Genomic DNA, 72,089 nt, shown 5'->3' on the forward strand with positions numbered 1-72,089 from the left:
CTTTTTTAGAAGCTGAAATTTGTAACTATGATATTTTTTTCAGTTGTGTTCTTTGTAAAGTTCAGAAACTCTCCAAATGTTCTCAACCTTGACGACATCTCGCCAAATCTCGGACTTGAACCAAATCTCCCCAAGCTTGGCAACATTTGGTAAATTCTCGCAAAATTTGGCTCGAAAAATAGTCGCCAAAAATTATGCCAATTTGGCGTATTCAATTTATTTCTCGCCAATGTTGTAGACTCTCATGTTAAACTGATGGCAAAGCAGTGTAAACTGAAGCAAGTTTAGTTTAGAATGAGAATTAACCGAATAAACTATCAAATTCATCAAGATAGTAAATTAAGCACATATAGGCTTAAAAATAGCCTCAATTTACGAAATTTGTTACATTATCATACAACACTTAAGCTTAGCCATAACCTCAAATTATCTCATCTCAGAAAACACCTAATAATAAATAGGATTATAAACTTTGTTTTTATGTAGATGTAATTCTTAGATGTTCTACTAAAAATCTATACCGGCGTCGTACCTAGCATGGGTGACATCTGGGTCGATAATTACTGTTGTCAACCCCCCACCCCCTGAAAGAACTCAGCAGTTCCAATTTTGGAGGTTTTAAATATTGTTCGTAAATTTGTTCATTTGGTCAAAATGTTACACAAGTAACCACATTACAATCATCAACTAAAACAAAACTAACTTTTATTAACATAAACAAAATAAAATTAACCATAGGAATGGTTCATGCTGGTATTTCAAGGGCCAGCGGCTCCCTTCAAAATCCACATCAATCGAAATCCACAAAACCTAAAGCAATCTTTCAATTTAAACTTAAACTTAGGTTTGCTGTAAAAACGGCGAGATATTTTCCCGCCAAAAGAAACTAAAAGGGAGATTCAACACACTCACCCAGGATGAACAATTGAAATGTTCAGCAAAATTCAAATATTTAACTTTTTTTTTTTAAACATAATAACAATCAAACAAATTAACATACTTACAAACTTGGTGTAAACTTCAAATTAATAACAGCTAACTAAAATATATAACAGTCTGAATTAGACATGAAATAACATAAAGTTCAATTTAAAAGTAAACAGAAATGACATTTTTATGCGGAAGATTTTTTTTACTGAGTCACTGACTCAATGTCAAGTTCTAAATTATATAGTAATTGTATAGGTCTCCTCACAACACCTGAAGGCGTTCGAACAGCACAAGATCTAACTTTTGAGTCTCTGCCGAAAAAAAGGTCTTTAACAACTCCTATTTTCCACATGTGTTTTGGAACCTTGTCTTCATGAACTATAACCACGTCTCCAATTTTGAATTTTGTAGGAGTATCTATTGGAACGATGCGATTTGCAGATCGAAGTTCCAGTAAGTACTCCGTTCTCCAACGCTTCCAGAAATGGTTTAAAATTTGATCTCTGTATCTCAATAATTTCGTGAGGGTCTTTTTGTTGGATTTTGGTTCTGCCACAGAAGGAATATCAGGAAAGAAATTTGGGCGCTTGCCTATCAGAAAATGAGGAGGAGTTAGGGGAAATGGCTCGTTAATTTCATCATACACGTAAGTTAAAGGTCTTCCATTTATAACAGCTTCGATCTCAGTGAGAGTGGTTTGAATCTCTTCATAGCTCAAGCAAGATCGTCCTAAAACTTTCTTCAAGGGCGTTTTGACAGAACGCACCATGCGCTCCCAAAACCCACCCCACCAGCTGGCTCTAGGTACAATAAATTTCCACACAATTCGGTTTTTAGTAAAATACTGTTGAACCTCAGCTTGGGAAATCTTACTCCAAATCTCCTTCAGTAAATTATCAGTTTTGATAACGGTCTTGGCATTATCACTGTATACAATTTTACAGAGTCCTCTACGTGAAACAAATCTTTTGAAAGTTAAGATGAAGGTTTCAGTGCTGAGGTCAGATGCTACTTCCAGATGAACAGCTCTAGTAACTCCACAGGTGAAGAGCACAATGTAAGCTTTTTCCGGGCCCGATTTAGTTTTGATAAAAATAGGGCCGGCGAAATCAACAGCACAGGTCTCAAATGGGGGTGATTCAATTATCCTATCCTTCGGTAAAGGAGCAATTTCTTCTTTGCCAGGTCTAACTTTAAATCTTTTGCAAATAATGCAAGATTTCAGCACAGATTTAACATATTTCCTTCCTTTGATGATGTAATATGTTTCTCGAAGATGCGCCAAGGTTGTGGCTACTCCATAATGATAAACTTTTTCATAGGCCTGAAGAATTAGCAGTTTGGTGAATTGTTCCCCGCCCGGGAGTATCCAAGGATTTTTTTCCCTTAGAGGCAGATCAGATAAGCGAAGTCTTCCCGATAAATATAATAAACCATCTTCATCCAATTTAGGGTTTAAATTGTATAAAGGAGAATTTTTATTGATAGGTTCTTTCCGTTTCAGGTCTTCAATCTCAAGAGTGAACACAGTTTGTTGAGTTAACTTTAACCAATATTTTCCGATTTTGTAATTTCTGCAGTAGTAAGCTCACCTGACAGCTTAGTCTTTTTCTTATTAATGTTATTAAGGAATCTGAAAATCCAAGCGGTGATGTTGTATACACGATTAAGTTTACTAAATTTTCCTAAATCCAGCAATGGTTCTGTAAGTAATTTAACATTGCAGGAAAGCTGAATAGAATTTAATTTGAACCTCTTTTCAATCAAATAATCATTATTGCTGGGAAGAATGTCATGCTTCGGCCACCTTTCTTTAGGCATTGATAACCAATCTGGACCTTCAAACCATAATGTATTTTCTACAAGACTAGTTAAACTTTCCCCTCTGGTCAACAAATCTCCAGGATTGGCTTTCCCTGGAGTAAAATTCCAAATTCTGGGGTTAGTCAAAGACTGTATTTCTTCTACCCTATTTGCCACAAATGGCTTCCAGTTTATCGGTGAACCCTTTATCCAATGTAGCGCGACAATGGAATCTGACCAAATATGGATATCTAAAACATGAGAACTAAAAACAGTTTTCAAATATTTGCACATCCTAGCAGCTATTATCGCACCCATAAGTTCGAGGCGAGGGATTGTCAAACGTTTTATAGGGGAAACCCTACATTTTGCCCAAACAAGGCTGGTCCGAAATTCATTATCAATTTTGGCACATCGAAAATATGCAACAGCACCATAAGCCTTAGGACTTGCATCAGAAAAAATGTGAAGTTCTATGGTATCAAAATTTTCTAACCCCCCCCCCCCGGAAAATATTTACGAGGTATCTCAAACTTGGGTAAATGATCAATTTCTGAACACCAACTTTCCCACTCGTATATACCTCGCTGCCAAGTTTCTTGCAACAAACTTTTCATCCTAACAGTAAATGGTAAAAGAATTCCAAGAGGATCAAATATCTTTAGAACAGTTTTCAAAACAACGCGTTTTGAAGGATTGATTTTACAATCCTCGCGAAAGTCTGGAACGTCAAAATGCAAGCTATCAGAATCGGTATTCCATAGTAAACCCAAGATCTTTAAGGTATCATTACGAAGTTCAGCTGTTTCACACATTCCCTTTTCTTCCCACATTTTTCGAAGTTTTACGGAATTAGTATTAAATTTCCGCAAATTCATTCCAGCTTCTTTAAAAATATCTGAAGCTGTCGATGATATGTAATACACTTCTTTATCAGATTTCGCACCAGATATCAAATCATCTACATAAATGGATGAATCCAAAATATTAACTACTTGGGGATGATTTTCATATTTTTTAATATGATGCTTGATCGTAGAAGCCAAAATAAAGGGGGAACAGCTTACCCCAAAAGCCGCCCTCGAAAATCTCATAAATTTTAATTCACCCCTTTCGTTACTAAACCATATAAATTTCAGGTAATTCCTGTCCTCTTCCGCAATTCCAATTTGCAAAAAAGCTTTTTCTAAATCGGCGCAAAATGCAACATTATGTTTCCTAAAACTAAGTATTATATCAAGAACGTTTGGATTAAGATTAGGTCCGGGGAATAAACAATCATTCAAAGAATTTAAATGTTTCTCCTTTGAAGAAGCATCAAACACCATTCTAACTTTAGAGGTTACCTTATCCTCTCTTACTACTGGTCTATGAGGCATGAAATAACTATTTTCGATTTTTGAATCAGAACATGGTTCTATAACCCCATTACGTTCCTGTTCCAAAACAATAGCTTTATAACTTTCAAATAAATTAATGTCCTTTTCAAGTTTTCTACTTAAATCGTCAAAGCGATTTCTTGCAATTCTGAAATTATTCGCAACTTTAGACTTATCTTCCTTCCATAATAAAGAAGTTTCGTATCTGTTATTTACAAACTTTAAGTTAGATTCAAATTTATCAATTATTTCCTTTTCTACTTCTGAAACGTTTTCCCTAGATTGCATAATCCCTAGTGATTCCAATTCCCACAAAAATCTTAAGCTTTCGATCTCAGGGCTTAGCTTGCTACTTACGACTGAGAAACTACAAACAGATTTTCTTTCCCCTTTCATTGACCCATCCTCTACAAAACCGCAAAGTGAGTACCCCAACAAACTATCACACAGAAAGAGTGATTTTGTTAACTTTTCAACCGGTCCATAACAGATTTGGTAAAAATAATCCGCACCAATTAATAACTCGATTTGAGAACCACCTACGTTATCACAACTCGAAAACTTGTATGACACTAGTTTAGTCATAACTTCTTTGCTAATTGGTGGGGAGTGAATACTAACACTCGAAATCACATCTGTTACTAACGCTTCAATATGAATACAACGCGATTTATCATCTACATGAGATAACTTCAACTCAACGACATCAAAATTTTTAATTTGCAGTTTAAAAGCTCCAAATGAAAATATCTGAAGTCTTTCTTGCCTTAAAACTGGAGGGTTTAATTCTGAAATTAAATTTTCTGTGACATAAATTTTTTGACTTCCCGTGTCATAAAGAATTAAAGACAATTTAGAATTCGAATCAGATTCCATCTTCACGCATGAAGTTTGCAAAATTACTTCTTTAGTATTTACATTAGTAATATTTTTCCGACAATGAGAAACTGAAGCAATAATTGATTCTCCCCCAGTATCTCTGTTTACATTTGCGGGTTTGAAAGTTTTATTGGTACAAATTGATGTGTGATGAAAGTTACCATTGCATATTTTGCAGCTCTCAGTTTTAAATTTGCAATTTGAGGATAGGTGATATTTACGAAAACAAACATAACATCGCCCAGTCTTCCGCAATTTTTCACGTTTGTCAGAAATAGGCTTCGACTTGCATGATTTCGAATCATGTTCTGTTGAATCACAAAATATACAAACACTTTTTGAATTTGTAGTTAATGTAGAAGTCGTGGGAATATCCCATTTGTAATTACTAATCTGCTGTTTATTTTTTTCCTTTTTACTACTTGAAGAATATTTTTCAGAATTCTGCAGATGAATTGTTGCTTCACGAGATTGAACTTCATTTTTTATAAATGTTAGAAGTTCATCGATGTCCATATCTGCCATACTTGACCGTTTACGATTGAAATCCGGGGCCATTTCAGTTGGAATTAATTTCAATAAAATAGGTGCAAGCAAGTGTCCGTAACTACCGGCTGTAACACCGAGGGAGTTTAAATTCCGAATTTGAACTTCAACATTATCATAAAGTTCCCTTAAGTCCCTTATGTGATAGGAATTTTTCACTGGTTTTAAATTTAACAGCTTACTCATATGCGCATTAATGACTAAATCATTTCTACCATATCTGTTTTTCAACAAATCTACAGCTGATTTGTAATTTTCTGCCGTAAGTGAAAATCCTGCAACAACATTATAAGCGCTGCCACCAAGTAGAGATTTCAAATATGAAAATTTGTCGATAGGAGATAAACTTTTGTTTTTATCAATGGCATTAGAAAATTGTCCCCAAAATTCCAACCAGCAACTGCTGTCCCCATAAAACTTAAGTATGGTAAGTTTAGGAAGTTTCATACAACGCTCAATTTTGAAGGATTGAGAATTACTTTCATCTTTCAAGATTGATGACTCAAACAATTCCTTTTGACTTTCAGCAGCACGTTCATTTAAAAACTTAGTAATCTTGTACCGAAATTCTATTATTCTTTCGCTATAATGTTCAGAAGTTTCTATTTCATTTTCAAATTCTGACTCGGCAGTCAGATCTTGGATATCCGAATTTAATTTTTTCAAGCAGTCGTACTTTTCATTTAATTGGTCTTTATAAATACTTAAAAGATCAATTTTCTGCTCTGCTGCGATTTCCTCACTTTCTAGTGTTGTATCTATTTTGTTATACAGATTTGAAGTCTGTGTTCTTAAACCTCCGCGTTTCTTCTTTAGGATTTCTAATGTACTTGTCATTTTCATTCAATGTAATATTTACAACAGGTATAATAATAAACTGAGCTTACCTGTGTAAATTTCAAGACTTTTCAGATTCAGCTGATCACAATATCATATCCTGTCGCGGACGCCAGATGAAAGAACTCAGCAGTTCCAATTTTGGAGGTTTTAAATATTGTTCGTAAATTTGTTCATTTGGTCAAAATGTTACACAAGTAACCACATTACAACCATCAACTAAAACAAAACTAACTTTTATTAACATAAACAAAATAAAATTAACCATAGGAATGGTTCATGCTGGTATTTCAAGGGCCAGCGGCTCCCTTCAAAATCCACATCAATCGAAATCCACAAAACCTAAAGCAATCTTTCAATTTAAACTTAAACTTAGGTTTGCTGTAAAAACGGCGAGATATTTTCCCGCCAAAAGAAACTAAAAGGGAGATTCAACACCCCCTACAAACGCAAAAACAGGGTGGCGACAGATCAGGGAACTTTATTAATCAGGGAAATATCAGGGAATTTTGAAAAAATAACAAAAAATCAGGGAAAATTGATTTTATGAAAATATATATATATATATATATATATATATATATATATATATATATATATATATATATATATTTTGCTTTACAAAATTAAAATTCCCTACGCATTTTCCGCCAATTATCTGTTCAAAAAAAAAAATAAATAAATAAAATTAATGAGGTGCGATTATACACTGCCGCATATTTGTGCATCTTTTTTCCTCAATATCAAAGTATTGAATCTTACTTATTAACCACAGGATGAACTTCCTATGATTGCTTCTGTGTCTGTTAAGTTATTTATTTTACCTAGCTTGAAATTTCCTTTTACGCTTTCAATGCTACGTAAAAAAACAACCATACAGGCAAAGAGGAAGCCTTCATTAATGCCTTAGCTCCTTTGCCTTTACTCTATTGTCTCGAAGTAATTAGCGAACTGTAATCACGATTTCAAGAAGAAATCTTTGGTGTTTGAATCAATACTATAAAAGCTTAAAAGTTATTATTTCTTCTCTTTTTTAAATAAATTGCTAAAATTGAACTTTCAATAAAAAAACTTTGTTTTTTGCCGTTTTACTATTTGTTGTCACCGCAGATTATAAAGGTTTTCTTTTCTTCAGACTTAAGTGATTCTTTAATTTTATAACCAAGTTGTATTCTTCTTTTATGTATTTTAAAATTAACTAATAGTTTTTTTTCTTTTTTTTTCTTGCATTTCAAAGTTGTTTCTTACAAAAAGCAATCTAAGATTTTTTTTCGTTACATACTGAAATCATTTGAAGTAGAGTTAACTTGTGTACTTAAGTAAATATCTTTATTTTTTTTATTGTTAAATTAAAATACTGTATTCATTAGGGTGCGTTTTATTTTTGAAGATGTTATTTTTTCATGAGGCACCCTCTCATTTTGTTCCTTTGGATGAAAAAAAATGTATATATCATAAAAATAAAAATTGAATAAAATTTAGAGGTTGCTACCATTGTTGCAAAATTTGAAATCTATTTTCTTTTTGCATCTTTTATTATAATATTTATTTGTTATCTTTCTGTCATTAATTTTAATTAGTAATAAATTAGATTGTTACTGACTTTGAAATTATTTCATATTTTATTAAATCATGTTAATTAACTGTAGCTGCAATCAACTCTCAACCTCTTTACTAACTGTTCGTTAGCATCTCAAAAAAAACACAAGTTTTCAGTTAGGAATGAAAAAAGAAAATTAAAAGAGTTCTATTTCAATAATCAAAAACAACATTATTGGAATCCATCATTAGATTATTTGCTTGACCTTGCTCTTGCTGACGATACTTTACGCAAGATTTCGTTTCCAGGCTAGAAATTACTTCTAACTGAAAGAAAACTAGGAGGACAAGGCGAAATTAGTAACAAATTAATGTCTTTTAAAATAGCAACAGAACTTGCGTGAAAAGAAGAAATTTTGAAAGAAAGAAAATCATGAAGAATCTGAATCAACTGTAGTGAAAGTATTATTATTATTATTTTGCCTCTATTGTAACTGAATGTACTTTGACTGATTCTGAAGAACAAGAATATGCAATAAAGTTTATCTAGATTTGATCTTTTGTTGTTGAAAAGCATTTTCACTTACAAGAAAGAAACTTGCTTCAAAAAATTTTATTTGACATCTACGTGTCATTTCTGAAGAGACAAACTCCAAATTGGTCTCTTTCTTAAAGAGACTTAAAAGAACAACTCCTCCAATGAAACGCTGAACATCAGATGTTGTAAAACTAAAACCAAAGGAAAAAAAAATAGAGGATTTCATTACTAACATTCAGATTTTTCACCATTAAGGTCTTTTCATCAAGTTTTTTTGAAGAGATATTATCAAATAGTTTGGATGATGAGTAGCAATCAGAAAAAGGCTTGTATATTTCACATTACTAGAAACAAAGGGGAAAAAATTACAATATTGGTGAATGTAAAAGAGTGAAATTGTAAACCAATGATATAAATGGCGTAGTGGAACTTTTGCATGATTTTTGTTTGACATTGTTACACAGCATAGCAACCATGAAGTGCTTATTATTTTTTTGTATGCATAGGAAATAAGTATTTGGGTTATGTTTCTACCTTAACCAACCCAAATTCATGTTGATGTCAAATATTGCAATAGAAAATTGGGAATATTCTTTTACTCTATTTTTTCACAATGAATGTAATTTTAATCGCTGGTAGCAACCCCTAAATTTTGTTCAAATTCTATGAAACTTTTAAGTGAGTGTTTTTTCATCAAAAGGAAGCAATTAAAGGGATGCCCCGTAAGAAATTCAAAATTTTTTCAAAAAGTGCATTATAAGACGCACCTTAGTATTCATTCATTAAAACCTATGTTCTTGATTAGAGAAAAGCTCCCTATGAATAAATGTCAAATGGTTTCATCTGTTTTGCATAAATATTGTCAATTAGTTATATAAAAATAACTACATTACTTCGATTCTTTCACTATTACTTGTTATTCTTGCAACAATTATTATACTGTTTGAAAACTTAGTTCAAAATAATTTCAATTACTTTTTAGTTCTATCATAAATACACATATGTTTTTAAGAGTAATTTTAATAGTTTCTTAAAAATCTTGTGCTAAGTGGTTTCTTGAAGTAAAGTATTTTTTTTTTTAATTTTCTGTAATCTTTCCATGTAGAAAAATTGAATATACTGTTTTGTAGGTTTTTTTCCCCAAAAATATTGACTTGATATATTTTTTTTAACTAGTTTATTAAAAAAGTAGCATCTTTTTAAAATATGTCTTTAGTTCAACAGCTTTACACAGCTTAAAACGTTTAAAATACTGCTTTTTATACAAACATACAATGAATTTCAAGTTGAGCAAAGAAAGAAAACCATTATCATTGGTAACGTAAATCAGGGAAATTTGATGAACTAAATCAGGGAAAAGTCAGGGAACTTTTTTTCACAGTTCCTGTCGCCACCCTGAAAAAAAAAAAAAAAAAAAAAAAAAAAAAAAAAAACATCTAAACCTGAATGTTATACAATTTTCAGAAACAATGATAATTCTTGCGCTAGATGCATGTGTGCAGGCCGCCATGAGGTCAAAAGAGGGTTAAGGAAACTGATGATCCCTTAATTATTTCAAACATATCTCAAGAACAGGGAAAGATAATGTTTTTTTTTTTTTTTTTGGTTTAAGAGGAAGTCAGTACTAGGTCTAAGTGTTGACTATATATGAACCTAATCCTGAGTATAGTATTCACTTCATGATATGGAGTAGAAAAGGGGGGGGGGGAGCAGGGGTTTCACTCATGGGAAAATTTTTGAATTTGTAGTCTTAAAAGGTAAGTGAAGTTTTGGAAAATGTGAAGCTAAAAGCTTCATATTTTCCAAAACTTGCAACTCCACTTTGGGTATCACCCCCCGAACGGTTGACACCCGGGGCAGACCGCCTCCCTTGGCCCCCCTAGTGACGCCACTGCCTATACTAAAACTTAAAGCTTTCATCAATGAATATTGATTTTAAAGGAAAGTTCATCAGCAGCTTACTTTTACATACCGCATGCAATGAGCATAAATAAACAGTTTGTAAACGTTTAACTTGCATGCAGTTTTCGAAAACTAAAATAAAAATATTTGCTATAATCTCAGTGTATGTCTAAAAAATCAACTAACAAAATATCTTAATTAGGAAAGAGAAAATTAAGTGATTTTCAATTTCAAAATAGACTTTCTTTACTCCATGACCCCCAATTTCCCTCCACCTGACACAAGTTCCTTAAGGGAATCGGGACGTTCTCGGCAACGAAAAGAGTCAAATTTTTAGTTGCAAATCACAGGGTGTTTATTCGTTTTAAAATCAAGTGTGACTTAAAAACTATTTTCTATAGAAAGAATGTAATCTTCTCATCATAAACCAGTAAAAATATCTTTTTTTCCTTAAAGAAAATATTTTTGAATTGTAAATAGAAAATATATAGTTGCACGATAATTTGAAAATTTATGACTGCAAATAGGTACGCTTAGCAAATACAATTCTGAATTAAATCACTCTAAACTTCAATACTATACAGGCAAAAGGTCACAAATTACAGTGAGCCTATTAGTTTTCAGTTACCTTCAAATTAAAAAACAACAAAAAATGTTAAAATATAGTATTTTTTAAAATCCCGAAAAAGTACTATATTTTTCGCTAAAATTAGCCTCTTAAAAGTACAATAGTACCTAAACAAAAGTAAAAATATGTTTAACACGTGCAAAATGCTTGTATATAATACTAAGTTTCATAATCATACATTGATATGAATTTTATGTAAGCGTACCTAAAGTTAAAAAAAATGTGTTTTCTGAAAAAAGGGAAAACGTGTTGACCTTGACAATGCTGGTAAGCATGCGATACACTTCCCAAACTGCTTGCGCCGAGGCATTTTCTAAGTTCACGTTATGATAATAGAAAAAAAAGAGTAAAAGTAACTGGATCATGAAATATTTGATGAAAGAAAACATTAGTTTGTGTCAACATTCAATTCAGATACCATCCCTTAAAAAGGGGCGTGGCTTTTTTGTTTTCATTTGAAATAGTAAATTAATTAGCTTTCGGAATTTGATACCCACACAGTACATACATTTTTGGAATTGGGGAAGTGTGCCGTATTTTATGCAACTAAAATTGAAAAATCAATTTTTTGAACGTATAAAACGTCCCGGTTCCCTTAACTGAAAAGAGCAACCTGGAATAAATTGTTTAGGGTCCCTTTGAACGGTGTTGTTTTTTCATTACACTAAAGGAATCTTTTTATTTTCATTATTACTTTATTTTCCCGTTCTTCAGTTCCATTTTGTCTTGAATTTTTTTGTGACATCAGAATTCAATGTTTTTATAGTAAATGGCCTGACATCAGGGCCGGATTAACCCTGATTTATGCCCCAGGCCAAACTTGGAAGTGACGCCCCACCCCACATAATTGATCTCTGTCGAAATTGGATTCCCCCCCCCCACAAACCATTCCCAGAGGCAGAGTGGCGTCCAGTAACAAGTGAAGATTCCGCGCTCTCCTCTGGTTGACAAAATGAGAAACGGGTTTCTTTCTTTTCCTTCGATGACGTTCAAAAAAGGGGACTTCGGGGGTGCTCCCCCGGGAATTTTTTGTAACTGAAACGTTAGAAATGTAATTTTAAGCCATCTAATGCGATTTAACGGCAAGTAATGGCATTCGGATTTCGCCCTGGAAAGTTTTCGAAACTGAAGTCCTACATACCTAATTGTATGTTTTCTTTGATGATGATAGAAAGGGATGTGTTCAGGGACGCTCAATCCCCTCCCCCCCCCCTCGTCAAAATTAAAAACGAAATTTTCGACGATCTTTACCAATGATGCTGAGTAACTGTGGGAGTCGGAACAACTCTCCTAGATTTTTTGGAAATTGAGGCTCGAAAGCGCAATTTTTAACGATCTTTTTTTCCTTTTTTGATGTGGGGGTGATTAGTGACTCTAGCGAGGAAAATTTTCGAAATTGAAGACCAAAAAATTGTGGTACATCTTTTATGACTGCCGGGAAAAGGAAGGGGTTTAGCCGTTCTTTCCCAGAACAATTTTGATATTGAAGACTTCAATACGCAATTGAAAACCATCTTGATTACATTACGAGAAGGAATAGGGTTTGGTAACTCTCTTCAGTAGGTGTTTTAAAATTGAAGTTTTACCAAAAAACATTTTGAAGGATTTCAATAATGTTGAAGAAGAGCTGAAATCGGGGGAGCTCTCGGGAAAACTTTTTAAAGTTAAGGACCTAAGATTGAAATCTTAGACAATTTTCAATGAGTAGGAATGAAATCAGGGTCACTCCCTAGGAAAATGTTCGAACTTAAGGCCCTAAAAACGATATTCTAGACGAGCTGTTATAATGTGAAAGTGAGGCGTTAGAGGTCTTTCCCCTGAAAAGAATTTGAAATGAAAACTCTAAATATGCATTTGTAGGAATTCTCCTCCGGAATTTTTTTGAAATTTTTGACCGTCTTCAAAATGTTGGAAAGGGGGGGGGGATGCTCCTGCACAAATGTTTAGAAGTTGAAGTTCTATAAACGAAATTGTTTGCCAGCTCCCATGATGTTAGGGAGAGAAATAGTGTTTGGGACTCTCCTCAGAAATTTTTCGACATTTAAGTCCTAAATGCGCAATTGAATCATTGTGAGAAGGAACTTGGTCCATTGAGTTTCACTCCGAAAATTTTTGAAATTGACATTTTATTTAATTTGTTAGGCTACCTTTTGTAACATAAAAAGATGGGGTTAGGCTCAGAAAATGCCTCCCTCCTCCTATTTTGCTTTGTCCGTAATATATATATATATTTTTTTTAAATATAAATAAAGTGAAATTAGGTATCCTTATTTTTTATACATATAAGGATATCTAATTTCACTTTTCGTTAGATGTTGGTACATGATGTGTATGCTCGTATTTTGTCATTCGGTAAGATTTGATTTTTATTTGATAAATTGACTATTTCCCCCTCCTTCAAAAAAAATTTAACTTAGGGCACCCCTGAGGATTTTCAGTAAATATATATTAATTAATAAATTATTAATTGCAAAACCCATACTTACTGACGTAATTTAAAGAATCAAGAAAAAAAGTTTCAGTTACAAGTTTTATAACTCAACATTTTCTGAATCATGATGTTTTTTACGAATTTTCCTGTGCGTGACTTGCCTCTAATAATTTTTTTCATTTTGGCCAAAGCCAGGGTTGAACTAGCCTCCTGTCAGCCTGCGACCCATTGCGCCCTTGAACCTGAGCGTCTTCGTTTTTTTTGAAGCCCTCGAACCTGTGTGACTCCGGTGTCCCCCCCCCCCTTTTCTTTTGGCGCCATCAAACCTATGCGACTTTTTTTTTCGCCCCCTCGAGTCAGTGCAACTTCATGGGATTTTTTTTCTTTTTTGTTTTGCCCTAGAACGCCTACGATTTCGTGTGTTTTTTCGCACCCTCGAACCTGTGCAACTATTTTTTTCTTTTTCTTTGCACCCTCGAACTTGTGAGCTCTTTGCAAGGACCCAGTCTACCCTTGGGCAAAGCTATATTTTGATGAAATTATTGTTCAAATCAAAAATATTGAAAATTATCTGCTTTGACCGGAAAAGTACCTCAACTTAAGCATTACACCCCCTCCCCTCTCTTCCAATCGCTTTTTTTTTCTTCCTAAAGGGCTGGTTGCAATCTATTCTAGTTGAACTTTGCTTCTCCATAATAGCAGGCCACATTTTTGTTTTTAGCAAGCTGTTTGATTATTTTTTTTCCCGCCACGTGCGCCCCTAGGCTAGGGCCTAGAATGGCCTATTGGATAATCCGGGCCTGCCTGACATATTTTTCACAAAAATTTCATAGATTTCACTGGATGATATTTTTTTCATAAGAAATAGTTCAATTCTTCACTCACACAAAAAAGGACCCCCCCCCCCTCGCAAAAAAAGTTAAGCAAACAGTTGATACGTTTACTTTGTTAAAAAATTTTTAAAATTTTTACAGCACCTCATCAAATGAAATACTATAATATTTAAGATGTGTGGTTTAAGATTTTGTTAAAATTTTTCCAAATGATTTAAGTATTCATCCGTAATAGTCAAGCTATGTATTGACTCAGGTCTCTCTTGCTTTTAGGTTCAGCACGTCCATTTGGAACCACCACATGTTGTTCGCAAAAGAAGCATCTCCCAGCCGCTAAGGATCAAAGTTTTTTATGATAAGAGCGTCCACAGGTATGTTTACAACTCTTCATATGGGAAACTTGTATGGTTACAAGACAAGAAAAAGATGAGTTACTTTTGCTCATTTTATTGTTTTCTGAAATAAAGCTGAGGGAAAGAGCTAAAAATGGGAGGGGGGGGGGAATCTGAAAATGTACATAACATTTTCATCATAGTTGAATGCCATGTATACTTGCGTACCTATAATCCCCCCTTCATCGGGATCAAATGGAAGACCTACTCGATAGTTTAACCTCCTATTTTCAATGGGGGAAAAATTTAGGATGAAGGTTTTGCCGCGCTTTGTGAAAGCAAACGTTAAAAAAAAAAAAAAAAAGAAATGAAATGTAACAAATGCGTTTACAGCCAAAAATCTGCAATTTTCACTCTGTCATGAAATGTTTTATTTTTGCGACCTTAATTTTTTTTTTTTTTTTGTAAAGGGTTCGTTTTTGCGATTTCGATTTTGTTAGTTGATGCAATTGTTCTGATCTAATATCAATGAAATTTGACATTTCAGTTCTTGGTAGTCTAATTATATTCATTTTTTTAAAAAAATGAACTGTGATTTCCACTTGATCAACTATCTTTTACTCTAATTAAGTAGTCTTTGGTTATTGGTCAGATAATAACAAATAATTCTAGAATGTTACAGTAATATTTAACGTATGTACTTTTCTCTACCTCTCCCACCCTTTAATGTAATGCCTTAGGCTGTACCATACAAAGTCGATATTGCTATAAGTGGAAACCCCTTAGAGAATACTGGGAAAAAAAATTCGAAAATTTGCGTTTAAGTCGAGCCTCTGTTGTCAGGAAAAAAAAAACTCTTTAACATTTTACCACCGGTTTTGAATTTAAACGTTTTAAAACGAAGGAAAATAAAATATAATGAAAATTCTTGCTATCAAAAATGAGCGATTTTTGTAGTTTTTTACAAATAGGTTTTATTTCTGCGATCGTGATTTTTGGAAAGGGTTTGTTTTTATTATTACGAGTTTTGTTAAATGTTGCTTTTATTTTGTATTATTAACAATAAAATATTGCATTGTAGCCATATTGCATTCCCAGGACCATACCTGAGTTTGAAAGTGCAATTTTCAAGGTTCTGTAGAAATTTTAGAGGAAAAAAATCACCTTATTGCCTTCTTCCCCAAAAGTAGGAGGAAATTGTGCCGTTTTCACGGCAAATAAAATGTTAAGTGCTGTTGATTTTGTGTAAAAATGAAATATCTTTCTTTTATTTAACCTATGGTTAAAATGACTTTGATGAGCTTATCACAAAACTTTGATTAGGTTTTAAGAGATCAACTGCAGTTTGATGTTCTATTTTAGGAATACTTGATCTTTTGATGAATCACTTTCCTGTTTAAAATAACTTAAAGTTTTTTTAAATAATCTCTTCATTTTGCTTACTGTTTTCCTTCATTTTTGTGTGTATATAAATTGTTATTCAAATTTAGTATCCTTTTTACTTCCTTTTACAAAATAGAAAGTATTGTATTCGCGAAAAAATTTTCACTCAAAAATCGGCCTTAATTTCCATTTTGTTCACCCCCGAATGAATGTTGAGTTTATTTTTCAACCCGACCACACATGGATTTATGCCTAGCAACGTACAGAAACCCAAAATATTCATTTTGACGATCCTCGAGTTAATTACAATGAGTTTTCTCGTGACGTCTGTATGTGCGTATGTGTGTCGCATAACTCAAGAAAGGAATGTCCTAGAAAGTTGAAATTTGGTACTTAGGCTCCTAGTAAGGTCTAGTTGTGCACCTCCCTTTTTGGTTGCATTCAGATGCTCCAAAGGGGGTCTTTTGCCCTTTGTGGGGGGGGGGGAATCATTGTTAATTTCGATGTAAGTTCAAGTGGTGTTATAATTTGGCGGACGCTAGGCGATATATCGTCAGTCTTTTGGTCGCCAACTTGGCTACAAATTTGGCGATTTTTTTTTTTTTTTTTAAATCTGGTTTCAATTTAGCTACTGTTGGGGATATTTAGAGAGTAAACTATTGAATCTCATTAAAACTGCCAATAATGAGAAAATGACATTAAACTGGAGTAAGAGGAAGTCATGTGATGCACACATCAGCTTGTTTTAAATAATCTCTTTTGCCATTGGTGTACAACTGATTTTTTCTTTTCCTTCAAAATCATATTTGCTTCTTTGAACGTCATATTTATTAATTACTAATATTTATTAATTACTAATGCATTTGTAATGCTTTTAACTAAAAAAGCTGTTTTGTTTCTTTTCAGACTCCCTGTTGAGAAATTTGAAGTTATTAATGTAAGTTTAAAAAAATATCTATACTATTAAAATCTATTTGTATCTATGTATGCATGTGCAGCTGAAGATCGCTTCTGATAGGCTGTTGAGTATCATGTGACCATGATGATGAAATGCTGCCAAATTTGGTGAATTCTGGTGGCAAAAATGTCGCTAAATTGAGGATGTTATCAGTATGTAGGGGGTTGCTGATGTCATCACTGTTGTAGGCTATCTAACTGCCACAAGCAGCTTGATCATATGGAGCCAGCTAGTTTATTCTTACTAGTTTATATTATTTTATTAGCATTTCAAGATTCAGTGACTTTCTCTGAATTTTGTAGAAATTAAAAAGTTATTGGAAAGTAAGGTTTTCCATATTTTTCTACTATTGCACTGCCTGTCTGAAAATATTGTCATTGCAAATGTAATTTCTGCAAACCTTGTAACTGTAAGGAGTTTATACAGTTATTATACGTTACATATTGCGGATTCAATATACGATAGCCTTAAGTTGAAGTTTTGGATCTGTCTATATGTTCTTATAAATCTTGTTTTCCTGCTCTGAAAGATAGTTGAAATTGTTGTACATAAATCATCACATTTACACTCTAAAATAATCCAACATGTTTCAGACCAAACAATGGGTTTGTTAAATTTTAAAATTTGGAATGAAATGCTATGTCCACAAACTGTTTCATTGCTACCAATAGTTAAAGGCATTTAAGCATAAAAATCTATTTTAGCTCCCTCGCATAACATTCTGTAAAACGTGTGTTAAATGGTTTTTTATCACCCACATCATGGCTGTTTGAAGTGAATTCATCTGACGTGGGTTTTAAATTTAATGTTTTATGTACAATGCTTGTATGTTAATTTTTATGATTAAGTAGGATATGTGAGTCATATTAAGTGTGACATAACAGCAAGGGGATATTTAAGGGGGGGGAGCCTAAGGGGATTGTGACCCTCTGGAAATAAATTTAAAACTACTCATTGTGTGTATAAGGATTTCATTATTTTCAAACAAATTCTGAAAGTTCTCATAACATTTCACTTGGAACCCTCTTGGAAAAAACTCCTATATATGCTCCTGTATAACAGGTAGACTGGAAAGTGCCTGAGTTCAAATTTCTATTTAGATATTATTTATCAACAAAGCATTTCTTCCAATCATCTTTTAGTGGTTCCAAAGAATCCAGATAATCTATAGGGACTCTTTGTGCTCAGCCTGCATAGCCAAATATGCATGAAGCATAGATCTATCATGATTCAGTTTTTAAATTTATCAAAATGAGAGATGTTAATGGGTGAATTTTTTCACAGAAAGCAGGACAAGGGGCCATTGTTTTAAGCTGTAAAAATCTCAGACAAACCTGAAAATTAGGAAAATTACTACTTAAGTAGGGTCGTGGGCACTTGGAATAGCTTACGGGAAGAAGCAGTAATGAGCAAGGGGGTGGATAGCTTTAAGAGGGTGATTGATCTTCATTGGGGACAAATAAACTGACTAGGACCAGCCTAGCTGGGCCCGGAGCCTGTAGCTGTTTGTCACATTTGGGGTATTTTGCGTTTTTTCGTTTGTATTTTACGTACTTATTATACATTTTTTCACTTATACACTTTTTTCTTGCAGTCTCATCAAAAACGTATAAATGGTTCTTCATTGTAAATGTAAATAAAATTTAATTTATAGAGTCGTTGATGAGCATGATGAAAATTATGTATTATAAAGATATTTATACCAAGTAATTATTTGTCATATGTAATTTGGGGATCCGATACAAGTTAGAGTCTCTAGGCACATGCCTGTCTTCCTGTAAATCATCCTTTGGAGATAAATCAAGATAGTTTTTAATATATATATACATATGTAAATGTACTATTTATATACTTGTTGGGGGGGGGGACACTTCCTGAGAACTTTTCTTTGCAGTTAGTAGTCACGGAAACAAGACTTACTTATTTCAGAAAAATCTTAAATTTTGCATTTTTGTTACTGAAAATTTATTAAGTTTTTGATTACATGCATGTTTTTGTTAGGCACCATTTTCTTCTTATTTGTTTATTTTTTTCTTCTTAAAACATTTATCTATCTATGGTAAAAATCTTGAATTATGTCTAGAAGTATTTGTTCTTTGCGTATTGTGAATTTTTTAAACTACAGAATTGCTGAGCATCTCTTTTATTTTTAGCTAACTATCCTTCCCCAAGCTTTGGATTACTGGCAGAACACACTTCTTGTTAGACCCATGGCTGTGCCCATTCGACTTAATAGGTGATTATATTTATTTCTATCTTTTTTTTAAGTGATTGTGGGAGGAAAAAGGGGGGGGGGGGGGGAGAATTGTGTTTGTTTAGAGTACTGTTTTACTTTATTTTAGGTGAATACCTGTTTGAGCCATTTAATATTTTCTAGTGATGAATTGATAGAGTATTTCTTCTTGTTTAGTCTCCTCTTTTATGTGTACAAAAGCTGATTTATGTATTGGTTTATTTCATGCTTCTGTGCTTGTTTGTGTTACATTATATGACATGCAACACTAAATATAGGTAATTGAACCACTGCAACAAATGGTTGGAATATTAGATTTAAACTAATGATGGGAAGTGAACTAAAATCTTTTACAAACTTTAATTAAAGTTGTACAAAAGAGTTGCAGATTAGAAGTGTAAACGAATCGTCCAGAAAAGCTTACCGCTGTCGTCAGCACCAGCCATCACCTCACAGGCCCAATGGCACCTTCACTTTCTCTGAAGCTCGCCTATGTTCCCCTGTCTGTCTTCTCTTTCTCTCTCCATCCTCCTCGGGTTCCGGGGTTATTCCTCGAGTATGCTGAGGAGGTTTGCAAGGTTATTTCTTTGTTGCCTTTTCGCAATGTCTTGTTATAGTAATGAAATATTTATCCTTTGTGTTGTGCATCTAATTTAATTGTTTTAATAATTTTCAACTGTAAAGTCTAGAGTATTTTCAGCCAAAACTGCACGGAATATACCAGTATGTTTTAAATTTATCAGTAACATATTAATTCTTTTGACATCAACTGCGTTTTGCAATGCATTAAATTTTTTTTTTTTGAAAAACTTGAACAATCATACAGGAACATTAAATGTGATGTTTTTTTTTTTTTTTAAGCAATGAAAATGTAATCAGTGATCATAATTTTTATACTCATGCTTGACACGTGCCAACGGCACAACAAAAAAAGGTGGTTTTGGGGATTACCCCCCCCCCCCCCCAGTGGCATTGGTTTTAACATATTTGGCCATCTTGGTGCTGTGGTTTATACACATGTAAGGACCATTTTACCCCCCCCCCCCTCCCCTCTCAGAAGGTAAATTTAGGCTGCGCTAGTGACTTGGGCTAATTTTATACTGTTTTAATGCTAGGCTTTGGTTATGAGTGAATTGGATTTTTTTTTCATATTCACAAATATATTCAATAATTTGTGTGGTTGTATAGTTTTATACAGTTTTTAGACACATTATATAAATACTAGCTGACTTTTACATAGCATTCACACTTGAAATTTGTAGCTCTGCTGTAAAAATACTATGTAAAAACATATGTAAAGATTAGCATATATGTAAACCATGTGTAAAAATTAGCATATTTGCTGGATTGAAAATTATCAGACTAAATAACTCACAAACTAATTGAGATAATAACATAAAAATGCATGCTGAGAGAATGCTTCAATCGAGCACAAAGTGCTCGATTTAAAAAAGCAAAAGGCATACCTGCTGCATTAATTTTAATGCCTGAAGTGTGATACGCAAAATGCTTTTTTTTTTTTAAATGCTACAAAAGCAGACCACTCAGACAGGGAGTCGAGCCCTGGACCATTAGGATGAAAGCCTATCATTCTATGGACTGAGACATCCAGTTCTTCTTTTTAACAAAGCGAGCTTAAATTAAAAATTTAATGGAACAAATTCATCTGTTTTTCTAAGTGTAAATTTTATTAAAATAGACAAAATGTGAATTGTTTATTAATTTTTTGCTAAAAGCAGGGAGAAAATCTTTAAGATAATAACTTACTTTTGAAGTTTGATGAAGTATTAAGGAAGTTATGGTGTTCCCACAGAAACACCTTTGACACTTAATGTAAATGATATACAAGCTTTATGAGCATAAGAAGTACACAAATTTCACCCATTTCACAAGCATAAAATGTGAATTGAAGAGTAAAAACTACAATTAGTATTATTAATTCAATCAATGTAATTTTTGGTTGTTAATTAGTCAATCATGTTTTTCTATCTTGATGTAATAAAAATGATTTTTTTTTCAAAGAAAAAACTCAAGTTAGTTTTAAGGAATCATTTTAAAAATAAACTTGAAGAATAAAAGAAAAAAAATGCATGCAAAACTTAGTTCAGCTTTTTATTATGTACAATAATTTGTTGTGGAAACTCATTATGTGATCTTTTTAAGCACAAAAGATGTGTTTTGTAAAAATAACTTTTTACTATGAGCATCTCATCTTTCTAAATGTTTGTATGTTAGCCATTCAGTAGTTTTTTTTTTTTTTTTTAATTATCCTGACAATTGATATTTGCTTTCTTTAGTTTGAATTGACTAAATCAAACATTAAAGTAAGAAAAACAACGTTAAAAAAAGCTCAAATTTGCCAATTACAGTAATTTGTAATGAGCTTAAAGCTCATTACTTTTTGCATTGAAAAAGGCGTTCCCTGTAACGCCAAAACATGTGTCTGCTGTAATTGGCAAATTTGTGCTTTTTTTAACGTTATTTTTCTTACTTTACTGTTCGGCACAAAGGTATTTATTTATCTTAAATCAAACATGTTTATAACCGTACAACTATTACTGTACTGTTAACAACTGTAATGCAAGTCTTGGTCAAAGGATCCTTAGATGAAAAAAAGTGTATACCTTTTTGCTTAATGTAGTATTTATTGCATTTAACTATTTGTTCTTTTTCTCTCTTGTTGACAGAAACTTATTTCACATTAGTGAAAAAATTTGTAGTTATATTTTAGTAATTATGTTGTTAAACAGTTCTACTTATGAGACATTTTCTTTTTTTTTTTTTTTTTTGAAACCTTTCTCTGGTCTTGATATTTTATTTACTTGTTCTGCCCTGCTGTGTTTTTTTGTTTTTAACTTTTGCAATGGCAGTAGACCTGACATTAGATTTTCCCTATGTGCTTTTAACTTGTTGTATCATATATTAAAAAGAATCAGGAATCAATTTGCTGAGGCTTGTTTACTGAAAAGTAGTTATATAATTCGATACGTTCACAGTTGAATTCACAGGAAACTTTTTATAGGGGCATCTTCATATTGTGTTCCGAACTTACAACAACATAGCAAAGTTCTTTCTCGTAATATTTTTCTCAAGCTGTGGACCTTAACAAACCTAATGGTCTAGGTCAACTTTGAATCTCTCTTTCTTTTTCTACAACTTATTTTGTCCTAAATTATAAAATCATGGTTTATAAGAATGCCCCTCCTTAAAAAAAAAATAGTGTTAAACTATGTTTTGTTATGGTGCTGAGTAAAAAAGAAATGAATCTCTTTTGTGTTTCAGAAAATGCCCAAATAACCAGGCCTTCTTCCCTGGAGACGTCTCCCTTCAGCATTGTAAAGAACGATGTGAAAATGTTACAACTTGTGGTGAAGTAGTTGTTCCTGAGGAACATTTAGAAGTAATATTTTCTTTAGTATAGTCAAATTTAATTACAAAGTAATTTGTGTCACTTAACTCTTACAGTTTTTTTAAAATGCAGTTTATGAAATTATTAGCAAATATAAATATAATGTGTAGAATTTCATCTAGTGTGATATATATTACACATTTGTTTCAAATTTTCATTGTGACCCCAGAGCTGTTCTACGAAACATTCTGGTTCCATGAAACACTGTCCGAAGACCACTGGTTTACATCAATACATTTTGTAGTTGTCTGTAACATTTAAGGCTTAATATTTCAACACTATGTTTTGTAGCTTACACACTCTTATTTTCTTTCAGTCCAAAGTAGAATATTGAAAGTATCATTCTTCTGAAGAAACTAATTGCTTATTAACATTACAGTAGAATTTCGATTATCTGAACTAATTAGGACTGATAGTGCCTCGGATGTCAGAAATTGCGGTGAATAGAAACTTCGAAAAACTTAACCAGATCACAAATTTTTTAAATGTATTAATTTAAAGCACTATAAAATATTAATAACATATAAAAAGTAATGATTTTTTAGTTAAAAAGCTAAAATGGAAAATAACTTGTAGAAAGTTTTGAAAAGTCAATTGATTTTTTTACAATGCCAAGTTAAATATTGAAAGATGCATTAAATAGAACACAAATTTTCAGAAAATATATTTAGTTTCAAATTAAAAATTCTTCATTTTCTTAAACTTAACATTATTTTTAAAAAAAATCGACTTCATTATCGGCTTGATTAACAGAAACCTCGGTTAATCGAGGTTCTGCTGTACAGTGCTGGCCAAATTATTAGACTAAAGAGTTTTTTTTTTGTTTTTTTTTGTGCACTATTTATATTAAAATACTATTTATTTTACTGTTAAAGTACAGTACATACTGTACACTGACTATTACGTTATTTTGGCATAATTTAGTGTTTGCAGGTGGCAACACTGGTTTGTTTATGTTCTTTGTTTGTCTACCTACCAGAAACATAACCTCAATCAGCTTAAACAGTTCACTTGTTCTTTTTATTAGTGTGTTCTGTTATATTTAAAGTTAGTTTTAGGTAATTAGTGAGTATGTGTATGTGAGTACATATAATAGTGAGTGTAAACAATTTTTTACCTCCTTTTTTAAAAAGTTAAGAAATGGTGTAAACCTGGTGAAAAGTATGCCAAAAACAACTTAAAATGCTCATCAAGAACAAGGGCATACTAAATTGCATTCTTAATGCATACTATGTATGTTAATGCATACTAAATATTAGATAATTATTTCACTGTTCGTTAATGTGTCTATAGTTATGTAATCAATAAAGAATTTGCTTTGAAAACAATCTTAGTCTAATAATTTGGCCAGCACTGTATTTTCAATCATGCCATGTCTTGTCTGTGAAAACCTGACATTTTCTAGACCTTGAATTCTTTCCTTTATATTCATAGCCGTGCCGAGTGTGCAGTTCTACTGGTCACTTCTGCCAGGTGACTCCTCCGGAAGGTCCAGGAATTAAGGATGCGGATTTTGTATTCTATGTGTCAGCCATGCAGACGGATCGATGCCACAAGGGGCAGACGGTAGCATATGCTGCTCACTGCCAGCAAGAAGCTGCCCTTGATAGGTAAACTTCAATTATTACAACCCTTTAAGCATACCTGTTTGAATGGAGAGCAAGGAAGTGATAACCTTTATTTAAAAATTATATTTTTGTTCAGTTTGCACATACAGTCGAACCTCCACATATCGAACTTCCACATATCAAAATTTTCTATACATAAAAATCCAGCAAATTTCTATGTTCATTAAATAGAAAAATTGTTTCTATATATCGAAAAACATTTTCGACACATTTGTAGATTTTTTTTCCCACTTTAGACTGTCTGTCTCATGAAAAATGAAGGCTAATGGAGAAAATTATGTTCACTAAAGGTTGCTAAGAAATCTGGGGTTGAAGGGTGCGTAGTTTTGTCGTTGTCCCGTTCTGAAGTTCTTAAATTCCCTCAAGTTTATTTCAAATCTTAGCTGTAACCAGTAACGCTGTAGAATCAATTTCAAGTTATCCCTTTCGTCTGTTGATTATCATTCCTAGTCTTAGCTTCAGTAAAAATCATTCAAGTTGAGTAGATTGATTTTTTACTTTTCTCTCGATCACATTGTTAAAACGAAAATCCCCTAATGATGCGATCAAGTTGAATTGCCGAGGAATATGAAGATGTATGTTGGCGTAAAAATGTAATTTCTGTTAATTTTATAATTATTAACTTTAATTTATTCCCATGCTCCTATAAGTTATAAATTTTGTTTCATACATGAAAATTAGCTTTTATTTTAATGTTTTAGGATACTATTATGATAAAATAAGATCGTTTCCATGTATCAAAATTTCTATACATCAATTTTTTTTCTGGCAATTTGCTACTTCGATATATGGAGTTCCGACTGTAATTTTGTTTAATATTTTGTCATTCTTGTTTTGTTTTATCAAATTGTATGAGTTTTTATTCTACGTGACATTTACATTGCAACAAATCTCTGCATATCAGAATTTGGACAAGTTTTTAGAGATAAATTAACATGACTTAATGTAACAGGTTTTTTTTTTCAAACAGTATATTCTGTATCATAAACAATGCAGATTATTTTGAAAAAGTAATGCTTAGTTCTGGTGCAAGAAGAGTTTTTAACACTACGTAGGGCGCAACTGATCTATTAGGCACACCTCGAATTCTTTAGTTAGCCAAGCGCCCTCAATAGCTTATGGAAAAATGTATATTCATTTTCTCAAATAAACTTGTTACATTCGAAAATCATGAAAAACTTTTATTTCTCTTCTTTGGTGTTTGTAGTTGACATTTTTTTCGTAAGAAAATGTGAACTTGCGTAGAAAAGATCAGTAGCTCAAAGTGTGCTTCCCAGGCTCAATGCGCCCGATCATGTTCTACAACATATTGCGCCCGACGGAGTGTTAATAAGATTGGAAATGAATGCAAAGGACTTGAACTTTTGAAGTATTAAACCTTGGGTTTGTTTCAGTCTCCTTATTTATAGTTTTGTTGAATTTAAGCTGCAAAGAAATTAATTTTTTTCTCTGCAATGAATCCTTAACTGAAAGTAGTGCGAGATATTTGGTTGGCAATTAATCGTCTTGAATTTGTATTGGGAAATAAGGGATGCAGTTTTCTTGGGGCAACTGCAATCTGCACCAGTAATGCAGTGAGGAAAAAGCTTATTTGTTAGCTGTATTTGAATTTTAAAGGTAATATATTCTGTTGCTAAATTTAAATATTTCTGAAGAGCAAAACTTTCTTTCTTGCTCCGCTCATAACAGAGAGAAACTCCAAAAGGAAAAACTTTTAACATTTTCAAACATATACTTGGAATGCTCTTTTTTCTTTGCCAAAATTCCAAGAATAAAACAGAAAACCGTATAAATGAGGTAGTGAGAAGCAAAGGGATGCAAGTGGCAAAATAAAAAATTTGGAGATAACCAGTACAATGGTAGGTGAACCCCTCCTCTGTCTTGGGGCAAGAAATAGTGCTAGTAGCCCTGGTAAGTTCTGCTGTACAGCAGGATTTAGAAAAAAAAAACCAATGAAAGCCTACCTAGGTCGTAATCTTTATGTGTTTTACTCCAAACTTGGAAATGTCCACTTACATCCCTTTGCTTCTCACTGCCTCAAATGTAATTGAATTTGACATATTTTTGTGAAAATATTTTGCAATCACAGGTAGGCAGACATTTATTTGTAAAATGTTTTTAGCAGGTGTGCAGCAAGGGGTGAGGGTGGGGGGTCAGCCCCCACATAGCCCTTGGCTTTAACAATGTTGCCAACCAACCAATGTTTATATATATAGGTAAGGGCTGTTATGGACAGCTTCCTCTCTCTTTCTAGGCTAAAGCTACCCCAGTACTTCAGGCATGCACTACTTTTGTCATTCTTGTTAAATTTTGCTTCCTAGATGAGAAGGGGTTTTAAAAGTTAAGAGTAGTAATAGGGAGGAAAAGGAAAAGTAATTCTTGAGAGATTTTGTTTTTTGGGGAAAAAAGTTATGTGAGGGAAGAAGAAAAATACAGTAAAACTCCTCAAATGCGGATACTATCGGGACAAAATTTTTTGTCCACAATAGAAGGGTGCCCGCAGGACAGAGGTTTGATAATGTTATTTGCTTTGGAATCGGTGGAATTAAAAATTGTCCGCATAAGAGGGTTGTCCGTTAGGAGGGGTTTTACTGTATCTTATGTTATTATAACTGTCTTGTGTTATGTAATACTGAAGCTATATTTTATTTTCGCTATTGAAAGAATTGTTTTCATTTCAAAATGCTTTTTAACTATAACAAGACGGTTGATATTCCCAAATTCTAGTCTCTATCAGGGCCGTCCGAAGAGCTGACGGCGCCCGGGGCGAAGTTTCCTGGCGCCCTCCCCCCCTTATACACACAGAAATATCAAATTAGTTATAGCATCAGTGCATAGTACATGCTTGAATTTCTTACATATTGATAAACAAAACAATCAAAGGGCTATGCAAAATACAAATTTAAACACAAGCAATGAATCTGTTCTTTTAATATTTGTAAAAGATTAATGCCCCAAAAATTCTTTTGGGGAGGGGATTTGGATTCTTTTCAAGAGTTTTTTTAGTTTTACTTGTACCAATTTAGTATCAGCTTTCTTATATGTTATAAACAAAGATGTTATTCTTTTGCATCAAATATTTGTAAGTTTCATAGAGAAGCCCACAAATTCTCAATAACACCAAAAATCTCCCAGAGTTGCATTTTTAGAGCTCTAATTTCGAAAAATCACTGGCCCTAATATTACAGAATATGGCCTTATAAAAATTGCTTTTAAGAATTTAGTTTAAGAAAATATTCGTCCCCATGCCGTCTTTCTTTAATATCACAAGCAATGGGTTTTTCAAACGACACTTACAAAAAATTTAAGTGGGATAGCCCCTGAAAGTAAAACACTGCTTAAATTTTTTGAACATAATTTTGAACAATTTTCCTGGGAGATGATCCGGATCCTCCTATCCAAAAATATTCAAAGTTTGTCTAAAACTGCGTTTTTGAAACTTAAATTTCGAAAACTTCAGGGGGAGATAGAATTGATTTCAATCTATTTAAAAAAAAATAATCGATCGGAAACAGTCTCTGAGCTCTCTCCCTTACCCTAACGTCAATAAACATGGCCTATAATCACGTTTTAAGGCTAAAACTGAGTTTTTAAAACTAAAAGTTTCAAAATTTTGACGAGACACCGTTTGACCTTTTTTCCTATCCGATCAATGAAAAAAAAACATTTTTTTTCAAATTGCCCCCTTAAAAACATTTTCTCGTTGCATCACTGCATGCTGGTGCAGAATTCAAGCAAATTTGGTGAGAACTAGACAAATGAGAAGTGCCTTTTTTTTTTATTCTAAACAGTTATATTCTCAGAAATTGTATCTGTTTCAATGATACAAAGGAAATGAATGTTTTGGAGACTGAGAGACAGGAATATTTTCGTGCCATAGGACAAAATAGAGAATCATCGCAATGATTCTCTATTTTGTGTGTCTATGGCTACGTATCTATACCTGAAATGAGGGGGCGCCGCAAGTCGCCCCTAATTTTATACAATCGGGGCATTTTATACAAAGAGAGGCACCGCAAGGCGCCCCTCATTTCGTGTGAATGTCGTTTTGTTCCGTCGAAACGAAAGGTGCCTTGCGGCGCCCCTCATTTTGTGGCGCACGGGGCAGTTGCCCCACTCGCCCCCCCCCCCCTTTGGGACGGCCCTGGTCTCTATATATGTAATTGTTTGAAATATTCTACTTTTAAAATTTTTGGAAGTCTTATATGGTTATTACGAATATTTTCAACATTATTGTGTAAGCAGGCCCTGCTCCTGGGGTAGGTGGTCAGTGCCATAAAATTGCTTCAGTGCTAAAAAAAATGGTTCAGAGTGTGTACCAGTGCTTGGATATGCAAAACATAGTTCGAAATATAACTAGAAATTCAATTTAATTTTGGAGGCGGCAAATTGCGGGAATTTAAAAGTCTTTTGAAAATTTTAATGTGTTTCAATGCACTACTTTAACGTTAAAAAATTTATATTAAAGTGTGTACCAGGGCTTTGATATGCAAAACCAAGTTTGGAATTTAACTAGAAACTTATTTTAATTTTGAGCATTTAACTATCTTTTTTATTTTATTAATATATTACATTACTATTATTATTATTATTCAATGGGGGGGGGGGGGGCGCACTTGTCAATATCGCCTAGGGCAGCATAACTACTAGAGAGGGCACTGTGTATAAGTCCGACTGAGTAATGTTAATCCAGTTGAGTGATAAGATAATAATCATTATACTTTTACGTAGAGAAATACTTACATATTGAAAATATGAGTTTTACATTTAAACTGTTTAATGTCACATTTCCTACTCATTTACTTTGTTTTTTTATCTTTGCCATACAGACCCATTGCTGGTCATGCCAATTTGTGCCCAAATTCCATTTCCACAAAGCCACAGGACTTAGATACTTTACTGTCAACTGTAAAGCATGAAATTTTGCATGCTTTGGTAAGTGGAATTATCCTTTTCTTTCTTTAAATGCAGAAATGGAATGAAGGCATTAATTATTAACATTTTAATTTATTCATCATTTAAAAATTTATGCTGTGTGATGGCAAAGTTTCTTATGCTTGAAAAAGCATTAGAAGATGAAAGAAATTTTATTATAACTATTTGCAAGATATCATTATCTCTGCTTGTGGTAAAATGAATATGCTTGAGTTTTATGACATTTGTCAGTGTATTTTGTCTTCCTATGCATTAAATAAAATGTTTCAAAATATAATGTGTGATAAATGATTTTGTACAACTGATACTATTAATGAAGCCCAAAGTAGTAAAGCACTCATTTGTGCCGTATTAAGCTGGACTTCTGTGTACTGTTTACAATTTTTGAAGTGCCTTATTTACTTATTAAATGAAAATAATATGGGCAAGAATTAATAATTTTGTGCAATGATTTTTTTGCAGGGATTTTCAGTCAGCCTTTATGCATATTTTAGGGATAAGTATGGGAATCCACTCACCCCAAGAGGAAGAAATGGAAAACCTATGATAAATAAAGTGTAAGAGTTTTTCTTTTTCTAAAAAAGCAGTAGCTTTGAATAAAAAAGTTTTCAGTGGGTAAGTTTTTTTTATCTACTTGTTGACAGTATAAAGCAATATTAGTTAGAGGAGTTTATGAATCAAAACTTAATAAATTCGAAAACTAATAGTAATATACTGTATTAAATAATCAAGTGTTCTTCTGTTCTTATTTTTTAAAGTTTTATTTAGTTTATATATGATTACCATGATTATCAAGCTTTTTTAAAAATTATTATTTAAATTTTAGTTAAAAGTGAAACTTTTTTTATCACTAACTAACAAAAATCTTGTTTTGATACTCTGAAGATGATTTTAAGAAAGAGATGGTGGTGGATCCTTTTATCCACTATGGCAAAGCCTTACCTAAATCTGGCAATGATGCAAAAGATGTATTTTTGAAGACGAGATTAAGATTCTGACTGCCATGGTTGAAATGGTGTAACTGCATCTTCTTTGAAACTTAAATATTCATAGATTCTAAATGATATTGATATATTTTGAACGTATTTAAAGTTAGTGTATAAAATAAACAAGATGTTTAATGTAGTTAATAGAGTAGTTTTATTATTTTTTAACTCTTGTTGTTTGGAATTTGCAACCTCATATTAGAAACATTGTAGCCCATCAATCTCTTCCCCTTCATTTTGAAAATTTTTTCAGTATATGTACATGTATGAGTAGTATGTGTACTGTTTAAACTTAAGCCAATTTTAAAGTAAATAAAAAAAATTATGTGAGTTGGAAAAAAATCCCCCCCCCCCAACTTACCATAAGAAGTTAAACAGTTAGATGGGCAAAATTTTTTATTAATTACATTTTAAGTCCATAGAATTATTTAGTACGACATATTTAGAAAAGGGCTTAGTATATACTTTAGCTTTAGAAATATCAAATAAATTTAATCATGTTTCGGACATTCACTTATCATCTAGAAAATGGCCCATCAAGGTATGATGGGTGAAAATTGCTTCTACATTTTAACGAAGCCATTGCCTGTTTGGTGATATTGTGATAGTTGACATTTTAATCCTTACTTCAGTGGATGAACCCTAAACTCTAGTAGATAGCGTTCATTGTTTTTTGCTTCTTCATTCTCCTGAAATGTTGGTCTTACCAGTAAAGCAGTTAAGTTGCTGGATCCAATTCAGCCTTGTCAAAGTAAAGCCTTTCCCTGCATGTCAAACATTGCCAAAACATATTATCAAACTATCATGCTGTGGCCCGAGTTTCATTGCTCCATTGTTGGTGACGTCAGAGCATTACTCTTTCAGTGACCTCGCTATTACGTATATGAGGGTAGATTAGTATGGTTATATTGAGATATTCATAAAGCTAAAGCCCAAAACCAGATAATTCTGGTTATTTCTGACCCTGATGTGCCATATGCTGCTGCAACTGAATACTTGTTCATTTTTTCTAGGATCCAAGCACACCAGTGGAGTGATCGAATCATTAGGGAAGTTGAAAGGAGAGATTGGAAGGTGCGAGGAATGTCACTGAAGAAGACTGTTAAGATTGTGGTCACACCTAGAGTCCAAGTAAGTTCATTTTAGTATCTTTTGCCAAGTAAACCCAATACCTAAACAAAGCACTTGTAAATTTCTTCAAGTTTTATCTATTTTTTTTTGGACTTTACACATTCTATTAGACTAGAGCTTTTAAGTAGCATTGAAGGAATTAAGTCACTGATTTCTCCCAGAACGCCCAGTCTTGTATTGAAAGTACTATTCCAAATATTTTCGACTCAATGGTTCTTTCCATATTACGTGGCTTATGCAATTAAATGAGAGGTCACTGGACCTCCTAAAAATTTCTCTATTTTTAAAATTTTGGCTGCCCATTCAGCAAATTTTCGGACATATTTGCTATATTGCAGCTTTTAAATGCCCATATGTCCCTTTTCATTAGATGTACAAGATGTGCCTACATGTATTTTATCATTAACGAAATTTAAAGTTCTCTTTGGCTAATTGGGAATTTTGACCTTCCAAAAATTTAAGTTTAGAGCGCCCTGATTGGAAATACTGTTCTGTAGATTAGCATAATTTATTGTTATCGTAATAAAAGTGGAGACACAAATCCAAGGGAAAAGTGATAAAAGAAGAAGAAAACATTGGTGAAAAATTGTAAAATTGGGAAAGAATATTTATGTCCTTTATATTTTGATTTGTTTTTTATTTGGTTCAATTTAATCCACCTATCAATTTTATTGCTTTTTTCTGATCTGTTATTAGCTCTTTAAACAGTCTGCAATAAAATATTTATTTTTATGAAACAGTTTTCTTTTAACTCTATATAATTAGTTACTTTAACTATCTTTTTGTACTTGTGTTGTTTTGTTCTGTAGGAGGAAGTGCGTCTTCATTTCAACTGTTCGTATTTGGAAGGAGCAGAATTAGAAGATCAGGGGGAAGATGGAACTGTTCTTACCCACTGGGAAAAGAGACTTTTTGAGGTAACATAACTTTATTTCCCAGCAACTTGAGTTATGTATGTACTAATATGAATTTTCCCAAAATGTTACAGTTAGAAAAACAATATGTTTCATAATTTAATAGCAGCTTCAACTCAACTTAATAAAACAACTTGGCACTATTTTTTTTTATTTATTTATTTATTTATTTTTTTTTTTTTGGTTGGTGGAGGAGGGTTGTTGCCTAGTGGGAAATCCTTGAAGGAATAAATTTTTAAAATATGGCATGCATATTTTAAAAATTTTAAGCAAAGATTTATATCAATAAAATATTTAAAGCACAGATGTATATCAATAAAATTCAAAGTAACTCTTGGAAACCCTTATACAACATGTTTGTCCATTTTCCTGTAGCAAGCTATGCAGTAATCATAAGAGGGAGTTCTTAATTCCTACAACCATGAGAGTTACTTTACGAAAAAAAAAAAAAAAAAAGAAATATTCTTTTCCCTCAGAAGTCAAAATAGTTTTTTATTTTTTATTTGTATTAGTTTGAGTTATACTATGTATTTTATTCTATTGTTAATTTCTTGGCAGAAATTTCTTGCTATCAATATAAGTTATTTTTTTATGTTTATTATGTTTTCATTGTGTTGATTATATTCATACTCTAAAATTAATTCATTTCTTTTTAATTGGAAGTATTTGCTTTTGTACATTCTTCCTTTTTTTTCTCAGAATGAAGCTATGACTGGCACCCATACTCAAAATCCAGTGTATTCCAGAATTACATTGGCTCTAATGGAAGACACTGGGTAATGATGTTTTTTCTTATTCTTCAACTGTATCATTGTAATCACATTTCAGTTGTAATACATTTGTATTTATTTTTGTAAATTGAAAGGAAAAAAAAATGCCTATATACAGCATAGAATATATTTTTCTCTTTAAAACTTAGAACTACTTTCTTTTCATTGCCAAGTACAAAGGTGCCAAGTATCTCTTGTAATTATTACAAATGTGCGATGAATATTGGGGTGTTTCAGTAGGCACATAAAAATTACAAATTTCCTTAATTGTACCCATTTTTAGACGTAGAAATATATGAGCTTTAAAAAAATGATTCTTGCTTTTGACCAGATAGCAAGCTGATTTGATCCCTATTTCCCATTGAAGAATCTTAGAAGGTCAAGCTTCCTTATAGTTTCAGAAAATTTCACACTGTCTTCAGAAAAATTTACTTGAGTCCACTATCACACCTGTTTTTTTATACTACACACACATTCAGTTAAACTCTCATGTTTTTAAACATAGTAAAAAACAGCTATCAAATCATAACATTCAGGTTACAGTTAATCATTTGTACAGCTGGAACTTTTCCCTGGTTTGTTCAGAGCTTTCTTTAGATGCATCCGTCTGTATTAGAATTGACAATAGAAGAGAGTTAGGAGGAATGGGACAGCTGAAGGTGTGGAACAGTGGCATTTAGGCTGAAGTAAGAAGCGGAAATTGGTTTCTTGCTTGTCCAATGCATGTAGCAACTATTGGACTTGCTTAATTGCCACTACTGGAAAAGTAGTGGCATCTTGTCACCTAATTGTGAGGAGCAGGAGGAATAAGAGGATCTATTCCTCTCTGAAGTTCAGTAAATTTTCTGTTTTTATCATAGAAAAAGACTAAAGCTTATCATATCCTCTTCTGAAATTTAACCATATCCCACCTGCAAACTTTTTTTATGACAATGCCACCCTAGACAAGCAAGAAACAGTTTTCATAATTTGGCATCAATGAAGCTCTACAGATACTCTGCTTGCTATCTCATTCTCCCCAATTTTCTCTTATGGCCTAAAACCAAGAGTTCTAAGCCATGTGCCTCCCCCCCCCCTTTTCATTGTTAAAATACAGATATTGCTTGAATACATATTCTATATGCGTCTATCAGAAATCATTGTTGAAATATCTTCAAAGTGTTGGATTTATCCATATTGCTATTTTGATGCTATTGATACTTGAATGTATTAAAATAACTTAATTTTTAGTTAAAAGAAATTTAAACTTTTATTAAAAAAAGAGAGGGGAAAACACTTACATAAACTATCATGTCAAACAAAGAAAACTGGAGGTTTACTTTTTATTGAGTAGACCTTTTTCTTTTCATTTTATAATGAGTTATTGGTTTATTTATTTACTTTTTTTTATAGTAATTGGTGTTTTAAAAAATAATGTAAAGCATACCGTGCTTGTAGTATTAAAAGTCTACGTTATGAAAGTATTCGTTAAAGTTCTGTGTATATTGTTGTTAAGGATTTTTGAAAATAAAAATATTAAATTGAAAACTACTAAAAGTGTGTGAATGTGATTTATTTTTCTTTTTAACTTTGTAAATTAGTTAATGATTTTCACATTTTACTGTTTGTATTTAAAGGTGGTATGTGCCTAACTATGACATGGCCCAAGAATTGAAGTGGGGAAAAGGCCTTGGTTGTGATTTTGTGTTCAAAAGCTGCAAAGATTGGATTGATTCCCGTAGAATAAGGTGAGAGAAAAGAACTGCTGTAATATCATAAGAAAACATTTTGTATTCTATATTTTCTACATATTTACTTTTTTTAAATAACTTCACACAAAACTTCTTTAACTTAAATTTCACGATTCTTGATAAGTTTTTGAATAATCGTATTGATATGATGGTATAATGCTAGTGATAATGTCCTGTAATTTTCATATATTTTCTGTGTTTCTGACTTCATATTAAGTATATGCAATAGGATTATTACCTAACAAAAACCATTATTATTGGTAATTATAACTGAACTTTAGAAAAGGATTGTCATATTTGAAAAAAAAATGTTTACCAATTAGGTTAATACCATGTAATGATATACGCTGTAGGTATCTCTAGATTGCTGGACTTAAATGAGTGGATATTTTTATACACTAGTGTTTTAGTTGAGTGTCTTCTATCTGAAATAACTGAAGTATGACTGAAGGCTTGTCATAGCTGGTATCATGCCCTGAATCCCTATTTCAAACCTTTGAAATTAGCCTCACAATCACAATGTATTACTCTCTAAAAATATCTTTTGCTATCTGCATCACTTTTTTTTTCCTTTCAATCATGGTTGCTTTTTACCAGACAGGAAAGTATTCACCCTTACTGTGATAAAGTGAAGAAAGATCCCCTGGAAACGGAATGTACCGATAGTCGAGATTCTGTGGCATTATGTAATTTAGTGGAATACTCTAAAGAGCTCCCACCTGTGTTTCAGGTAAGGATGAGCTCTTCATGTTTTGTTGTTATTTTATATTGCTGCTCACACATTGATGGTGCTAGGTATTTGCTCATACTTCTGCCTAAGCTCCAGCTATGGAATGGTAACTTTTTGCTTGTAACCAGTTTATGTCTGATTTTTAAGAAAAAAATCAAAAATGTTCTTTTGGCACTTTTTATCAAATATGTTTCAATACTCTTGGTTTATTCGAAAAAAATGTGTAAAGTCAGCAAAACAATTTTAAATAATGGCTTGAAAAATCTCTGTTTGAAACTAATACTGTTCTCATACTTTTACTGAGTTTTTCATTGTACCACATAAAAATGAAAATAAAGTAGTTTTGCCCGTATAAGTAACTAGAGGCCCGTCCCAAACTTGTTCGAGATGAAAAATTATCTGTCTGAAATAAATATTATGCACATTTTTTTGTTTTAAAATCTCATGGTATACAACATTTTTGTTCCGTTTTTATGAAGTTTTGAGAGAAATTGATTCACTTCATTTCCTAATCAAGAGAGAGACGAACTTTTCTTTCCCCGGAACAATATAATCTTCCTAAATGTAAAGTGGTATTGCGTATGTTTGACCTTCAGTTTCGATGATGGTTAATCGCATAAGAAATTTTCATTGGAAATTGCAAGTACTTATATTAGAAATGGAAATGTGCAAAGACCGGGGGGAATTAGAGGAATATGAGCTGACTGACCTGCTGCTAGCCCAGTAAGAATAATACATTAAATCATATTACTCCATGTTGATTTTACTTGGGGGTCCATTTCCATTGTATACATAAAATAAATTAAAGTTTCGCGACAAAGTTATTGGAATACCGCCTTTAATTTTAATAGAATGAATATGGGCTTTAAAAAGTGTTCTTAAGAGACAGAGATCGTATAGAGTTCCTAAAAGGAGACGACTTTAAACAGGCTTGAAGTATATCTGCAAGCGTTCATCTAGGGAACCACAGGAATAGTTTGATTAAAGTCTCCGGCAAATACGAAGATGACACCTCTTATAACTTTACCTTAAACTTTTAGTTTCTTTAGAGTTCAATTCACGGCTTCTATATTCAAATATTGGCTCATCGAACATTCGTCCTGCACTTTGAGGCTAACCTGTTGAAGACGCTTTGCAAATGGACCATTTTGCCTTATGAAACGTACAGATTCTTTCTAAAGGGATACATTCAAAGTAGTTTAAATCTAGAGTGATCAGTAAATAACTGAAATTGCAGAAATTGATTTAAAAAAACCTTTGCACACACATCCTTAGTGTGCTCGTTGATCTTGACCAGTCGTAAGTTTATTAAAAATTTTTTGGTTCCACCGGGTATGCCAATAAACATTACTTTGCATTTTGGTATCATAGGGCAAGTCGCTGATTGGTTACTAATTTGGTTGCGTTATTAGAAACGTACTTACTTTGATTTTTGTATGCATATAATACCTGAAGTAATGTATGCAAAATTGCAACTTTTAGAAGCAGTCTTACATTCAGATAAAGTTTTTGCTGGTTCTTAAGCAGACAACGTTATACCTTTTCTCTTCCTCAGCATATCGCTCTAAGAGGACTTTTTACCAAACAAAATATGAAATCAGAATTTGTTTTTATATATATTAGAACAAAACAGAACGAACGTACTGGTAGCAAAGATAACTTATTACATTTTAAAATTCACATAAAGACATATATGCATAATTAAATGCCTATGTCACTCAGTAAAAATGCGCCTTTCATGTAGTGAAGGATTTTTTCAAATAGGTTCAGTGGTTTCGGAGATTACTTGGAACATATAAACATACAAAATCCGCTCTTTATAATATTAGTATAGATGCCACTCTGCAGGAATGTGCCTTACATACAAAGAAGGAATTTTTTGAATAGGTGCAGTGGTTCTGGAGATTACCCGGAACATATCAACATACAAAATAAACCCTCTCTCTTTATAATACTAGTATAGATGAAAAAACTTCAAAAGATAGGCCAAAATGCAGGCAAATTTACAAATTTTAGAAACACGGATTAATATTGTCTGTCTGCACTACTTGAATTCAAATACTTATTTGCTCAAAGGGAATCTCGGTTATAATTTGTTTAAATAATCTTTTATGCTTAAACAACCAGCGACTCTCAATGACTCACAATTTTAAAAGATGATGGAAGGCTATATGCCTAATCCTCCGCAACCTCAGATGCATGTGAAAGTTTTGGCGGTTCTTATGCCGCCATCGTAATTTTGTTTTCTCTCACCTGTTCCCTTCCCCCAGCGTTCAGTTCCAAGAGAATCTGCGATTATTCAAGCATTGCAGGTGCGAGATAATCAGCGATAGATTTTACGCTTATAACAATAAAACTATGTGAAGCATAAACTGGTGGCGTAGACAAACTATTGGTTTAAAAAATTACTATAAATACAGACATGCATCATTTATAGCCTATGTCATTCAGTAATAATGCACCTTTCACATAGTTAAGGGCTTTTTCAAATAGTTGCTATGGTTCCAGAGATTACCTCGAACATATGAACACACAAAAATCCACCCTCTCTCTTTATAATATTAGTATAGATTATTTTCGTTAAATTGTGACTTAGTTAACCCTTAATTATATTTATATAACTGTTATGTATGTGCTTTACAAGGTTGGAAGGTTTAATTTATTCTAAAATTAGAATAGCAAGTGATTTCTTCACTTTAAGTCATTAGAAATCTATAGTTTTGGACTATATTTTCTTGTACAATAAGAATTATTTCTTTATATCAATGTTATCTAATTTAGTTTACCAAAATAATAATATTTTGTATTAAAAAGCTGTTACATTTCTTTCAGAATTTTGATGACATTCCTGGTGTACCAAGTTCTGAAATTGGAAAATATGGTGGGTCTGTCAGCTTAGCAGATTATTGCCCCTACATTCAGGTACATAATTTCAAAAATGATAATATTAGTTTTAAAATCTGATATATGTTGTTTGATATGCTGTTTTTCTCCATATACTAACTTTTTATGCAAAATTCTAATTTTATACGAGTTGGAATAATTTCATTTAGTATTTAATATGTATGCATTTTTTATTCTATTTTTCTACAAACAATAGCTAAGATTTTCAAGCAAGAGTAATTATTTTTAACTACTTAGAGGTAAGAAAAAGTGCCTTTGGAAAAAACTATTAAAAAAAATTAAATTAAACACTGCCAAAGTTGATGCTTAAATTTAAAGATTTCTAATCAAAGAATGTGTGAATAAATCTAAATTTGCATATATTGGTACTTAAAACCATTCAATTCTAATTCCATACATTATTTTGAATTATGTAAAATAATTGATTTACACCTGACTTTCTTAAAAAAAAAAAAAAATCTTTTTATTTTATGTCCTGTCTTCATTTATTGAGTAAAATCACTACGTAGTACATATAGCTCTAAAATATTGCACCTTTTAGCAGAAATATATTTGTACGACAATCGTTACTCTCTTAAAAATATGTTTAAGTGGAATTTTTCCACAAAATTAGGAAATAAAAAATTGTTTTCATAATTTCTCAGAAATACTCAATGTATAGCACTGCAATGAAATGCAAATATAAATCCCCTCTGAAAAATAGGCCAAAAGTCAGTCAAATGGAGCGTGGTGGGTATTGTGATTCTAGCAAATATCTCAAAGCTGATCAATGTTCTTGAAGTTTAAGTTAAAATTTGAAGAAAAAAAAATAACAATAAAAGTATCTTTTCCATCCCTCAGTGTGTTGGAGGTCGACTTGGAGATAGATGATGAACCTCATGGACATTCAGGCATGTCATTTAAGGGGGAGGGGGGCTCCTTTGACTTTAAGAAAATAATGTATTTACATGTACTCAAACATATGGCATTTTTTTTTTTTTTTTTTGTATAATATCCATTGAATACATACTCTTTATCCTCTTCCCTTAAAAAAATAGAAAGTGATGGGTCTGTGTAAATCATCTTGCCTCATCATAGTCAATCTGCATTTTGTGTGGAGTGAGCCATATCATGGCAGATACATCACATAAAATGCCATCAAGGGGTGCTAAAAATTAATAGTTTTGATTGTCGTTTCTTTTTTTCACAGTTGATGAAAAATGAATTTCAAATTCTTTAGTTTTAAGAAAAGCTATGAAATGTTACTAAACTTGCTTACAAAGATAAAAACCTTGAAAATTGGAAATAATACATCAGAACCAGTTAGTGCTAATGAAAGTAATGTCACATAAATTCAATCTTGTTTTTTTTTTTTTTTATATTGAATATGTGCAACTATGTATAGTAATAACTTGATTCATGATATTGTAATTATCAGTTTTCCCAGATGCATAAGTCTTACTCATTTGGAAGTATTTCTCCCCCCCCCCTCCATATCCATTATTAGTTTAAACTATATATTTCATAGCAATATAAAATTGAACAAGAAGGAATGCAAATTTATGTTCAATTTTATATTGCTATTAAATTTATTGTCTACCAGTATCATAGAACTGCCTATGGCGCCTATTGAACTGAGTTGTGATGTTCAATCTGATTGAATTGTCCAGGTTACAAGTACAGTATATGATAGTGTTACTTATATATACACATTGTATTTTTTCTAATTTTTTACCTTTGTTTTGTAGGAGTTCACATGGAAGTCCAATAATATAGTAGTGAGAGGCTCTCAGTGCCAGTTTCCAGAAAACATGCCACGTAAGTTGTTGCAGAATGTGTTAGAACTGTTTTCAAAGAGTGGGAGAATTTGATTTGTAAGGCAAAACTACAAAATCAGCTTTAAGGAAATAGGTTTGACATAATACGATATTGTATAATAAATTTTGGCTTGAAATTAGGAATTTAATGAACTTCTATTTTGACAGTTCAGTTTTAGTTTTTCACTTAAATGTGTTAACCTTTTTTTATGAATTTCAATGTTACCTTGTTTCTTCTTTTGATATTTTTTAAAGAACTATTTGCTTCTTCTTCTGAACGCAGTTAAATAATTTAATTTTTTACCAACAGAGGACTTAATTTTATTTTTTCAAAATCAACTAAACATCTAAGCTGCATAGTCATTAAACATTTTTACTGCTAATGTTGCCAAAAACTTCCAAACACAACTATTGTTACAATCAATCTACGTTACTTTTCGTTTTGAGATATTGAATATTAGGTGGAAGATGACTCCTTATTACACACTTCTTGATATGTCGTTTTGGTGTGCTGCTGCTGCTGTTCATTCATTGGACATCAAATTTCAATTTATTTTATGTTCCCAGCTACCACTTCTTTGCATTTTATATTCATTTCTCACAGACAATTCCTTCTTCATTTGCTGTTCATGAACCATTGTAATTTTTTTCGTATTTTATTTTTTAGAACAAAAGAACTAGTAATGAAAGATAACATATAGAAATCTGAATAACTTATATGCAGTCGACCCTTGATATCTCAACTACGCTTAGCTCGAATTTCCGCTTGTGTTCAAGTTTTTGCATAGTCCCAAATTTTTGTAAATGTTATATAATGGAGGTTTTTTTTTTTTTTTGAAGTCCACTCTGCTTATCTCAAAGTTTTAGGCAACCATATTTTAACATTTTTTGTTCTGATTTTTATTTGATATTTACTAGCAAAACCAGCCAACCGTTAGACCTTCAAATGTCTGAAAAATTTTTTGCTGCCATTTTTATTATTTGCTCTTTTAGTGAGAGAGCAATTTCTCTTTTATTGAGGGTGGCAGTTTAATTGGCAGGTCACTATCGCTTTCAACTAGAGAAAGAGTTAAAATGTACTCATTGTTATTTAGAATTTTCTTAGTTGTTATTAAAAGATATTCTTTTAAACTTCTTTAGTAGGTGGAAATTGTTCAAAATGTCTTACAGTAGAGTCCTATCCCATGGTATGAGGGTTGTCTGAAAAGTTTCCGACATAACAAAAAAAAAAATTATATTTACCTTCCAAGCTGACTATTATTTTTCAACATAGTCTCCTTGTAAGTCCACACACTTGATCCAGTGATGCTCCCATCCTTTTAAACCATCCAAATAGTACAATGAGTCTTTCTCTTCGAAATAACTGTTGATAAAGTAGATTACCTCTTCATTTGAAGAAATCCTTTGTCCCCTAAGAGCTTCTTTCAGCTTAGAGAACAAGAAAAAGTCACTTAGGGCCAGGTCTGGTGAGTAGGGTAGGTGCTCAATCAGTTCCTATTTCAATTCATGGATTTTTTGAAACTGCTGAGATGTGTGCTGGAGCATTGTCTTGGTGAAAAAGGACTTCTTTCTTTTTCAAATGAGGCTTGTTTTTCTTCAATTTCATTGTTTAATTTGTCAAGTAGAGTCGCATACTATACTCCTGTAATGGTTTTACCCTTTTCAAGATAGTCTATGAATATAATTCCATGGCTATCCCAAAAAACTGTTGCCATCACTTTTCCAGCAGAAAGAACTGTCTTGGCCTTTTTTGGAACTGGTTCTCCCTTTGCAGTCCACTGTTTTGACTGTGTTTTTGTTTCAGGTGTAGTGGTGAATTCAGGTTTCATCTACAGTGTTCAATCGTCGAAAAAATTCCATTTTGTTGCACCCCAATTGCGCCAATAGAGCACTGCAAATATTCATTCGGACCCGTTTCTAGTCCAAAGTGAGCAAACACAGCACCCAACGTGCAGCCAGCTTGCGTATGCCCAATTCTTCATTCAAAATGTGGCAAGCATGTTCCTTGGAGATGTTCATACATTCTGCCATCTCCCTAACCTTCAATCTACGGTCACCCAGCACCATCTGATGAACTTTGGAGTTGTTTTTATCAGTGGTAACAGTTTTGGGCCGACCCAAACGTTCACCATCACCCAAGCTGGTACGGCCACGTTGAAATTCTGCTACCCAAAATTTCACTGTGGTAGATGATAGAGCAGAGTCCCCTTACACAGCGTCCTACTCCTCTTTAATCTGGACAGGTATATTCCCCTTCAAAAACAAGTAATAAATGACAGCTCGATACTCGATTTTTTGCATTTTCACAAAAACTGTCACATTAACTCAAAAAAAAAAAATGACTGTCAAACAAACAATTTGAGCTAAAATTGGCACCAATTTCAGTTTTGAGCTACCAAAGAACGCCTAAATAAGGACACCCCACTTTGAATTACTAGTGCTGCCATTTTCATATCAAGGTCGGAAACCTTTCAGACAACCCTCGTATAATACTAAACCACGTTAATTCTGTATTTGAAGAAGTTCTGGTGATTGCAGGTTTTAGACACTCGCAAAGTTTTGTGAATTGTTATGTGCTCAATTTTAAGAAAAATTAGAAAAAATTTATAGTATTTTTGTTAAAAAAATTTTTTTTTTAGTTTTTTAAATTATACTATTATTTTTGTACCTTTGAGGAAGAAGATAGAAGTTTTTCCTCTTTTATGTAAATTTGTGTGTAGTTAAAAAAAAAGTTTACGAGTATCTCAAAATTGATATAAATTTAATATTTTTGTGTCTCGAACATCGGTTATGCAGAATATTTTTTTTGGTCCCTACCTAGTGCTTTGAGATATGAGGGAGAGTTGACTACTTGAGTTACGTAACTAACAATGTAATTCAAGCATATTTATTTTGCAAGTTGTTCTGCTGGTTAATGTTTTAAAAATATATTTCTTGCAAGCCGTTTGGTTTTCATTAACTTTTTCAATCTTTGTATTTGCTCAAAATTGTTAACAAGTACATGTTGAAATCATTTTTAACAGAAACTAAGTAACCTGTTAAATGTTAGGAAATTCTGTATGAATCTGCAATAAAAGAACAATTACCAAATGTCATTTTGTTTTCCAAAATAAAATCAAGAGCCAAATGAACACTTTTGTCTGAGCAAACTTAGTTGTTTATTCAAAATCTGATTTATTTCACGCCAGTTAATACAACATTATGACAAAATTCATATATTTTGTGTGTTTTTATGTGCATCTTAGGAATTTTCACAACTTTAGAATGCATAACCCTATTACTGCATTTACAGAAAAACCTTGATGTCTCGAACCTCCTTATCTCGAAACCCTTGATGTCTCGAAATTTTTTCCCCCTGCATTTTTTATAAAAACCCCTATGTATTTTCCATAGTTATCTCGAAATTTATTTTCAAAACCCTTGATGTGTCGAAATTTTTGCACATAAGCAAGTTTCAACAGTCGTTTTTCTTTGGCAATTTTTGTAGTAAAACCAGTTCCAGGGACAATTGCTTGACGGTTTTCATCACTTTTCTTGGAAATTTTGTGAAGGTGAAGAGGGTATTGGGGCAAGATAATAGGGGAGTGTTGGTATGAGGGGTTGCTGTGTTTTCCCCAGAGTTTAAGAATCTTTGTGCATTTCTCTTGAACATGTTGTCCACTTTGAGGAAAGGGGTCGTCCATCAGTTTTCGAGCGAAAACAGAAAATGCATTCCTCATTTTCATCATTCTGCTTTTTTAACTGCTACAAAATGACTGCTGAAAACTTTTTGAACGTGGAGAGATACTGGTTGAAGATAAAATTGGAATTTTTAAATTTTTAGGTGAAAAAACCAAGTTGAGTTTATTGTTCATTTCAAAATCTCGTCCTGTGCACTTTCGACAATTTTAAAATTTAAAATCTAGTAAAATATTGAAGACTACTTTATTGATTGTAAATCAAAGTGGTACCATAGTACATATATAAATACATACAGCATACGTGTGTGTAATTGTGAGAGTTAATAGTGTATTTTTTTTTTAAATCTTGATAACTCGAAAACTCAATATCTAGAAATTTCCCCCCCGTCCCGAGAGATTCGAGATATCGAGGTTGTACTGAATAAGGTATACATAAAGCATAGAGGATTTATGTTTTGAAATCAATTGCAACTTCATCAGTGAGTTCAGTTACATTGTTTATTTTTTTTAGAACCAGAGAAAAATTTTGCTTTGGAATGGTATGGACCCGGATCCAAGTGTTTCCATCACAGCCGTGATATGTGGGAGGAACGAACGTGTCACCAGGTCCGACAGTGGCAGCACTGGGGCAGTGGCTGTTATCAGGTGGGACTGTTGAATGAAATTTTTTTTAAACTAATTCTTTTCATTCTTCCCTAATTTTCTGTTTGTACAGAAATTTCATTTACGAAAAATAGTAAACATAATAATTTTGTACATAATCATAGTTTGACTTAAGATATAAATTGTGTGTTGCGAACTGAAGTGAATCCTCCAAATTGACCCTACATTTCCTACCATTCCCAACAGCTGACCTACTGGCTCCTTAAACACCTTTTTTTTTTTGCTTTTGTATTTCTGAAACAATTAATTTAATTATTTGATATTATTTAATATTTACATTATTTATTATTACATGATAAGTATGAAATTATTATCTAAGTATTTATTTACACTCATTAATTAATTTTGTATTGTTAATCTTATCATCATTGTCGTTTTTATTTTAACAGTAAGAGACATTTTCCATTTGAAGCTTAAGGAACTAAAACATTCCTTGAATCTGATCATTCCCTAATTCCAAATTTTAATTTAATGCAAAGTATTTAATACTTGATAAACATCAACTTACTTTGATGGCTGCTTGATAACATTGAGAGGAGAAAATATTTTTTCAAATTTGACTTTGACTTTTCAGCATTTTACTTCATTTAATTTTCATCACAAAACACTTCATGTATTGAATTTTTCATCATCTGTGTTTTCCATTGCTTCAAAAGACGTGTGATTTTATTTACCTTTAATGTTTATTGTGACTGAAGTATTAGCACATTTCAGTGTTCTAAATCGTTTCTTCTTTTGAGTCAGCACAATCACTTGCTTTTGCTATAACAAGAATATCCCCAATGGATCCTAGAACCCAGGGTTGTTTAAAGAGGGTAGTGATAGGGGCATGAATTCCACAGGAGCCAAGATATGAGAGAGTTGTAAACTAAGCTTTTGTTGCATTATAATTTAGTTAAAAAAAATTTTTTTTTCAAAGTTAATTTTAAAATGCTAACAAATTAGATTTAATCCCTGTCTTTTAAGTACACAAATTTAAGTTTGGGTACTTTTTTGTGCTATATGCCAGTCACAGCGGTTTTAGAAGATTTAAAAGGTCTATTAATGTTCTTCCTGTATGTGGTGAGGGTGAAGTGCCAGAAAATACCTTGGGCACTGTTATCGCTTTGGACAGCACTGATATAACATTTAAGAATTAACATTAAAGGATCATTATCAACATTGTTCTACTTATCAATGTTTAAAATGTTGTTAAACTACTAGACAGTTTTTGTTAAAATGTGATTCAGAATTGGCAAAGTATTTTCAACTTTGAAGGCTCCATCACTTTTACCAATCCATCCAACTTTCCTTTAAACTTTGGATACATAATTGCACTACATTTCCTGAAGCATCCCATCATGCATCTAGCCTCGATAACAGAAATCTAAATTTCCCCACTTTAACTTTCTCCATTTTGTACAATAGTTTTTATTTTCAGCCTGAGGTCCTCCGCACCTACCAATAGCACAGTGTATTAGTTTAGTGGTATACAGTAGAAAGCCGGTATAGCGCAATTTTCTATAAAACGTACAACTTTTCAGAAATTAACAATTAATTTTGAAGTTAAAAAAAGCCCTCTGTTTTGCCTTCCAAACATAAAATTTGTTAAACAAATTAAATTATGAAACCATTTTTCATCTTTTCATTTTAATTCAAAGCTTTTAAATGAAAATTAGTATCCACAGTAAAAAAAAAAAATACCAGACCGCTCTTAAAGATACATCTGTTATGCAAACCATGAAGCTAGCAGAAGTGTAGGATAATTCACTTTTGATTGTGAAACATATTTATTTGTGAATGACAATATATATATTATATTGTATAATTAGTGTTTTAATACTCTTTGTATTTAAAACTTATTCTGGAGTGCAAACATATAGGCAATATATCCTGAATATTAATTAAAAATTTTGTGAAATGATCCATATAACGCAAAAACCTGTATAACACAAAAGCCTTGGTCCCAAGGTGTGCGTTATAAGTCTTCAACTGTATACAGAGTGGTACTGTTGACCTCTTACGCACAAAGGCACAGGTTTGAACTGGTCACAGTTACGGATTTTCAAGATGCAGTGAATCAACAACTCACATGCCATATGATTTCGTGGCACGTAAAAGATCCCTGCAAAAGGTCTGCAAAAGGTAAAGCCTCTAAAGCACCCATTCTTCCTAACACCATGGAAACCAGTCACCTTTCATAATGACATTAGAGACTAAAAAAAGTTTTTGGATGAAAAGTCAGAAGGAAAAACAGGTTAATTTAGGTGGTAAAAAAATGTTGAATTGTTTGTTATATCAGTTGTTTATCTTAAATTTATAAAATGGTTGGGTATGTTGTGTGTTTTTCCTTTTTAGAGGGTACTTTTATTAGTTTTGCGTTTATTTCCCTCTTTAAATTCAAAATTTGGTAAATGTGGACTGGTTATTAATGGGCCTGATATTGTCATTTCAAAAAAGAGAAGAAGTAAAAAGACTTCTGTGGAATTTAATTATATTTTGTTTTGTACAAAAGTATGTATGTTATATACTGATTTGTCTAAGTTTTTATATATGAATTTCTTTGTTACAGTATCAGTGTGCTCAGGGCCAACTACAAGTTTTGGTGGCCAACCATAGTTATACTTGCTTTCATGCAGGGCAGCAATTGAAAATCCAAATTTTTTCGCAGGGATGGCTGCACATAGGGACCATAGTTTGTCCCCCTTGCCAAGAGATATGTGGGGTGAGCAGAGAATTCATATTCAAATCACAAATGAATTTTAGTTCTTGTCAAATTAGTAGTTTCTTCCACTTCTTCTTTTTTTATAACTAATTTAATGTGATATTTTTTCTTTCAGTTAACTTCCAGGCTTTGAAAAAAATTAATTTTCTTCCTGAATTTTATTATTTAGCTTTCTTTTTGTCATTAAAAAAAATGTTTTGCTATACATTGAACCTCCATTTTTTAGTTTTTGATAAAAGTTTTTCTTTCTTTTTTCTTTTCTTTTCTTTTTTTTCTTTTTCTTTTTTTTTTTTAAATATCAGTTTGCATGTTTTTCCCTTTGAATTCTTCTCACAGGCAGCTGGTGCAACAAAAAAGTGGGGTGTCAAAAGAAGTGAGGGCCCCTGAAGTTGGTTTTGTTTTGTAAAGTTGGGCTTTAACATTCTATGACCTCCAAATAATGTGGAATATGGCCTCAAAAATCAGAAGGAATGGCCATTGTAGACTTTCCCCTTCCAATTCAAAGTTCAATTTTTAAGAACTAAGACAAAAAAAAAATTCATTTATATGGAATTTTTAGTTTTTACTTTCATGAATTTAATCAATTCATCCTATAACAGGGTGGCGACAGATCAGGGAGATCAGGGAACTTTATTAATCAGGGAAAAGTCAGGGAAATATCAGGGAATTTTGAAAAAATAACAAACTAGTATGTTGTGGCCATCACGAAACTTTCTTCTATATTTTTCTTTTTTTTCTGATCCCTCCCCATGCTTGACGAGGAAGCAATATTCCCAACAGAAACAAAATTACACATGCAAAAACTTGACGACCATCCCAATGTCTGAATTATTGCAAAAGCAAAGCAAAGAGTGAAAATTGAAAGTTATTTTAAAAGCCTTGCTCGAATTAATTACAAATATTTTATTTGTTTACAAACATAAGATGGCAACAGTTAAAAATTTTAAATCATTGAGATAATATTTCCGATCATTTCCATACAATTAAAATCACGAGAAATACGCAGACGACAATCTATTACGATTTATCTTTCTTATTGTTGCATTAATAAAGCTATTTTTATTTGAAAAAAAAACCAACACCTTGGAGCGATTGGTGTCAAAATTGAACCAAAGCCTGTTTACATATGAATTCACATATATTCCAAATTTCAACCAGAACGTAGCATTACTTCTTGAGATAGGGCACTCACAATGGAAAAAAAGAACGGGCGATTGCGCTACCCGCTTTTTAGCTGTTGACACCAAAATAAAATCAGCTTTTATACCCACTAAGGGCTACTTGCCGAAAATTTTATTTTTCATTCTGTTCATTATTTCTTGAGATACAGCAGTCACAATTAACGACAAAAAACGTTCTATAGCTCTACCCCCGTTTGAGTTATTGGTACCAAAATTGAATCAGCACCTGTTACTGGCAACATATGGACCAAATTTTGTTTGATTCCGCCCGTTACTTCCTGAGGAATAGCAATCATGCATAACTCAAAAAACGTCCCATTGCTCCACCCCCCTTGGAGGAATTCGCGCCAAAATCCAATGGGCACAAGTTCACATAGGGGCACATATGTGTACCAAATTTCGTTCGATTTCATGAGGTAGTTTTTTCTGTAAAGCAGCCACAAAAAACTGGTCACACACAGACGTGACACACATACACACACACACACATACACACACACACATACACACACACAGACAGACAGACATTTTCCAAAAATAGTCGAAATGGACTCAGCACACCTCAAAACGTTCGAATCCGTCGAAATTCGAAAATTTGCACGAATCCAATACTTTCTTCTATATATTAGATATAGAAGAAAGTAAAAAATCAGGGAAAATTGATTTTATGAAGAAACAAAATTTTTTTTTTTGCTTTACAAAATTAAGTACTCTAATTCCCTACTCATTTTCTGCCAATTATCTGTTCAAAAAAAAAAGTAAATTAATGAGGTGCGATTGTGCACTGCCGCATATTTGTGCATCTTTTTTCCTCAACGTCAAAGTATTGAGTCTTACTTATTAACCAGTTTCTATGTCTGTTAGGTTTTTATTTTACCTAGCTTGAAATTTCCTTTTACGCTTTCAATGCTACGTAACATAAACAACCATACAGGCAAAGAGGGAGCCTTCATTAATGCCTTAGCTCCTTTGCCTTTATTCCATTGTCTCGAAGTAATTAGCGTACTGTAATCACGATTTCAAGAAGAAATCTTTGGTTTTTGAATTAATACCATAAAAGCTTAAAAGTTATTACTTCTTCGCGTTTTTAATTTAATTGCTAAAGTTGAACTTTCAATTTAAAAAAAACTTTGTTTTTCGCTGTTATACTATTTGTTGTCACCGCAGATTGTAAAGGTTTTCTTTTCTTCAGACTTAGGTGATTCTTTAATTTTATAACCAAGTTGTATTCTTCTTTTATATATTTTAAAATTAACTAATTGCTTTTTTTTTTTGCTTTTTTTTTTCCTTGCATTTCAAAGTTGTTTGTTACAAAAGCAATCTAAGAATTTTTTCGTTACATACTGAAATCATTTTGAAATAGAATTAACTTGTGTACTTAAGCAAATATCTTTATTTTTTTATTGTTAAAAGGCTGTATTCATTCATTAAAACCTATGTTCTTGATTAGAGAAAAGCTCCCTATGAATGGATGTCAAATGGTTTCATCTGTTTTGCATAAATATGTCAATTAGTTATATAAGAATAACTACATTACTTCTATTCTTTCACTATTGCTTGTTATTCTAGCAACAATTATTATACTGTTTGAAAACTTAGTTCAAAATAATTTCGATTACTTTTTATAAATACACATATGTTTTTAAGAGTAATTTTAATAGTATCTTAAAATTCTTATTCTAAGTGGTTTCTGGAAGTTTTTTTTTTTTTAATTTCTATAATTTTTCCATGTATAAAAAATTAATAAACTGTTTTGTAGGTCCCCCCCCCCCCAAAAAAAAATTGTCTTGTTTTTTTTAACCATTTTATTAAAAAAGTAGCATCTTTTTAAAATATATCTTTCGTTCAACAACTTTACACAACTTAAAACGTTTAAAATACTGCATTTTATACAAACATACAATGAATTTCAAGTAGAGCAAAGAAAGAAAACCATTATCGTTGGTAATGTAAATCAGGGAAATTTGGTGAACTTAATCAGGGAAATCAGGGAAAAGTCAGGGAACTTTTTTTCACAATTCCTGTCGCCACCCTGTATAAAAAATCATTTTTAAATTGATCATTAATTTATAACTCTGAAAAGTGAGGGGACATTGCCCCTTTACCTTTATAAGTAAGGGGTAGTTGCCCCCCTTGTCTCCCCCAATGTACGAGCTGCCTATGGTTCTTCTTGTGTGTCATCAGAGTCAGTGGCGTAGCTAGACCCGACTTTCGGGGGGGGTTACTTCTTTTATATATATATAATATATATATATATATATATATATATATATATATATATATATATATATATATATATATATACATATGTATATATATATATATATATATATATATGTATATATATATATATATAATATATATATATATATAATCGCTTGGAATTTTTTCCTTTTCTTTTTTTTTTCTTTCTCTTCTCTCTCTCTTTTTTTTTTGAGACTAACGTTTCGGGGGGGGGGGGGTTGTCCCCAAAACCCCCCCCCCTTAGCTACGCCCCTGATCAGAGTTGCTGGTATTACTTTTTATCTTAAGTAGGAAACTACTTTCAATTGAAGGTAGATGTATTCGATTAATATAAAAAAACTAAATTCAGGTATTTAATTTATTCTACATAGGATTCAAATTTGTTGAAGTTATTATTATTTTTTTTTAACAAGAAACAATAGTTCTGTTGTTTCAGTGGAAAAAAGAAGTTAACAAAAAGAAAGCATCATGTTGCATTTCCGTCATTGCTGTAGCTAATGAGTAAAATATTTATTTAATTGTTACAAGAAAAATGAAGGATTTAATGGCAAAAAAGACAATGTGCCAAATATTGTTCATAAGCTTGTAATGAAGTAAGTTAAATTTGCCTTTCAAACTCTTTTTTTTTTTTTTTTGAGGTATATTAGATTTAAGACTCACACGTTTAATCTTAAATTAAAACTTATAAACTTGCTACTATCAAACTTAAACTTAAATACCTTTTTAAACGCTTGAAACTTATCAAACTTACATATCAAACAAGGTGAGATGGCCCTATGTAAACATATTTCTTCTATAAATCTTTTCATATTTTATTTAGATGATATCTAAGGACTTGTCATTGCACCTGTGTTTACAATAGATGCAATTAATGAATATTCAGGGGTCGTACGGGTCATGGAAATCCTGGAAAGTCATGGAAAAAAGTTTAGCAAATTTCAGACCTGGAAAAGTCATGGAAAATTGAAATTTTCATTTAAAGTCATGGAAATTTATTTAAAGTCATGGAAAAATATCATCGGCAACGAGAAATTAACAGTAGCTAAAACAGCAAAAGAAATCTTGAGTGATTTAACATTATTGCACTTAAAATCTATTAAAACTGGAAAATTGAACTATCCCAAAAACAAATCTGAGTTTTGAAATCTTATTGCATCCACTTCTCTAGCAGCCGCTCATCTTTTTTTGCTATGTAATTTTACTCATTTTGATTGAACCATTATTTTCAACATTTCTTGTATTTTATTTTCTGTAGTAGCGAAGTTGCACGTTTTCGATTTTGCCATGCCCACTCAAAAAAACGCAATTCAATTGCATCAGAGTTAGTTTCCATCACCCTTAAAAACTTTATTATTAAATTTATTAGAGTTTACCTTAATTTGCTGAAGGTTTTAGAAAATGAAAATCTTTAGTCAGGCGATAGAATACAGAAATAGGGGAGCTCTAATACTCCAAAACAGTAGTGCCCAAAATAAAACATACAGCCTGCAAACCGAATCCATGCAACCCACTGCTACATTCAATGTCAGGAATCAAATACTATGTTCTGGAATTTCTGAACCTATTAATTTATATGCATTTGAAAATGTGTGCATAAATTAATAAGTACATTTGATTCAGAAGACTTATTCGCTACTGAATGGGTTTCAGAAAAAAAAAAAAAAAAAAAAAAATTAAAAAAAAGGGAAAATTAATTTGAATTTTGACATCTTGAATTCAAGTTATGTTTTTCGCAATCACGAGTGTGTGTATGTAGGTGTGTGTGTTTGTTTGTGTATGGGGGGGTATGTGTATGTGTGTGTAGGCATGTGTGTTTGTGTCTGTGTGCTGGCATAAGTGTGTGTATGAATGTGTGTGTGGGGGGTATGTGTATCTTTGTGTAGGTGTCTGTATGTATGCGTGTGTATATGTGTTTGTATGTGTGTATGTGTTTGTGTATGTGTGTGTAGGTGTATGTGTGTATGTGTTTGTGTGTGTGTGTAGTTGTGTATGTATGCGTGTGTGTGTAGTTGTGTATGTATGCGTGTGTGTGTAGGACATGGATGTAACCTGGAGACGGCTTATTTCGCTATAGGAACAGCATCGTGAGGAGCCGGTCGACGGTGATGGTGCGGAGGGTGGCGGTGAGAGAATAAAATGATAGAACGCCAAAAACAGTCAAATGAAAGCAATAAGCAATCGTGATTGCTCAATAAATAAAATAAATAAATAAATAAATAAATAAATAAATAAATTTCTGGTTTAGAAACATGAATTTACTAAAGAATGCGACTTTTGTTTAAAGAGCCAATGTAATGTCAAGTTATGTGGATGATTAACTGAACTGTTGACATTAAAAGTCAGCTTTTTAAGCAAATTTATTGGAACTTGGTAATGACTCATTCAACGACCTTTATCCAATTCAGTATCATTCTGTTTGTTTATAAGAAAAATATTAGACATTTAATCATCACATTCCATTTGCTGTGTTTTTACTTTACTTAAATTTATATGATGAAGACAAATAAGAATAGTTTAGTTTTTTAGGTGCACACTGACATTTTTTCAATCACAAGTAAGTGATTCAATGAGGTAATGGGTGGCATTCACATAGAAGTTTTGCTAATGTACATTTCCAAACATTGGCAAATTTGTTTAAAAAAATTTTACTATTATCTTCATGTAACAAGGCCATAAACATTTTTATGAAGTCATGAAAAAGTCTTGGAAAAGTCATGGAATTTTTTCATCCATACAGAGTATGAACCCTGATATTGTGTTCTTAACCTTAGCAGAAAAGCAGAAATTTTTTCATAATGTAGCAAAACCTGTGTAAGTTGACCCCTTGCAGGGTGCAACACTTTGGTGGTCAAGTTAGGTAGGGGATCAACTTATAAAAGTTGATACATGTTGCATGTATCATATATTACAATACACACAAAAACATTATTATGTTTTTTTTTTCTTCTTGGTATGAAATTTATTGATGCATCACTAATTATTATATCCTTTTCACGCCTAACTTTGTGCGAGTTTTGTGGAAGGAAAAAAAAGCATTAAATTTTGATATTGAAGCAATAGTTAGGATAAGGTCACCAGTAACAAACAAGGAACAAGTAACAGACAGTTACAAGTTTGGATTTCTATAATATGCCTTTAGGCGGTTAAAACTGATGTTGTTGTTGCGCATGAATACAGTGCAACCATCTAGTGTTATCAGAGTGAATTTTATGAGCCAGTCAGTAGTTACAAATCAGTGGTGGAAGGTTATGAACAGCTGCCTCTAGGTCAGCTGGTGTTTCATGTTCATTTGAATTTATTAAGGCTTTAGTTTTAAAAATAAAGAACTTGTGCATATTTTGAAGAGAAAAGGGGAATTTTGGCTATTTCTTATCCTTTCCTCATCTTGTCTGTTACTGTGTATCATCAGATCGGTGTCTGATCTCCATCTGATTTTTTGGTGTCTGTTACTGGGGTGTTGGATCTTTTTTTGAAATTGAGAAAATAAAAATAGAACTAACTAATTGAGAAGATCCAGAAGCAGCCAAACATTAGATGAGATGTTTTGCCTGAGAGAAAAAAAAAGTTTGAAAATTCCAAATGCATTAAAAGGCTCAGAAAATTGCGTTAACTATGAGAGCGATGTCTTAATCATGCCTGTGATCAGTGCTGTTACCCTAGTATATTGTTTAAAAGTTTTGAGTTATGTCTCTTACTTTGCTTGGGTGCAATATGATATAAGCCTAATTCTGTACCTGACTGCTAGTGGTCAACGTTATGTACTTTACAGTTGGTTTTATTGTATAAAAATATTTTATTTTCAAACATGATGTTTTCTGGTGCCTAATTGTGCATCATGCTCTTCTTCTGATGTTGTTTTATGTTCCTCTTCTAGGACAATGACATTAACTGCCAGCCAGAACCCAAGTATTTATATGCATCCACCAAACATCACTACGATGAACTGCCTTGCTCTTCCGAGTGTCCACTCCCCCTCATGGTGCTTATGCTGCTCTCGTTTCTCCTGCCTTGGACTCTGGCGAGCTGATTCAAGCCCACACCCGGTATTATTTATCGTCAAATGCCCATGGTGCTTTCTTCACTGTCAATTCTAGACGACCTGTTCCTCCATACTTTTCCCGCCCCCAGAGGCTGGAATGGTGGGATTTTGACGACCTGCAATTGATTGCAGAGCCTTACTGCCTAGACAGTGTCTGGGCTTTAAAATGACACTCTAACTACACTTTGGTAGTTACTGAAAAACTATTTTTTAGATCAAATTTTATTGCTTGTCTTCTTGTTTGATGCATTTTCTGTTAAATTATTATGTGTGTCCAGTGAATGAGAAATGAATTCAACATTGATGTTAATGAAACTTTTACAATTATTTTAAGCACACGAATACACCCAAATAATTTCCGGATAAATTATGGCCTTATAAATCAAATGTTTATCTTTGTACAATATCTTAAAAACAATGTAAAAATGCACAACAAAGCAATGAGAATTTCAGATATGTGTTTTAAGGGTGCTCGAAGTTTAAATTTTTTGGAATAGGAGAGTTCTCATTTTTCCGAGTGCACTGCAGAATTTCACTGAATGATTAAATATGTGCCTGCCCATTGCAAACATATGTGTTTCTAATATGAAAAGACGGTAGACATCATTAAAAAAGAAAATATATATTGTAATACTGTCTCATAAGTTTCCAAATCATCTGACCAAATTTGCTGAATAAGGAATTTTTTGGGAGGTCACAATGACCTCCCTTGGGGGCTCCTCTCTAAGGAACAGCAAAATACATATTTGAATTCTTTATTGTTCTGTTGCATTTTTACATCATTAAATTTTTAATCATCTTATTTGAAATATTTCTTCATTTGCTTTGCCTTAAACTACCCTCATATTATTTTCCTTTGGTTTTCTTATAACTTTAAATTTCAGATAAAATTAGTGCCAAAACTAGTATTATTTCATTACATATCTAAATATGTAATATTGCAATAAACTTATTAAAAGAGATGAATAAATTTAGTTCTGATCTAACCTTCCTATTAATTTACGTTTTTTTTTTCTATTTTATGAATTTGTATTATTATTCTGTAATTTATGTCAGTGCTGTCAATAATAGTGATGTGGCGGATATCCGTATCCGTGAATATCCATATCACATTTGACAGACCTTAAATGGACCTTTTAGTCTTAAACTTCATTATGTATTTGAAATTCTATAAATGGGTATCTATAAAGTACTAATAAATTCCATTTACATTAATTTTTAATTTCTTATAAAAATCATAAGGTATCATTTCTGCAATTAAATAGCCATTTAGCCATAATGAAATCTGACAAGGGTCAGCCAGGCATACTTATACATTTATAGGAATATTTTAACCTTGTTTCAATAGTCCCCCCCCCCCCTTAATAATTTAGCTTATTGCCTAAGCATTTATCTTCTCTTTTCCTTCACTTTTCTGTACCATTTTTTTTTAAAATCTCTCTCTTGTCTTATTCTGTACAAAGGTAAAAATTTTATATCTTATTGGGAAACATTATTTTTATTTTCATTATAAGGTACATATACCCCATTCCTTAAATATTACATTATTATGTGCTTCATTGTATAAAAACTTGTTGTACCATTTTGTATGGCTTGTAGTGCTTCTTAAACCATTGGTTGCTTACCTTCAAATTTGTATATTGTATTTGTTAAAAGCTTGTTATTTTTTTGTTGCTTTTATTATATATTTATTTATTAATGGAATATACTTAATTTATTTGTAAAAAACAGAACGTCAATGACATAGCTATGATTTTTTGAATGGGCATGTCAACTTTTAGAATTTTTAATGCTTGGAATGAAATTATAATTGAGGTTTGTTACTTTATTTTTTATTTAATTCTGAATTATAGGTATTAAGAATTTTCAAAAGTATGCAAAAGTTGCTTAAATTCTTCTAATAATACTTGTTTCATACTTTAACTTTATCTTGACAAATACAAAACCATTATAGATATTATGTTATTTGCCTCAATAATACGTCTTTGAGGCCATTGTGACCTAAGCTATGAGTCTCACTAGTCAAGAATATATTTTATTCCTAGAATGAACCAGTGAATATGTACAGATAATGAGATTTCTTCTATGATATGTTAATTGAGCAGGTGTGCCCACCCCCTAAAAGCAAGGGCGCACACCCTCTAAATATTGGAAAGACCCCCCAAAAGCAAGAGCCCCCCCAAAACAGTAAAAGCTATCCCCCAAAACACCCATCCCCTAAAAATTTCAATGCTCCAATCTGCGCCATGGTCCCCCCTCCCCCCGGTGGGCACTCCTAATTTGACATATTCCTACACTATGCATACATTTTGTTTACCTCGATTTACTGCCATGTTTCCAATTTTTGGGATGAAGCATTTATTTTTATTATTTAGCCACATCATATTGTACAAAATACATTTTACCTAAAAATAAGCATAGATAAAAATACAATGGAAAAAGAAAAAAAAAATGTTAACTTCCTAGAAGACAAATGTATCTAGTTATAAATTATACTGCAATTATATTCAAAGTTACAACCAGCCAGTGGCGCAGTCGGAAAAAAATTCCTTGAGGGATTTTCCAAGTTAAAAAAAAATGCGATCTTTCTCCTTTGTTATAATGCACAAAATGCAGTTCAATAAATTTAATCGAACAGTTTCTATGGCAATGTAATTATTCATTTATTTCACTTACTTAAAAATAACACTAGTAACAAAAAATAATTTTTTTGTTTGCATCCTGCTTTTAAATAGTGAATTCTTACTGATTTTGGGTCGAGAAAGACGAATATGGAGGTGGATTTTTTTTATTAGCTCTTGTTTTCAAGAAACCTAAAACCCGACTTTAGAAAGATGCACAGCAACCACACATTGATTTAAAGGTAATGTTAAAAAGGGGAAAAAAAAAGTCCTGTGCAATAAATGTTATTATTTCAGATACACATTCATCAATAGTCACAGATTTTCCACAGTGGTTGTTTGACCAACTGTTTTTAGTTCTCATCTTCTCTGCTGCTTAGAAATACTTGTAATATACCCTTAAAGGCTTCTTCGGTGTTTTTTTCTACCCTCACATTATTATTTTTTCAGTAACACTAATTTTTATAATTGCGCGTATTTTGAAGGGCCGTAAAAAATTCACTCTTTAACCTTAACTTCAATATATCTTGGAAATTTCTCTCAAAAGTATTGGAAAATTGTCTTTGTTCACAACTTTCACAAAGTTCTTCATTTTTCCCAGCAAAATGAGCATGGATGAAAGCAGAAATGTGTGGATCTACCTAGAACTCCAACTTTTGGCTGATTTTAGGCCTTTCTCTTTTCCCAAAATTTAAATTTCTTGTAGTCCATTTCAGTTTTCATATAGTGAGATTTTCTATCCCAGTCTAGGGTTGAAGTTTAGAAAACATTCAGTCTCATGGGGTGTGTGTGTGGGGGGGGGGGGTTCTATCTGCCAGGAAAAAAAAGCATTAGTCTGAATTCACTATCCTAGTTGGCCCTGTATCTTGAAAACTAGAGCTAATGTCAAATTTTTATGCGACTCAAAAAAGCAGTTTAGCGAGGCAAAATACTTTGAAAATGGCCATTTTTGAGTATAGAAGGCAGTCAACGTATTAAATTTCTCAAGAATAGCATTGAGATTTTTTTTTTCATTTTGATATTTTAACTGTTATTATTACTTTGTATCATGCATTTTGGTTTAAAGTATGCTGAAATGGCCACCATTTTATTTTATATGCGTTACTACTGCATTTTCATTTCAAAATACAGTAAAACCCCTCTTAACTGATACCCTTCAAGTGCGGACACCCTCTCATGCGGACAATTTTCAATTCCCTGATTCCAAGGCAAATAACATTATTTAACCCCTGTCCTACAGACACCCCTCTATTGTGGACAAAAAAAAATTTGTCCCATTAGTGTCCACATTTGAGAGGTTTTACTGTACTCTTAATACTGCTTATAAGATTACTTGTACACTAAAAATATAATTTGAAGGACTATGTTTCTGCCAAAAGTTACGATTAAAATTCAAGCTTAAATTTCAAAACTGCCAATAAACCTTTCTTCAGTACATAAATCTGCAGTTAAAATTCTTATGACATTTTGTGTTTTCAGTTTTTACTCCTACATCCTTCTGTGTTATAAAGCAGTGGGATACACTGGGGGGGGGGGGGATGGGAGGATGCTTTTGATGTAATAAAAATTAGGATTAAAAAATAAAAGAACGTTGTAATTTAAATTTAGGGGTATGCTAAGCTAAACAAAATTGGAGAATGTAAGCCCCTACATTCCCCTTGACATTATATTAACCCAAGAATTATTCTCTAAACAATATCACCCTCTTAAGAAAACATTGAATTTCCTCCTAAATAAAATCAGAATGACATGCTTGCGAAATTCTTCCAGGTATTTTTTCTCTGTTCGAAGGAGGGAGAAGAGAATTAGAAAAAATATAATTTTTAATTAACTTAATCAAAGATCACAATTTACAAACTACATAAAAATTTGAAGTTTTTCAAATCTCTTCTTATATGCATATAAACTTAGTTCCTTAACTTTTATGTGGTGGGTATTGTGCAGTCGTAATAAAATACAAATATTGTAAAATTGTTTTGTTTGCTACTGGTGAAAGTTTGATTGAATTTTTAAAATACTAATCAAATGTTGCTTAGCAGGTACGATGTTGTTTTCTAGAGATATACCGATTGAGTACCATTGTTTTGAGCTAGATATTGAATTGAATTAGAAAATTATCTTCTTTTTCCCCTCACACAACTTCTTTTTTTCTAGATCTAATACAGTAACTCCTCGTTATACCTCTCTTTTCAGGGGACAAAGAAAAAGTGTGATATATCCGAAAGAACAATGTAACCGAGGTCATTAAAAATAGTTATCCATCCAACATTCAAGTAAATTAGCCTTCGTTCTTTTTGACATGATATTCAAATGGTTCTGATGTAGTTCACAAATGTACTATCACACATATTAAAATTTTGACATGGTTAAAATTACAGTAAATTTCAGTGTCAGAAAGATACAAACGTCAAATGGCGAATGAAGATGATCTTTCTTAGCTACCACGAGATAAGACTGAGCATTTCAATACCCGCTTGTTCCCAATAGGCTTTCTAACCTCTTCAATTTGCTGTAGAAAGGATGTGAAAAGCTCCTTCACCCGTCCAGGTCATTCTTCCTTTCTTTGATGCAAATCCCGACTCGTGCAACCGAGCACAAACCTTTTCTGTACTAAAAGGCAGTCAGAGAAGGTCTGAGTTCTCTTCTACTTGGGCCAATATGACACTTGCCTGCTGCTTCTCACACATTGTAAAGGCCAATACAAGTATCAAAACAAAAGAAAGTGTCAAGTATGTTCAATAAGTTACCATCCTAATAGCCAGGGCTAAGGCAGAAATACATGAAATACACCGCCAGACTGAGCTGGCAGTGTATTTCATGTATTTCTGCCTTAGCCCTGGCTATAGGGCGGTAACTTACTGAACATACCTGCCTTACCTTCAAAATTCGAGTTGAACCGAACCATTGTTTCGGTCACTCTTCTGGTCAGTGCTAATTCTGTATTAGCTACCAGTTTGTTTGGCACTCTAGGCTTCCTTAAGAGGTTTTCCACCTCCAGCTCAGTCACTCCTATGCCGGGCTGATGAGTGCTAAAAAGCACGAAACTGCAGTCCTCAGCTGGAATTGACTGAGCTGGCGGTGTATTTCATGTAAAGTGTCAAGTAGTTTACCATCTTTAAATGAAATAATATTCTGGGGGTATGTACATTTGGATGTCAGGACTTACCGCTGCTTTTACAGTGAATTCAGAAGAATAGAAGCATCTTCATTTTGTGCATTAACAAAATAGAGAAGAAAGAGACCTTTCTCTGAGTAAATATGTTTTCGCAAATGGTTCCAAACTTAAAGCAAGGGTTTTTTAAGGTATTAATATTTCAGGAGACAGGAGAAAAGAATAGTATATCCAAATGAGCGATGTAAAGAGGCGTAATATAACGAGGGGCTACTGTATTGCTACAACTCAAATGTGTTTTATTATTAGCTTTAAATATTTTTACTTCCTCAACATAATACAAATAAGCCCTTCTCTCTCTTACACACACACACACATGAACTAATCAAACATGAATTACAATAGAGTCCTGACTGTCCAAGTTTCTTTTTTAACCAAGCTATCAAATATTTTGATTTACAAAAAGGAATAAATGACTTTTTTTATGTAAAAACTCTTTAATTCTCGTAAAGTATCCTTTTTAAGTGTTTTTAAGTAAGCTTTTTAATTATGATATGAATTGTATGTGATGTACTCAAAGTTTTTTTTTATATTTGTGAAATATATTTAATTTATACTTGTTAATTTTCTTTCCTTTTGCCAAATTTTTCAGTTATCCAAGTTAATAGGAGGTCCATGTTAACTTGAATAATCAGGACTATGCTGTAATAAAATTTTCGTTATGTTCCACATACATCAACATTTTTAATTTTTCCCCAAGTTAAAATGTTTAGTTTTTTTTTTTTTTTTTTTGAAAATGTCTGAACAGACTATATCCCAACAGGCTGTATTGCAGCATAATAAATTCGTTTTACGACTGTTTTTGGTTCAAAAAGGAAAAAAAAAAAAATCCTTGAATAATTTGAGTTGTGTATACAAAGCCACAAATTGCAAAGGATGAAGAAACTTCTAAAATATACTTCATAAAGGAGTGTGCAATCAATATATAATGCTGTAGTTAATAACAATGTGTTTAATGTTTGGTTTTCCAATACATTTTTTAAAAAATGTGCATTTAATTTGTTCTTGACATTAAAGTTTATGCATAATGCTATAAAACAGCGTTTAGGGATTATCATTTGCAAGTGTAAAATTTTCTAAAATAAGAAAATGTTACCAGAAAGAAATGTATTTTATAAAATTTAGTTTTAAATAATATTTTTTTCTGATTGCTTGTCAGTAAGGATTTCAATGTATTTATAAACTTTTAAACATTCCAAAACCAGTGTGTTCTTTTCACTAATATGTCTTCCATTTGTTTAGGTTTTTCCGCACTAACTTTGATGTGAATTTTAACTCATGCATACCAATTGATTTTTGATGGAGTTTGTCTGTGCAATATTATTTATTACTTTTATTTTACAACTACATAAATCATGTAGGATATTTTGATCACAAATCTACTTTGTCCTTTGTAGTAAAATTGTAAATGTATGTTTTATTTATTCTGAAAATATTTATTAAAATCACAGTATTGTTTTATATTTAGTGTCTTTTTACAAATGTTCTGTAATGTATCAATGTGATGCTTAGTATGAAAATTACTTCATATGTGTTAATTTATTTCATAGTATATTTCTGAATGTTTTTCTCTTTTGATAAATTTGCATCCAATTCCTGTGTTATACGGTATGACAACAACAACCAGCAAGGTAAAAATATGAAATTTGCTAAAAAGTCAGTAACTGAAAAATTTCCTCTATTAGTGCTCTGAAATTAATTTTCAAAATAATGTTATTCCTGAAAGCTGAAAATGTCATTGCTGCAAGTAGTTGCGTTTTGGGTTTGAGATTGCTACTGAAATCCTAGCTAATGAAGAGAAGGACGAAAATTCTTTTATATAAGACTAGAAAATTGCCCGTTAAGGTATGGCGAATGAAAATTGCTTCTTCATTTGAATAAAGCTATTGCCTGTTTGGTAATATTTTGACAGTTGAAAATTTAACCCTGAACTCCAGTAGATAGCGTTCATTGCTGACCGCTTTTTCGTTTCTTCATTCTCCTAAAATGGGTCTTACCAGTAAAAGAATTAAGTTACTGGATCCAGTTCAACCTCGTCAAAATAATGCGATTCCCTGCATATCAAACATTACCAAAAAATATTACCAAATTACCATGCCGTGGTGCAAGTTTCATTGTTGGGGACCCTAGGAGCATTACTTAATTATTCGCTATAATATACAGTGGCTCCCAAAAGTGTTCGTACACCTTGAAATTTTGGAGTAAAACCAAAATAACACAAAACTGAATTCGAATATGAAGTCCAATTTTTTTTCACACCATTCCTATGTCATTCTGAATAAAACCCAGTAGTTTTTTTTAGAATGTTGCCAGATTTTATTTTTAAAATTTGTCAAAAAAAACGAAGAGACAGAGAAAAAATGCGCTACAAAACTCATCGTACACTGAAATATTTTCGAATAAATTCATGATTTAAATTATCCTATGTTGTTTTTTTATTGTTTTTGCATTGTAATGACACTAAAGTCATTTGCCTTTAATTTTTTGTGTATTTATTCCCTAATATTCTACTTAATATTTTTAAATGGCAGGTATGCGTAAAAAACAACAAACACGATTCGAAATTTGATTTTTTCCTTCCCAGTAGCCGTAAATTGGTTTGAAATGTCTCTAAATTGGTTAATTTATACCATTCTATAGTGAAGGGCTTGATAAAATGCTTTAAAGACAAGAATCGGGTCGAAAACAAGATAAGAAAAGGTCAACTGGCAAAGTTAACAAAGAGTGATCAGGGGTTTACGGGAAAAAAAATATGAAAAATACACATTTCAGAACTGAAAAAAATTCTGCAGAATTAAATGAAACATTTTACGTTTAATTTTTACCTAAAATTGTTCGCCAAGTTGTCTGATTAGCTAGATTAATTGGGACCTCTTTCCGCAGAAATTTTCTTGTTCGTACGAAAAACAGCAAGCTTACACTTTCCGTCGTAAAATCAATGATAAATAAGCTCAAAACGTTTTGGAACAACTTCTTACTTATAGACGAAAATAAATTCAACATTTTGGGTTAAATTGTTGTATAATTGTAAATGAAAGAAAAAAATGAGGAATTTAATCTTAAGAACTTAGTTGGATTGGTAAATCAGGACGGTAAAGGTGTTCTTGCGTGAGGGTGCATTCTCAGCATCAGGACTAAGAAATTTGGAATTTTTTGATGAAATAATGAATTCTGCTGTTCATTTAAATATTTTAAAAAGCAATTTAAAACTATTACCCCAAAATTTGGTTATCGGAAACAACTTTGTTTTTTATCAAGATAACGCTTAAGAAGCACACGTTCGCGTTTGGTGCCTCAAAATTTGTCCTTAAGCTTAGAAATATCTCCGCATTCGCTGGATTTAAACTTAATGGAACATATTTGGAGGTATCTGGTGGCTAGATTACGAAAATACACCATTTAAACAAAAAGCGAACTAGAAACAGTAAGACTCGTATTGCGGCTGAACATTTTCTCAGAAATTGCACAATAAAAGAAAGAAAAAACAATGAAATCTATTCCCAGACGTTTAAAAGCTGTTGTTGTTACTGCATGATATCCTACTAAATAATAACTTAGTAAAAAGTTAGATTATTTACTAATTGTTTGACATTTTTGCAAAGTGTACGAAGACTTTTGTGAGATAAAATTTCCGGCACTTTTTGGTTTTTGATTTTTAAAAAATTAAGTTTTAGTGTTTTATTAAAAATTTTCATGTAGTTTTGTTAAAAATAGATCATAGATCTTATAATAAAATACCTATTCCGAAATATTAATTCTTAACAATAGATAAGGGCCTCTTTTCATTGAAAGTCGTAGGTGTACGAACACTTTTGGGAGCCACTGTATATGAGGATTTTAATAAAACTGGTTTTAAAAGCTGTTCTTAGAGCTCTACCATTGATGACGCCCGCCTGTGGCAGGCGCGCCATCCGAATGAAGAGACACGGCACTATGATCGTCAGGGAAGAAAGAGCTTTGGTGACCTTTGAAAAGAAGATGCTATGACACATTTTTGGTGCCATTTTAGAGAACAATTTATGGCATAGGCTATGTAATTTAGAGATTGATTTCATAATGCCCTCATCGTAATAAATTTTATCAATGAAACTAAATGCAGTTTAGCCCGCTTGATGGTGTAGCCAATATGCCACGAAACATTATTCTAAAACGTGAACTATTCCATTATCCGGGATCAGAATGACAAATCATAACAGCTTGGTACATTGAAAATTTATTACATTTTGTAGGTGATTCTTTTAACCAATACTTCAATAAACAGCTTTGACTGTAGAATGAGATAGGCAGATCACCTTCTATGAATGATTACAAAGAGGACAGCCTTTAAGGTTTTTAATACAGCTCCTGCATGTAGAAGATTTAGAGGAAGACCTAAACAAAGATAGAAGGACTGCTTTGATGAGGATTTTGTAATTCTAAATGCCAGGAATTAGAGATCAGTTTCTTGTAGGATGGTTGAATGAGAAAGTCTTCTGAAGAAGGCTAAGGCCCACAAAGGGGTGTCGTGCATATCTTGATGATGATGATGAAAAACTAAGTAAGGATAAATTCTGTTTGTTACATTAGCAGGCATCAAATGATGGAGAATTCAACAGAATGCAAGTACAAGAATTGTTGTAATAAATAAGAAGTACTGATATTTACTTAACCCTGTATAGTTATTAATCTCACTTATCCAGCAAGGTGGCACAATGGTTAGGTGTTGGCTTTTTACTTCTAAGGTTTAGAGTTCAAACCTGGCTCCTCTCGGTGGCTTTTCAAGGTGTAAAAAATGTCAACATCTATGTTCCATAATATGTTGTGGCATGATAAAGGTACCTAAGGGATCTATTTGGCTTGGATACTTTAGGCAAAATAAAATTCCTAGTACAATTTTGCATTGTGAGAGCCCTGGTGCCTCTACCTGGTAGAAGTTCAGGTGTCAAAATTCTCAATTGATAATGTCAATTGATCGATAGTGGTGCCACATGAAAGGATGGATGCCAGCCGCTATGAAACTCATTAGGTCTGCAAATGACAAAGAGCCAATGCTCAGCTTTATTATAAACAATTAATTCCACTTTGCATTAGCATCGTCAGACCTAAAATTGCCTACAATATAAATAGTCTTTCGTGATTTTTACTTACTTATACAGGCATGAAGGGCCACAGAAGAAAAAAATGAGTAATTAGAAATTGATTTTTTTGGGAACTACTAACTTAAAGTAGACCTGAAAATAATCACTCTCCACATGGCGACTATTGGTCTTACTTTGGTGACCAAATAAAACGTTAAACCGGCCACTTTTTTAAAATCTTACCGGACACATGTAATGGGATTGTATCTTTCAGTCAAAGTACAACTTTTAGTCACTGAAATTGGTAGAATTAGCAAAAAAACATAGCATGGACACAGAAAATATTTTTGTTTACCCAACATTTAATTATATGTCTGATTTTTTACCAAAATGTTTCATCCTGTGACGTCACAAGTGATGAAAGCCATTTTGGATTGGAGTGCGTGGTTGTCTTTTCTGGCAAGATATTGCCTTTTAATGATTTTTTTCTCCGTGAGCAATTTATTTGGGGAACGAGAATTGTTAGTTAAATAAAATATTCCTTTAGCGAAGTTTGGCAGCGTCCAGAAACTTTATTCTGGTAACCATAGCGATTTGCTCACTTGTCAGCAGCAAAAATGAAAATAACTGCAGCTGAATGTTGTTTAAGATTTGTTTTAAGGGAGAAAACAAGTCCAAATTAAGAAAAATAGTAACTTACCCCATGTTTTTGACCATGCTCTTTCCAATTTTTTTTTTTTTTTTGAAAAATTGAAAGTAACGCAATTATATATATATATTGCTTCATTATTGCTTTGTTTTTTAAGAAAACTCCGTATAAGCAGGAATTTGGTGCTATCAGCTGAACTTGAGTGTCAGTTTTCACATATTCGTACAAATCTTCTTTTTGTACAGAAAACATTTGGTATTGTAAACAAGAAACATTCTTTTATGATCAATAGATTGTTATGTAATATATTTATACTCATAAAGATAATATATTGTGATGTACAAATTTTAACAAATCAAATAGAATTTCTTTCATATTAAAAGATTGTTATACATTTTTTGGTTTATGTTTTTTTTAACATCATGGTATAAACTTAGTTTGTGTTCAACCTGCAAGTATTAATGATTTTCAAATCAAACTTTACAGTTGTAATTGAATAGTTCAGAACGGTAGTGCCGACACTATGCGGCTTGGGGGGCTCTGCCCCCCTCCCAATAATTAGTGCTTGTGAGTGTCATTTTTAAGAGGAAATGGCGAGTGCTTTTGCTTGAGGAGTGCTTTATAGGAAGAGAATTTTTTTTTTGCTCAACAAGTGCCATTGATATTTGACATTTGAGAAAGTTGCAGGCCTTTGTGAAACTAATATTAATGCAAGGACTCTCTTTAATAAACTAAAAGATGTTCTCGTCCGCCTAGACTTATCTTTTCAAGATTTGAGAGAACTGCTTTGCGGTGCGTCAAATATAAAGGGTAGGGTGGTTCAAAAATATGTGTAAAAAAAGTTCCTCCTAGATACCAAGACACCCCTCAATATTTTTACACTTGTGGATAGTAATATACTGGACGAATTTTAGCTTCCTATTTCAACTGAAAGAGGGTGCTCAACCCTCTCCCCCAAACTTCATTAGTATGGGGGGGGGGGGGGTGAAAAAAATACATTGAACTGAAAAAACAATGCTACATATTGTAATATACATTGTATGCATATACATTGCCATAAAATAATTATTTACAAAAAAACAGCCGGGGGAAATTCAACATTTTTAAATTTATGGTATTTTCTATACTACAGTTAATGTTAAATTAAGAGGACATTGAGCACTGTTTTAAAATTTGAGTAAGAAGCTAAAACTTTTACAGCATAATACTATTAGTAAGTCTCAATAAATAAATAAAAAAAAAATAAAAAATAAATAAATAAATACAGGGTGTCCTGGACTCTAGCTAAAAATTTTTTTTTAAACCACCCTAACGAGGGGGGAGTTTGGTGGAATTCAAAAGCTGGTTTTAAATTTACATCCTCAAGCAATGTATGTCCACTACATAACTCTAGGGCAGTAGCCTGGTGGTGGCATTAGGGAGCAATGCCCTGCCTTATGTGACTGATGCTCTACCTATAAAATTACACTTAAAGAAAAGTCAAATTCCGGGGGGAAAGTCCTCAAAGCCCCCTTCCTATAACGTCAACCAAGATACTCTGAAATTAAGTTTTAAGAATTAAAATTTCTAAAACTTTTTAGAGGAGAGTACCAAATTCCATCTCTTCCCCTAAGGTCATCAAAGACGGCTCAAAAAATCGCATTTTTAGGACTTCCAATTTCGAATAATTTCCTTGATAGGATTCCAAGCCTCATTCCTTCCTCTACGTTATGAAATACAGCCTATAGTATGATTTCAATTTCAAAAAAATTTCAGGGTAAAGTCTTCGAACCTCATCTTTCTCTGACATCGCTAAAAGATGGTCTGAAGTTAAAACTTAAGAAATTGAAGTTCTGAAGATTTTCAGAACTTCAATTTCTTAAGTTTGCGGCGAAAAGCTCCGAATCCCATTCTTTAGCCTAAAGTCATCAAAGATGGCCAACTGAGTTTTTAGAACTAAGAGTTCAATTTTTTTTTTTGGGGGGGGGACCCCCTTTTACCTAATTTCTTTGAAGATCGTCTATAATTGCGATTTTGGAAATTCAGTTTCAAAAAATTTCTGCCGTAATGTCTCTGTACCCCTTCTTTACCAATGATGGCCTCAGAATGCTATTTTTAGTTCTAAGGTTTCGGGACAGTTCCATGGGGAATCCCCCAAACCTTTCCTCTCTCTAATATTGCCAAAAATTGTCTGGAATTGTATTTTGGAACTTCTATTTCGAAAATTCCAAAGGAGAGTTCCGAATCTCATTCCTTCCCCTCATATCATCACAGATAGCAATACACTTGCGTTTTCAATGACATCACTTCCAAAAAATTTCCAGGGGAAAGTGAGAGTCCCCTTAAGATAATCGAACATGGTATTAAACTGCATTTTTAAAGCTACAATTTCGGAAAAGAAGAAAAGAAAATACAGAGAAAAGTGTCATTTTCAAGGAACATAAAATTGATCGCTTTCTCAGGATTATACCCCGATAGACTGTCAAAGACGTTTACCCCCCCCCCTCCCCCCAATAATATTTGCAAGTCAGAACCAGTGTTCCAGAACTTATTCGAGATGAAGCTCATTCTATTTTTTTTTTTTTTTTTTTTTTTGTTCTAACTTTGAACATGGAGTAAAAGTGGCGCTTGAGCTAAGTTGCTATCAAATCAAGAACGGACTTCAGGGAAGAGATGAGGGCGACTGTCAGCGTCAAATGGATTAATGTTACAAATTTGTAAAATGGAAGGGGGAAAAAAAGGAAACACACAATTTTACCTTTAAGAATTTAAAATTAAAACGTACAAGTTGCTTCAAATTGAATGGAACAAAACAGGGACGAACTGCGACCTCTATAAGGGCGGTGTAGAAACAACCCAAATGCGCAGTTTCTATTAACTAAAAAAAAAGAAGAAAAAAATATGTATTTTTTTAAAGCTTTATTTATTTATTTATTTATTTTAAAGCTTTTTTATATGCATTTTTAGGATGTTTTCCGCCTGGAGCATGAAGTGTTAATGCTCCACATGGAGAAATCTGGGGGCGCCTTTCTGCCGCAGAAGAACAAGCACCTTCACTTGGTACTTGTATTGCTTGAAATGCTTACATCAAAATCTCATTTTAAAACTTTTTTTTTTTGGAGTGGAGGAAAAAAAAAAAGAGTCATCTATTATAATTTATCTTGTTAACCTTCTCTTTGGATCTTGGAACATGAATTTAAATCATGCAGCCCAGCACAAAAAATCTCGATAAAATCGATATCATGTAGGGGAAAAAAAGAAGAAGCAGAAAAAAGAATATTAAGTAACTTACTGCTTTTCATGTTTTAAAGGAATTTTAAGCATTTGTCGTATTTGTTAGTGAAATAAAAATTCAACAATTGCATTAACTGCAGAGAGCATTTAGGGGGGGGGGATGTGGTTTGTGTATCTGTGTTCTTTCATCAACAAAAAAAAAAAAAAAGAAAGAAAGAAAGAAAACGAAGCACTTCCTATGCCTGGCGGAAATATTTAACATTTGTTAACCATCTTCAACCTGCCCCTGGTTGGAGCTGCTAAAAATGCGGCGAAGGCGATTTTTTTTGGGGGGGGGGGAGGGAGGGGGTGTTTTCCCCCGGGAGAAATTTTTTAAATTGTAATCCTAAGAACGCAGTTTTAGACATTCTCTGACGATTTATAGACATTAGGCTAAGGGGCGCTGTCTTCGATCGATTTGTTTTTAAATATAGAGTGAAATCGATCACCCTCACCCCAATTTTTCGACATTGAAATTCCTAAACGCAGTTACCGACAAACTTTGATGATTACGGGAAAGGGGGCGCTAGGGCTCTCCCCAAAAAACATTTCGAAATTGAAGGCCTAAAAAACGAAGTTTTTGAGCGATATTCAGTGATACTAGGGTGAGGGTTTAAAGATATCCACCTTAATGGTTTTGGAATTTTAGTTCTTTTTATATTCAGACTTCATACGGGAACATCGGCTCATTCTATTAAAGAGTACTGCGTGCTAAGCACTGCAACTAATTGTCGTTTTTAAAAATCCAATTTTTGCCGATTTGGATGATATTAGAAGGAAGGGGTCAAGGCACGAGCCTTTGTCAGGAAGTTTTCACAAATGGAAGCCTTAGATCGCGACTGTACACCCTATGTGGTAACGTTAGGGGCTCTGCAATTTTTCAAAATTGCAGCTCCACAAAAAGCTGTCTTAAACGATTTTCGGTGTTGTTAGAAGGCGAGGTGTTTGGTAGTTCTTCCCCTGGAAATATTGCACACTTGAATCCCTGGAAACGAAATTTGATTTATTGTGGCTCTTTAGTGATTATGGCTGTGGGAGGGCGGCTTCCGAAACGTAGCATTTTGAGGGTTTTTCTATTTTTGGACCGTCTAGGAAAAAGAGAGAGAGAGAGGTGGGGAGGGGGGGATGAAAAAAATAGTAGGTGTGGGACATGATTAACTGAGAAATAATCTGTAACTGTTGAAAGATTTAATTTTAAGGTTCGTTTTCAAAGAAATTAAGTTTGTTTCACAACATTCTATATTTTTTCCTATTAAAATTACTTTGGTTTTCCAAGGAGCGTTTGTTTCTTCTCTTTCACAATATGAAATGTTTTTGAAAAAATATTTCATTCAGCCTTGGCCGGCGGAGGGGGGTGGGGGGAGGGCGCACTGGTGCTCGATACAATTCTGAACTGCAGAAGGTAAAAAACGGTACCGCCAAAAATGTATAATTATTTAAATTATCAGGGGTGATTGTGTTTCTGTATTTTCGGTATTTTTATGTCCAAAAATACCGGAATTATGTTTTTTTTTCTTTGTTATGCTGTTATCTCCCTACCTCCGCAATTTTTTTTAATTATATAATACTCATCAAATATACCTGCAAGAGCCTTAAGATGGACACCTATCCCTTAAGATGGACAAATGTCAAGATAATTTGTATAACACCAGCTCAAAAATAACTTTGTAACCCATTAAAAATTCAATCAAATGTACACACAATATTTTGACTCAGAGCTATTTAATACTATGGCAAAGGTGCACTTAAGTAATAAGGGCCAAAGATTACAACGCTCCCCCCCCCCCCCCCCGTTCTCGCTTTGAAACTTTCAGGTATTTTTTTGATGAACTCACAAATTACCCCTGTTAAATTATTTAAAACGTCGTCAATAATAACTACTTGCTACGCTATTGCAATATCCCACGGTGCCCTGTAGATGAATTATGGCTCTCCGGGGCTAACATTTGGAGGAAGATTGCCTTGAGGGAAAAAAACAGTTTCTCAGCCTGTTGAGAAATCTCTCCTTCTCTAAAATTGCACACATGGTGCCCTTGAGTGAAAGCTCTCTTTTTCAGGGACTTTCCTTCATGGAAAGCACCCTCCTTTTCAGGGAATGTTGGGGGGGGGGGGGTACCCAATCAACATTTTAAACAAAGTCTATTTTGAAACTGGCAATTTTGAACAAAATTAAAATCATGATTAAATTTTTTTTAAAAAGGCTGTAGCAAGAAAAAGTACTTCTGTTTTCACACAGTTTTGAAGATAAAATCATTATCTTTCAAATGAAAGTAATCGCAATAACATATCCTACACCGTTCTTTAGATAAAATTGGTTAAAAGTGTAAAGGTTTAAAGCAAGTCAGAAATCATCTCGATCCTAAAATTTTTGTGCAAAACAAAACTATGCATGGAGCTGGAGCTACTTTTTTCTTCATTTTAACATAAGTTAAACTCAAACACTTCAGAGACAAGAAAGTAACTCCCCCCCCCCCCCCGTTGGAATTGACATGAGTGATTTCAAAGACAAGAAAATTTTTGTGCATTGCTCGTTTTGAATTTTACTTTTTGAATGAGAGCTATCACATGCCGTAAATTTTTTCTGCTTTTCCGTACGATTTCCATCATAGCCTCTCCTTACGCTGAGGACAACCTGTATTGAGGATCTATTATTGCCGTAAGACGCGTAAGAAACTAGAAATAAAGGAGCAAATCTATTACACACGATAGTATTTTAAAATTTTTTGCTCGAACTCCTTTGAGT

The 72,089-nt window shown here is 32.6% G+C and overlaps 1 protein-coding gene across 1 annotated transcript; it reads left to right on the top strand.

The window, feature by feature from the left end:
• Window positions 1–6,527: 6,527 nt before the first annotated feature.
• Window positions 6,528–54,583, top strand: LOC129228479 (leishmanolysin-like peptidase; the record flags this gene model as incomplete). Its single annotated transcript, XM_054863159.1, has 18 exons — window positions 6,528–6,554; window positions 14,519–14,616; window positions 16,867–16,897; window positions 19,072–19,154; window positions 22,434–22,551; window positions 23,995–24,170; window positions 29,018–29,123; window positions 29,586–29,680; window positions 31,123–31,240; window positions 32,050–32,157; window positions 32,854–32,930; window positions 34,541–34,651; window positions 35,252–35,384; window positions 38,217–38,306; window positions 40,016–40,085; window positions 44,276–44,409; window positions 46,979–47,131; window positions 54,431–54,583. Coding segments are annotated over 18 exons (1,881 nt in total), but the record flags the coding sequence as incomplete, so codon positions are not given.
• Between the last annotated feature and the right edge of the window lie 17,506 nt (window positions 54,584–72,089).

Source organism: Uloborus diversus, chromosome 8 (genome assembly GCF_026930045.1).
Source record: "Uloborus diversus isolate 005 chromosome 8, Udiv.v.3.1, whole genome shotgun sequence".
NCBI classification, from domain to species: Eukaryota; Metazoa; Arthropoda; class Arachnida; order Araneae; family Uloboridae; genus Uloborus; species Uloborus diversus.